Below are 52,100 nucleotides of genomic sequence, written 5' to 3' on the forward strand. Positions count from 1 at the left end.
TAATATAATATAATATAATATAATATAATATAATATAATATAATACCTCTGTTAAATACTGATTTACCGTATTTACACAACCTCAGCAACATTTTAAGATAAAATCACGTTCCTTCATCACACTGAACTAACAGACCTCAAGGCGTGAAACCTCGGAGGTAATTAACTATTAACATTCGTTTAATTAAACCTGTTTACTTGTAATTGTTTGTTGTTCCACTGCTGTATTTATTTTTCCTCGCTTCAAGACCCCCCGCCCCTTCCCCAAACACACACCTCTCTCCCCTTTGCACCCACAGCTCACAATGCATTAATCTGTTGTTTTTCAAAGCAGTACAGTAAAGGCTGATGCTCACCCAAGTAAGCATGCGTGTTTACGTCTCCCTTCAACTACTAATCGATTCTGCCTGCCATGTGACCGCATAACCCGCTCACATGAGCACCGACTTGCATGATCCGCTTTAAGTTTTAAAAGTCCGCCGTTGGAGCAGCTCGCAGTGGACGCAGACAGGAGTGGGTATGGCGAGTGGCGGCGGGCAGAAAGTGGTGCTGATCACCGGCTGCTCCTCTGGGATCGGACTGCGGATCGCCGTGCTCCTGGCCAGAGACGAGCAGAAGCGCTACCATGGTAAACGCGCTCATCTGCGCTCTCATTCCTTCAGCGCCTTTAGAACGTTGCTTGTTCTTTTAGAATACTTCTTAACGTTCTAAACTGTGCTAGAAATATACAGATATTTTATAGAACACTGTCTACACATGCCTTATTTTGTAGTGCAGCTCTTTTCATTGCATAACACGCTGTATAGATACTGTAAGTATGGGTCATCATAGCCTACTTATGGGTCAGTCACTCCACTAAGTAGGTTGCATTCAGATTTTAAATGTCAGAAAGTTAATATAAACATTTTTTTTGATAGGCTATTTATTAAAGAAAGACTATAATGTCTAGAAATGTCTAGAAAACAGGCATTATTATAGTTTTATACTATATAGGCTACTGTCATTTTTGTCAAATGAGCAGTAGCCTATGTTAGTCGCTCTTTTCAGCAAATTCATAATTTGAAACAATCTTTTATCTATCTAATATATATATCTTATATATATATATATATATATATATATATATATATATATATATATATATATATATTTATATATATATATATATATATATATATATATATATATATATATATATATATATATATATATATAGTTATAGTTATATTATTTTTCCCCAATTTCTTTTTAATTGAGATATTTTTTCAACACATTTCTAAACATAATAGTTTAATAACTCATATCTAATAACTGATTCATTTTATCTTTGCCATGATGACAGTACATAATATTTTACAACACACTTCTATACAGCTTAAAGTGACATTTAAAGGCTTAACTGGGTTAATTTGGGGGAGGCAGGTTAGGTTAATTAGGCAAGTTATTGTATAACAGTGGTTTGTGCTGTAGACTATCTAAAAATATATAGCTTAAAGGGGCTAATAATTTTGACCTTAAATGTTTTTTTTTTAATAAAAAACTGCTTTTATTCTTGCCGAAATAAAACAAATAAGACTTTCTCCACAATAATACAAGACATACTGTGAAAATTTCCTTGCCCTATTAAACATTATTTGTGAAATATATAACAAAGAAAAAAATTCTGAATGCAACTGTGTATATATATATATATATATATATATATATATATATATATATATATATATATATATATATATATATATATATATATATATATATATATATATATTATTTATTTATTTATTTTTTGACATGAATGACAGGACCTAGTGGGGTCTCTGTCATACTTAATGTGTGCGTTCATATTTCAGGAGGTGTGGCTTTGGGCGGCAGGCGAGGGATTTTGTTTTCAAAGATATTATGCTAACTGGTTAGCATTTAGGCAGATCACCCACTGCACCTTTCATATTTAATTTGGGTTGTACAAATTCTTGAACCGTAATCTAAAGTTTTTTGTTTTTTAATAGTTTCATTTTCAGGTTTGTTACTGACTAATCTAATCTATATGCACTAGGCATGGGAAGATAACCGTTTTTCAAGGTATACCGCTGTAAGATTTTTTATTACATTTTTTTTAGGACAACAGTATCTTCTGCAGAAAAGATATCCAAAGATGCCATTTTAAACTGTAAAGAAATCTGCGTTTTTGAAACAAATGAAGACAGTAGAATGATTCAATGATTCATTTTCATTATTCAGCCTGACATGTTTACAGCTCCAAAATATTTTAAATATTTCAAAAAATAAAATATACTGTTTTCAAAGGGGAAAAAAATTGTTGTTTTTTACTTAGACATTTAAAAAGAATATATTTCAGAGCAGTAATCACAATACCGTGAAACTGATATTTTTATCCAAGGTTATCATACCTTCAGAATCTTATACCGGCTCATGCCTAATATGCACAGCACACATATATTATTGTAAAGAATTCTATTGAAAATATTAGTTTTAAAAGAGTGATCTATGAGGGGTGTACTCATTATGCTGAGCACTGTGTGTGTGTGTGTGTGTGGGGGGGGGGGGGTCATTTCAAATATCATATAAAACACAGAATTAGAGTGTATAGACTCATCAGAAAAACAGGGATGACATTTACAGTCCCTGTGAAAGATAACATTTTTTAGATGTTAGTATCGGCATGTTGTGACCAAATTAGCATTAAGAAAATGTAAACATCCAAAGCTTGTAGTTTGTCACTTCCATCTTTAAATATTCAATAGTTTTTAACATCACCTCATTCTTCGGTTTCTCATCAAATTCTCTGACCAATCAAATGCTCTCTAGTATCTGACACGTCTCGCCCCCTTCAAGAGGCTTCTCGTTTTTATAATCACACTTCATAAAAACAGTCTGCAGAAACACTTCTCCCTTTGTACATGTCATTGGAGGGGGAAAGTCTTGCCCATTAATGGAGATCTGTCCCTCATTAGCATAAGACAGCCCTGAGTGATAAGCAGCTGTCTGAATTTTTAAGTCGTAAGCTTGAGCCAAAGGTAATGTCAGTGGCTAAGAGGCATTATAAATGTCGAGTTTTAGGATGCAAAAATGAGCACCATATTTTCAGACTGCCTTCTTCTTAGACACTTTTTTGACAGAGATTACTTTTTAACTTTTGAAAAGAATACTGGAAGCACAATCTCATTTGAATTTAAAGCAACAATCACCAAAAAAGGCACAATTTGGATCAAAGCCTATAAGGGCCAGTTTCAAGGTGTTATAAAATCTATGTGTGAGGTGTTTTGAGCTGAAACGTCACATACACACTCTAGGAACATCAGAGACTTATTTTACATGTTGTAAAAAGGGTCATAATAGGTCCCCTTAAAAGGGAAGGAACTACTCTACCGCCCTGTTTTCGTATTGTAGTTTGTATACGTGTTGTACGTCAAACATCGAATTAAAATGCACCTTTCTAAGTGCTTCACAGGACTTTTAAATGAAATCTGTCATCCCTGTTATTCACATGTCATAAAAACTCAACAGGGCTGACATTAACAGGTTTGACAATTTTAAGCTTATTTGCTAACTGCTTGCTAATAGGTTTGGCCACAATAGAACATTTTGCACACTTTGAAAGGATAGATTTGAATTATATTAGCCTAGGCTCATTGGAAATATGAGCCTCAGCCTACATAAAATATTTTGCTCTGGGCAAAGATCTTAGAATCACCAAGAGGTGACACTCAATAGAACGTTCCATTACAACAGCAGTGCCCAGCAACATCCCCACGATTCCGCCATTTTGGAGAGAAAACCATCGGTCGTCCATTGGATCTTATTGCTGTCACGATGGCAAGCAGCTACTTTGTTTTTTATTTATTTATTGAAAAAGCTCATTAAAGCTGAGATACAACCTGAAAGACGACAACACAACACTTACTATCACAATCATCAGCACTTTTAATAGTTTATTTCACAGACTAAATGTTTATATTTTAACCATACTTTTTTCTTGGAACTGTCACTTTTAGGTAAAATTACTTTAAATTACTTTAATAGTTTACGCACTGGCATAACATACATGAATACTGACATGTTAAATTAAATTAACATGACTTTCAAAAAGGGATGTTGATAACAGACTGACAGTACACTTATTGTTGCAGTTCTATATGTTATAATAGTTTATAATATTTTGTTGCAGTGTTGTCTGTTAAAAAAGACTAATAAATCTTTAAAATGATTAAATTCTGACACAAATTTATCATGCATACACACACACACATGCACGTCTATGTTAACATATTATATTATTATAAATATGTCTCCTGATCTGAATCCAATTAAACACATGGTGAATTCTGAAGAGACATCAAGCTGAGATCTCTATGATGCTTATAAGCAACTAAACGAGGGGTCATTTTTAAGAATAGAAAAGATATGTGTTGCACAATAAAGCCAACTTGTTCATTCCCTGCCTAGTGGTCTTGGTGCTGTCATTAAAAATCACGGAGGCCATACAAACTACTAGATAAAGTAGTTTTTGTTGTGGGGTATACTCATTTTTGCATCACCCTAATTTAAGTAAAACTAAAAAAATGTGTAATTTAGTTATTTTGTTAACCTCACTTTCATGTCATAAGTTTAACAGATATTATATTAAAATTTGGTCTTGTCAGTATTTTGGAAATTGTTTTAATTTTAATGAGATATTGTTGAAAATGTTGCTTTTTAATGGGGTGTATGAATATATAATATTTTACCTCATATTTAACTTAATATTTTAATTCATTCTGTTTAGTGTTAGTTATCCTTGCTGTTGTTCTATTGGAATTTTCATTCCAAAATGGCTGCCGTGTGACACTACCGCCATCTAGTGGCAGTTTACAAAATAGCAAATCAGTGTTGCCTCTTGGTGATTCTATGCTCTTTGCTCTGGGCATATTTTGTTGCACATTTCAAATGACAAATCCACCAGAGAGCACTGTATAAATGTTTTCAAATCTGACATATACATTACTTGAGATACATTTTGTTGAACGTTTCAGATATATATCCTTCATGTACACGTCCACTAGAAGATGGGTCAGACAGATCACCTAACAAACCACTGAGCTAAACCCTAACAAAGCTCAGTGCCTAAACAAATCAATAATGTTGTCATGAGCTAATGTAAGAGAAAAGTGCACTCCGACCACATAGTTTTACCTAATTTTTACTAGCTTTCATCTCTTTTGTGGAACCATGCTTCACTGGACTTAAATCAGAATGCTTTGTATCACAAGTACAGCACTGAACAAAGTGAGCTAACTGACAATGCCAGAAGAGTTGTCCATATGGAGACATTTTAGTTGTCCATATGGAGATATTTTTTTGTGGTCTTTGTTTGGTGTTTTGCAAAGAACTGCATGAAAATAATCCTTTATTCATCTATAATGTGTCCATGTAAATATCATTAGCATGGAAAGAAATAAAAGCTGTTAGCATCATACTGCCCATTAGCATTCATTTTAGGTAGAAACTGCAGTCAAACCATACACTAAAAATATGGATGTAGTATCCGTGATGTCACCCATAGATTTCTGACGAGCGCAAATGAAGCTACAAGTGGAAGTGGCCAACCGTCGCCATTTTGTTCTCGCATCATCGCACCAAACAGCGGTAACCAATAAAGGGCAAAGAGGCGGAGCGTGAGGGGAGCTACAGATGCCTGCAAGCATTTTGCTTAGACGGGCTTTTCTTTGGGAAAAATGCTTAATACTTCATTACCTGCAACTCGTTTGTGTTCTGACCACTTGTGCTTGGTTGTATACTATCTCAATAAAGTGTTTAGTCTTTTAAAAACACTGTTGTAACACCTTGAACCACTAAACATTGTTCTTATGATGTTTTTTTACAGGAGTAAAATGCAAATTACTTCCAAATACTGGGCTTTATTTTAACGGTCTAGGCGCAAAGTATAAAGCACAGGGCGTAAAAGCCTTAAGGGTGTGTCCAAATCCACTTTTGCTATTTTAAGGATGGAACAATACGCTCTGTGCCGCAGCACATGGTCTAACAGGGCTGTGCTTATTCTCTTAATGAGTTATGGGTGTGTTTTGAGCATAAACCAATCAGAGTCTCATCTCACATTTCCTTTAAGAGTCAGTTGCGTCGCGCCATGGTGCATTTGCTATTTACATGGTGAACTGAGAAAACAGTTAAACAGACCATCTGCAGTGCGAGGATAAAGAATGAACCTCCTCCATTTGGCCTTTACTTTCACTTTCTCTCTTTCGTGGATAAGGAAACGTGTTGGATGCACTCACTAAAGACATCCATAAGCCTACTGTACATAATTAATTTAGTTTGTTAAGCACAAAGATTCGTTTCAAAACTATTTCTAAATTCAGTTCTAATTTCCAGCAAATTAATAAAGTAACAATAATAACCAAGTGGGGTCAAAAACTGAGTTATATCCAAAGCCACGTCCTATGCCGCATATAGTCCAAAACCTGACAGGTGGACAAATCTAAGCTTGTTTTTAATAAAACATATAAATATGCATATAATAAATAACACTGTTAATAATAATAACATTATACAAAAGCAAGATGTCGTGACTAAACTGAAAAAAAAACCCAGAGGTGAAGAACGCATGGAGGTACTGGTTTTTATATTTATGTAGAAAATAATAATTTTTGTAATATTTTATTCCTTTAATTATTTTCATTTGTAAAGGTATTTGTGTATTGCTATACATCCTGCATGTTTTAAGCAATGTTTAAGCGAGGCACAAAACTAACGCCTCTGCGCTTGACTTTAGACCTGCTCTCAGCTGGTGTATTGAACAGTCTATTATAGTTCCTCAGAATAGCAACGGGCCACCATGCGCCTTAACACACTTCTTTTCTAAACCAGAACACAGATGAGTCCACAAAGTGGTGCAAATGGATTTGCTATTTAAACAATGTGGTGGAAGATGGAAAAATTAAGGTTGGACACGTCTTGTGCCTTATTGCGCCGGGTGTATAATAGGGCCCATAGTCTGCGTTGGTGAATGCAAGGCTATTTATGAAATCCAGGCATAACACTGTATGACAAAGTTTCAGATGACTGTTTCATAGCCTTTAAAACAACATTTTAAATGATCAATTATCTTAAATAAAACAAATATGTTTATAGATATGATATATAAGTATATAAGAATTTCACTCACCTAGGAAATGGAGGCCACTTGAATTTTTTTTGTGAGCACAAATAAGTGCACACAGCATGCTATATCATCTGATAATTTTAGGAAAAAAGCCACATAAAACAAAACAAAAATACAATGTATATGCCGAGATCATCGGCTAATCAGCCGGAATCAGATGAGGTCAAGTGACGGCGACCTGCGAGACCTAGCTGTCACTCAAGTGGCCACGCCCTTAATTATGCAGACTTAATATAGCTCAATATAAATGAAACGGATGAGTTATAAAAAACTCACCCCCCTCAAAGTTGTCATGAAGTTTATTATTAGCTATATACACCAAAATTGTTCTATGTACCAGGCTATAAACACCTGTTTTTCTGCTGTAAAGTTGGCCATTTTAACATTGGGCTCAATAGAAATTTGCTCTATTATGGAGCCCGCACTTGCAGAATTTCGATGAATTCAATGAGCGGGATGTTGCCACCTGACTCAAATATATGTTGAAGTAAGTTTTTGTAGTTTCACAAAAATGTATGCTCAAGCATTTATTTCCAAAGAGCCTGTGTTGAATTACATAAAAGTAAATAAACAACTGTTTACATTTCGATTTTCAAAACAGTAACAGTATTTACACTCCTAAATCATCAAAAACAACATTACAAAAGAGGGAGAGAAACCTACTTGTGTTTTAACTGTTCGAATGATGGTTGAGAGATGATGCAACTTCCTGGAGGTGATGTCACTATAGTCATTACAGTTTTTTGTGATAGTACTATGGCTGAAATGAAATCAGAGGACACTAATAAAATTATTTGAATTACATAAAAAAATCAAGTACATACCTATGCCAAAAACATTGCCTAACATTAAGGCTGTACTTAATACAAATTGCTTACGTAATAATTTTAACACTTTGCAAATTAAATTTTAACGATTTGCAAATTAAAAAGTCCTGGTAAAGAAAAATGATAGAAATGGACAGACATCCCAGCAGGCACAGGATGTCAACATGACATCAGATTGACGTTGTACCCCAACATCGGTGGGATGAAGCATTTCATTGAGGAAATGAAAATCAGGTTGACATCAGAACCCAACGTCAGGTCAATGTCCAACATATGACAGAAATTTTGGTCACTTTCCAACGCAACCTAAAAACAACAAAATATCAACGGCTAATGATGTTACAGCTTGATGTTGTGTGGACGTTACCACTATGATGTCTATCAGATTGGTTTGCCATACCGGATGAATAAATGTCAGTATTTGACATCATGATGATGTTGGATTTAGGTCAATTTCCAACACAACCTAAAATCAACAAAATATCAACGTCATTTCACGGTGGTTATTGGATGGTTATTGGATGTCAAAATAACATTGTCCTTAGACGCTGGCGACCTAAATATAATCTAATAATATTGGCCTACGATGTTGTGGGTGTGCCATCCTACCATTTAATTATTTTAAATAGTGTTAAATTCACATTTTGATGTCACAAATGTGTTACTTTTAACTGCAATTCCATGTCTGACTATTTCTTATGGACGCAAAGGGCCCAGATTTCGTGGAATGACCCTTATACGTTCACTTTCCTCCAGTAGACCCCAAAGGCTCTTTATTATCATGTGAAAGCGCAGTTTCCAGGGTACGGCTCCGCAAGGATACCGCTTGCCAGGCGGAGATCATAAAGAGACTGCCAGTTCTCTTTCAAGTGACTTCTCCAGTACAAAGCTCCCTTTATTGCTGTGAATTGTAGACCGCTGCCCTGGTTTAGTGCCGTGTCTAATGCGCCCATAGTTCACACACTAGAATGAGTGTTGGGAGAGGGACAAAGTTTGAGACCTGTACAAGTGAGGGCTCTAAAGCAAGGGTCGTCTGAAGTCTTCATCTGCACACTGAGCAGGGTGAAACCATTGGACATTTGTTATCACCTACTCGGATTCATCCAGAGACTCATTAATGTCAATCAAATGCTTCACACAAGGTGTCTTCGATGCCTTCGGGCCTAGATGGATTGGGAAATGAAGCTTGACCTATAATATGGTCTTTACTATTGAAATATTGCATAAAAATTGCATTTTAATTTTATTCAAAGGGAGAGTTCATCCAACAATAAAGATTCTGATATTGTTTAGTCACCCTCCAAACCTGTATGAGGTTCTTTTTTCCAAGTCAATGGTTAACGTCAACAAACTAATTGCTAACATATTTCAAAATATCTTGTTATATGTTCAAGAAAGAAAGAGAATCCTACAGTTTTAAAACTTTCCCTTGTCATTTTTAGGTTGCATATCCCTTACGCTATATTCACATGGGGCGTCAGTGTTAACACTCACCATTCACTTCGAATGGATGTTGTCAAGCATTGTTGAACTGATTGGTGGATCCATCTGTGCGGTGTTGTTTGCTGCAAAGTTTGGAAATTCCTAAACTTTTCAAGCGTCAAAGGAAGCGTCAGCCAATCTGACTGCTTTATGCAAATACCCCAGCTCAAACAGTAGCCAATTGCGCTCTAATTTCATTGACTGATGTAACAATGATGATCACATCAGCCCCAACTTCAGACATGCCCTTCCGTAAAAGGTTGACGCTGAAGCCAAGTGTGAATCAGCATTAATGAAAAGGATTAGTAATGCACTTTTATTTATTTATTTGTTTGTCTACATGAGTGTTTCTTAACCACGCTCCTGGAGGCCCACCAGCTCTGCACATTATCTCCTTAACCAAACACACCTGATTCAGATCATCATCTCATTGGCAGAGACTGAAAAACCTGAAAGGGTGTATCAGACAAAGGAGACATTCAAAACGTGCTGTGCTGGTGGTCCTCCGGGAAAGTGGTTGAGAAACACTGGTCTACACCAGTTCCTATAAATAACTATTGACCGAATTTTCGGGCAGCATGGTGGTGCAGTGGGTAGCACAATCGTCTTACAGCAAGAAGGTCGCTGGTTCAAGCCTCGGCTGGGTCAGTTGGCATTTCTGTGCGGAGTTTGCATGTTCTCCCCGTGTTGGTGTGGGTTACCTCCGCGTGTCAAAATGAATGAATGAATGACCAATTTCCCAGCGATTATTGGAGCTTTTATCGTTGAAATACATCACAGTTTTGATACTGCTTTAAATTCGCAAAGTTTAAAAACACATCAACAGACCTAAGATACTTAAAATGGGATATCAAAGAATAAACTGTGTGATAACATTTAACATAAAAGCAGGTCAAAAAAAGGTTGTTTAAAAGAAAAGTTCACTTCAACTGGTAAACACTTTTTAACTACAGTGATTATGTAGGTGTGGCCCTGAGACTTCGCCTTCTTTGACATGGAAATCTCTTCTAATTATTATTAAAGACACAATAAATAAATCGTTTTCATTAAAATATCAAAAAAACACTAGAACAGTTATATAATTTGCTGACTTTAAAAAGACTTTAAAAAAAAGCTATTTTAACTAGCAATGCAGACCAAGTCCTGTGTGGCCATGATAATGACATCACGCACCCTCGATGGAGTTAGGTCCTAGGGATGAGTCCTTCCGAGAGTAACGCAGCGTACGACAACAATACGTTTTGAGCACTTCAGTTTGGAATAGCACTTCAATATGGCGGTCATGACTGGTTTTCACTCCAAAGTGCCCGAATGTGACATATTCCACTTGGAATGCACCTTCAGTCATGCTGTCATCAAACTACGTCTTTGTTTCTTGTCAATAGACAACCTCTAGTTGTAAAAATTACATACTGTGCCTTTAATCTATAAAATGGTACAAATTTATATATGGGAAGGTTTATTATTTTAGCCAAAGAAAATTGATTACTGGTTTGTTAAATCAGCCTGATGGTTTTAAATGAATTAAAAGTTAACTGACATAAAAACAGTCATTGATACATCGACGTATCTCCAGGTGGGACAACAGCTACCGTATGTTTTCGTCCACCTATTTGTATGTGCATTTTGGAAAATTGCATAATAAATGCTTAATGGGAATGTCAAGATGCACATACATTTTGAAAATGTTCATAAACAACCTATGAGCGCAACCGTGTAAAATAAACGTTTTATTCGATAAGAAAAAATAAACATTACACAATGATGAATCAATGTATCGTCTGTCCATTCCATATTCGTTTTCAAACAAAAAAAAAGGAAACAATTTTTGTTTTTTGTTTTGCTCCCAAAAAAAAAAAAAAACAATTTTGGCTCGATTTTCATTTTTTGGTTTAGGGTAGAAAAACCAAGCGGTGTTGAAAGTAGGCGGAGCTCATGACGTCGCCCTCAAAATAATAGTCCTATGTGAATCAGCACACAGGCTTTTAATTATTATTATTAAATTATATATAAATATATATAAACTAAGTTTAAATATTCTGTCATTTGATCAGTTAGCAGGCTTACATTGCATAAATTAAATAAAAACATAAATTAGCAGTATTATTACACATTTGTCATTTAAATAAGATTATACTGTAGTTCGCTGCCAAATATCTTGCTGCTGTCCACCTGATGCTGAGCAAAGATTTTCAAGCAGCACCTGGTTTGCAAGATTGTTTATAATAATATAATAATTATAATAATAATCAATATTGTTTGCTTATTTTTATTGTTTTGTATTTTGCAGAACCAGAATAAGAACACATTGGTCCCTGGGGCTATAACAAAGTGTACCATTTGTTTTCATTTTATTTCCTCCTATTTTAATGGGATAATATAAATTATATATATACAGTATATATATATATATATATATATATATATATATATATATATATATATATATATATATATATATATATATATATATATATATATATAGGACTATTATTTTGAGGGCGATGTCACGAGCTCGGATTTGGTTGACCAATCAGAAGAAAAAGGGTGATTCAGCACCGCCTACATGTGTATAATGAATTTTAAAGCCATTTATCCATTTTCCTACCCTAAACGAAAAAACGAAAATAAATCAAAATGTCTGTTTTCTTAATTTTCCTTTTTTTTGTTTGAAATCGGATATAAAACTGACGGAAGATACCCTGATTACGATGAAAACACAATTGCAAAGTAAAACCTAGCATGCGAATCAAAAAACTCATGTGATTTTGTTTTAACAGATCATGTGATGACAAAAATGAGTGCAATGAGAAAGCATTACAGAGCAAACCTGCGAACTGACCACATTGTAAAATATCTGAAATGTTGTTTTGGACATTCTATTCGTTGGTCATCCCTCAGCTAAAGTCTGTCATGCCCAAGTCTGCCCAAAGCGCAGTCTTGTACCTCCAAAAGCCGCTGCACATTAATTGTGTTACATCTTTGTCTTCTGAGATGCAAGTAAATTAGTATACAATTAAAAAGGTCTACAGTAGCTTCTCCTACCTCAGCAAATTCCATTTTTCTTTTTGATATTTGGTACCAATTTGTCAGTTCTCTTTGACTCATTGGATGGAAACGGTGGTTTACTCACAAATGTTTTCTGCTATATTCCAGTTTGCGTGTACATTTAATTTGCATCTTTGGATGGAAACATGGCATCTGATTCACATTTAGGTTCATCAAACCTGATAATACTTCCTAAAAGAGATGATTATAAGAAATAAAATGCATCAGTTAAAATGAAAGGCTTTTAATAGTAACTTTTCTATCTTACCAAATTTCATTGCTTCTTTCTCATCTTTTAAACGAATCCCATTTGAACTTTGTTCTCATTCTGAGCGCATTGCAACAGTGGAAAACAAAATCCTCTGAGATTAAACATTTCATTGGTTCTGCTCATAATGAGGAGCAGTGATATATGCCAACTTCAAAGAAGCCAAAGCGAAAAAAAATCCAATTACAAGAGAGAGTGGCTCGTTCAAGAATGTTTAATCTGCCTCAAGTCTTACTCTAAAACAACAGCATCAACAATGAGGGGGTTGTTCTCGCAAACGCATTTATTTTGTGGCCTAGTTTGACCACACAGGGCTTGTGTGTTGTAAGAATTAATTTCTTCAAGTAGAGCTTATGCTTCAGTATGCGAGTGAAATCTAGCTTGAGACGTCAGGAATGCAGATCTGCTAGCAGCTGCGTCTCCATCGTCACCTTACAGATGCATTACACTCTCGCGCTCTTTCCAGCAGCAGCTGCACGGTGACTGATGAAGGATGCGGACTGTTGACAGACTGTGATAATCTGCCCAATGAATGGAGCTTGACACTTAGATCCACTGTGGAGGATTTGATAAGAAAGTCAAGCCACAACATGCTCAAGGTTAGATAGGGCCACTGAGAAAGACACAGCAAAATAATAGCTGAAGTAAGCCAATGAAAACTTTTATGTAAACATTGAAGTTCAAGTTAAATGTGTCACCATTCAGCTAACAGTTTTATCTACAATGGAATACAATAAAATAATTCATGTTATATGTGGCAGTAAAAAAAATCTAATTAAATAAATTATATACTATATGTAGTTGATGTCAGAATTATTAGCCCCCCTGAATAATTAGCCCTTCTGTTTATTTTCCCCCCAATTTCTGTTTAACGCAGATATTTTTTCAACACATTTCTAAACATAGGTTTAATAACTTATTTCTAATAACTGATTTATTTTATCTTTGCCATGATGACAGTGAATAATATTTGACTGGATATTTTTCAAGTCACTTCAATACAGCTTAAAGTGACATTTAAAGGCTTAACTAGGTTAACTAGGTAGATTAGGGTAATTAGGCAAGTTATTGTATAACGATATAAAACAAATAAGACTTTCTCCAGAACAAAAAAATATTATCAGACAAACTGTGAAAATTTCCCTGCTCAGTTAAAAATGATTTGTGAAATATTGAAAAAAATAAATAAATAAAATAAAGGGGGCTAATAGATCTGACTGTATATTCAACTGTATATATATATATATAGAGAGAGAGAGAGAGAGAGAGAGAGAGAGAGAGAGAGAGAGAGAGAGAATCGCAGAAATGTTGCACTGCCATCTTCTATTCTGTCTGTTCCTGCATTCTCTCATTGCGTGTGGGATTTAACGTGACACGATCATTTTGATTCAGCAACTTATTTTTTAAAAGCGAATTAATTAAACTAAAATGTAACTTGCATACTTGTATTACATTTTTTTCAAAAAGTAGCTTAAATATTATTACTTAATTTTTTAAAGTAATGCGTTACTTTACTCGTTACTTTAGAGAAGCAATATTAACTCACGTTACTTGTAATGCATTACCCCAACACAGTTTTTTTTTCATTCCAGCCAAACAAAAATAAACACATACAGTACCTATTAATGACAATGCCAGAAAACTGTTAATAACTTTTAAATCTCTTAATTTTCTCCAAAGTAGTGAAAAAATAATACTATAGAAAATAAATACTATACTTTTAATACTACAATATTGTTTTATTTTAAAATCTGAATTTTAGCATCATTATTCCAGTCCTTCAGACATGATCCTTCAGAAATTATGCTGATTTGATTATTATGGTGGCTTGAAAAGCCAGCATACTGTTATCTATCTTAAACTTCTTCTTCTTCTTCTTCTTCTTCTTCTTCTTCTTCTTCTTCTTCTGAGACTAATTTCTAAGTGTATCTCCTCCTAGGCCTTTCAAGCTACATACTTCAAACTTTCGTCAAACCTTCAAACTGGTCTGACTCGGGTTGCTATATCTTTTCTAACTGATCCGACCTTGGGTTTTCCGAAAAACGACCCAGAAAAATCCCAAAAGTCCCATTGACTTAACATTGGGTCAAACTTTGTAAGCTCATAACTCTGCATCAGACTGTCCTACAGACTTCTAACTGGACTCATTTAACTCAGTCTAGCCAGCAGCCAATAACTGATGACTTTGTAACTTACTAGCCACTCCATAGCAACCACTTACAGCACCCTAGCAACTGTCCCATAGACTTCCATTGTAAAAGACTCCCATTTACTTAACATTGGATCAACCTTTGTGAGCTCATAACTCTGCATCAGACTGTCCTACAGACTAGAGTCTGGCCTCATTCAACTCAGTCTAGCCAGCAGCCAATCACTGATTACCTTTAAACTTAATAGCCACTCCCTAGCAACCAATTTCAGCACCCTAGCAACTGTCCCATAGACTGTGACTAGCTATTCTAACACACGCTAACAGTTTTAACATCCTACTGACATGCTAATCTTGCTAGAAAGGTGCTAGCAACACGATAGTGACATGCTAGTCATGCTAGTAACATGCTAATTCATGCTAGAATCATGCTAACAACATGCTAATTCATGCTAGAAACAAGCTGATTCATGCTAGAATCATGCTAGTAATATGCTAGTTACATGCTAATTAATGCTAGAATCATGCTAGTTACATGCTAATTCATGCTAGAATCATGCTAACAACATGCTAATTCATGCTAGAAACATGCTAGTAACATGCTAATTCATGCTAGAAACATGCTAGTAACATGCTAATTCATGCTAGTAACATGCTAATTCATGCTAGAATCATGCTAGTAACATGCTAATCTATGCTAGAATCATGCTAGTAACATGCTAATTCATGCTAGAATCATGCTAGTAACATGCTAATTCATGCTAGAATCATGCTAGTAACATGCTAATTCATGCTAGAATCATGCTAGTAACATGCTAATTCATGCTAGAAACATGCTAGTAACATGCTAATTCATGCTAGAATCATGCTAGTAACATGCTAATTCATGTTAGAATCATGCTAATAACATGCTAATTCATGCTAGAAACATGCTAATTCATGGTAGAATCATGCTAATAACATGCTAATTCATGGTAGAAACATGCTAGTAACATGCTAATTAATGCTAGAAACATGTTAGTAACATGCTAATTCATGCTAGAATCATGCTAGAAACATGCTAATTCATGCTAGAAACATGCTAGTAACATGCTAATTCATGCTAGAATCATGCTAGTAACATGCTAATTCATGCTAGAATCATGCTAATAACATGCTAATTCATGCTAGAATCATGCTAGTAACATGCTAATTCATGCTAGAAACATGCTAGTAACATGCTAATTCATGCTAGAATCATGCTAGTAACATGCTAATTCATGCTAGAATCATGCTTGTAACATGCTAATTCATGCTAGAAACATGCTAGTAACATGCTAATTCATGCTAGAATCATGCTAGTTACATGCTAATCCATGCTAGAATCATGCTAGTAACATGCTAATTCATGCTAGAATCATGCTAGTAACATGCTAATTCATGCTAAAATCATGCTAATAACATGCTAATTCGTGCTAGAATCATGCTAGTATCATGCTAATTCATGCTAGAAACATGCTAGTAACATGCTAATTCATGCTAGAATCATGCTAGTAACATGCTAATTCATGCTAGAATCATGCTAATAACATGCTAATTCATGCTAGAATCATGCTAATAACATGCTAATTCATGCTAGAATCATGCTAGTAACATGCTAATTCATGCTAGAAACATGCTAGTAACATGCTAATTCATGCTAGAATCATGCTAGTAACATGCTAATTCATGCTAGAATCATGCTAATAACACGCTAATTCATGCTAGAAACATGCTAATTCATGCTAGAATCATGCTAATAACATGCTAAATCATGCTAGAATCATGCCAGTAACATGCTAATTCATGCTAGAAACATGCTAGTAACAAGCTAATTCATGCTAGAATCATACTAGTAACATGCTAATTCATGCTAGAAACATGCTAGTAACATGCTAATTCATGCTAGAAACATGCTAGTAACAAGCTAATTCATGCTAGAATCATACTAGTAACATGCTAATTCATGCTAGAAACATGCTAGTAACATGCTAACTCATGCTAGAAACATGCTAATTCATGCTAGAAACATGCTAGTAACATGCTAATTCATGCTAGAAACATGTTAGTAACATGCTAATTCATGCTAGAATCATGCTAGTTACATGCTAATTTATGTTAGAATCATGCTAGTTACTTGCTAATTCATGCTAGTAACATGCTAATTCAGACTCGGCTTTTCAAGCCACCATAAAGTTTGTCCTCAAACTTTAATATCTAGTTATTATTGTTGTTGTTGTTGTCAACAGATATTTAAAACTATAACAATTTATTTATTTATTTTTTTTTCAATTAATATGTATAGTTTTTTGGATTTATCTGATGAATAGAACGTTTGATGAAATAACACGTATATTAAGTATATTTAATGTATTTAATCATTGTGAATTTTATTAAGACAGTAGATTTCGACATGCACTTTAGAGTTTGGAAATAACAAATGTGTTGAATAATCTTATTATTAAATCTGGGATGGGCTCTTGATTTAGGTCACTGTCCCTCAGCGGCTCAAAGTGCAAAGTGCATGAAAATGTTAATCTGTTAAGTTTATCTTTTCATTTAGCAACTCTGATCACTGATTACACTGCTGTTTTGGGTCAGCAAATGTGTGTAAATGCTAAAAACACACACACACAAACACAAAATCAAATATTCCACAATGTCTTACAGCGATTTCAGGACAAATAGATCTAATTGTGTCATTTTTGTTGCTGAGGAAGTAACTGTATGTGGTTTGTGTTGAAGTGATTGCCACAATGAGAGACCTGAAGAAGAAGGATCGTCTGGTGGAGGCGGCGGGTGAAGCGTATGGACAGACTCTGACTCTGCTGCCTCTGGACATCTGCAGTGATGAATCAGTCCGGCAGTGTGTCGACAGTGTAAAGGACAGACACATCGACGTACTCAGTGAGTGCTCAGTGCCAAACAACTCACAGGTTTTGTTCATGTTCTAGGGAAATTACAGTTATTATTATTATAATTAGTTATAAGCAGCAGAAACAACTAAGAGTGGAAGGTCTAATGGGAATGTGCAAGTTGTTTTCTGGGAGAATGACACTTGACATGCTTCGTGGCCTTTCACATCCTAAACTTGCCCATTCAACACATTCCCTTGTGTAAAGCTCTTGTGTAATGCTCTTTGACATACTTCTTAATAGGGAACTTATTATGGAAATCATATACTTAAAACTAACACACACCAGAGCGTAATGTAATGTTAGGTAATGTTTTTAGGCACTGCACAAATGAAAATGTTAATATTAAATCTGGTGATGTGAACGGTAAAGGTGCCATAGAGTGCACTGATTCAATAAGTTAACTTGGTCACTTATTACATTGTCTACATTGTAGGTACTGTATGTGGCTTAGGTAAGTAGAACAATTCTCCAGAAATGGTTTTATATGCACATTTATGAAAGAAGTTACCCCTAGAATAAAAAGCTTGGTTTTGACCATATTTGGAATGTGAAAATTAATGAACTCATGTCATTTTCATTTTCACACACACACACACGCACGCACGCACGCACGCACGCACGCACACACACGCACGCACACACACACACACACACACACACAGATGTACTAATAAATACAAAATGCAAATGTAAATTCATGTGCAAAATAATCATGCTTGAGTTGTTAAAAATAATGATTTCTTGTTAAAAGTCGCAATTTTCAATTGAAGTGGAGAGAGGTTTATTTTAGCTAGAAGGAGTGAGTGAATGAAATTAAATGAAAATATAGCTGCAAGCAGCAATTATCGGGGCCAAGCAGCACAGTGGCCACATCATAAACAAACATGGCAACAAGCTACAGAGCAACTGGGAAATTCTATAACTTTTTGGCAGCATGGTCTGAGCCAAATTTGATGGAAATTGGGCCAACAATGTATGGAGAGTTCAAAACAACAGATTTTCAAACAAATTCAAGATGGTGGAAAGGAAGTTGTGTAAATTAGGGAATAAATTATATCAATGTTCACATATCAATGATACAAGGAATCTGTAAGACCAGTCTCATGACAATAGACAAAACTATTCAAAAGTCGTTTGATAAATTTTGTATGATTTCTATTGATAGAATTTCATTGTTTGTCAATTTTACCTAGAAGGTGGCTCAAACTGATGTAGTTTGGTCAATTCCAGGTCTAGATCACACACATTAAGTTTGGTTTCAATACTCCAAACCATTGTAGGGATTCAGCCTGTAATGTCATCTGGCAGCATTACATCAAGTTTGCGCTTACGTTAAATGGCAACAGATTTGTCTGTGAACATGAATGCCATAACTTATGGTCTGAAGATGATCAGAGTCAAATTTGGTGAAGATTGGATAAATGGTTTAGGAGGAATAAAAAAAAGAATGATTTAAACAAAATCAAAATGGCGGACAGGAAGTTTGGCAGATTATGGCATCGGCATGACCCAATGAATAATTTGAGACTAATTTTATCAAAATAAGCATATGCAGTGAAAAGTTATTGCCAAATTTGTACGTTTCATTAATAATGGCTAATGAATGTCTTATAACTCTTGACCCATAGGTGTGGTCAGTGTGAGGCGACAATGACTTGGTGTCATTATTTTTAACTATTGCAGAGATACAGCCTCAGATGTAGTTTGGCATCATGCCATCACATTTGTTGGTGGAGTAAACAAAAATTGTTACACTTATCAACACAATATCAATAATTTTTTGTCAACACAGTCTGATCTGAGTCTAATTTGGTGCAAATCAGCCAAACGATATGAGAGGAGTTCGAAAAAGTAGGTTTTTGACTTAATGCTAGATGCCAGACAGGAAGTTCGATTAATTAAGGCATAATTGGTATCAATATTCTCAAGAAAACCCAATGAATGCATCAAAACAAGTTTTATAACAATAGGCAAAACTAGCCAAAAGTTATCAGCAATTTTAGAAATATTATTATAACGTTTGACCAAAAGGTGGTGCTTTGCCGAAACTTTTTGAGCACCTTCAGGGCACAGTCCCAAAGACACATAACGACTTTCATAACATGCGTCCATAAAATGTAGCAATTTATGACATTATTTTATGAATTTTAGACCAAGGGTTAAGAAGTTATAAGCAAAAACAGCCATTTTTTTCTATCTTAGGACCACTAGGTGGAAGTGCGCCAAAACACTGCAGCTAACTTCAGACCATGGTTGTGATAACACACACCAAGTTTGGTGTGAATACGTCAATGCGTTAGGGGGATAACACTGTTAAGTCAATTTTTTTGCAAGTTCTACATTAAATTTGTTTGCAAGTTAATTGAAAACGGTTCCTCTAATCAACTTGAATTCAATAACTTATGGTCAGCATGGTCTATAGATCATGTAATTTAATTTAGATGAAAATCGGAAAAAAAAAAAAAACGGGCTAGAACGAGTTTGTTTAAACAGGTTTTACGAAACATTATCATGACTGAAAATGACGTCATATGGTGCGTTTAAATCGGCTTGATTTTTGATTGTAGTCTATTCAGTTCAAAAGTTATAACACTAAATGCTAAATATAAGTGCAAATTTGAACAAGTGGTGGCTCAAGAGAGTTTAAGTTAGAGTCCAAATTTGTTGTGGTTGAAGATCAGACTGTCCTCTATCAGAGTGCCAAAGTTTGTGCAAATGCCTCAAATGGTTCATAGGGCTGCCATAGACTCCCAGAGGGAAAGAAGAAGAAGAGGAGAAGGAAGAAGCCAGAAGAATAATAAGAAGAACCGGAATGGATACAATAGGTGCCCACGCACCTTCAGTGCTTGGCTCCTAATTAAAGTTGTAGATATAGGATAAATTATAATTATACTAGACAAAAGGAGTCAACAGTGATGCATTTAGAGTTGTAATTTGTAACATATATGAAAACACAGACAAGAATTATTGGCAATCTCTTTATTAACAGGTGAGGTTTCAGATTATTGGCATCCTTTAACTTCAGAAATAATTGCAGAAAGAGCTGACACATGCATGACACAATGCATAAAATGGCATCAAAACACTTATATTCAGCTGTCAACATGTGTTTGTTGCCTCATTACAAAAAAAATGCAGCAAATTTCACATTATACACATTCATCTACAAAAGAAAAAGTTAAACAGTTCTTAGGGTCAGAATAAATTTATAATCCATCTTTTCCAAACTGACGACAAACAGATGAGCTGAGATGCTCCACGCCTGGTAGCATAACCTGGGAGTTCTATAATAATAGTCTGTTTTCAAAATAAAAGTCCCACATACGTAGTAGGTATACAACAAGTTTAGAATAAGGAAAAAAATATATTATTGTTGTAATCCCACTAGGAAATGTTGTGGCTAATGCAGCCTGGGGCATGCATATTAATGATCCTGTGTAATCAAAATAAAGCTTTTTAGGTGTTAGTATGAATATGTTAGTCCTAAGGATATCTACAGTCCAAACTAGAGTGCTCCAAAACGGTGACCAAATTCAAATTAAGAAAGAATAAACATCCCAAGCTTGCAGTTTGTCCCTTCCGTCTAAACGTATCTTTATTTTTTTTAAAGTCACCTCATTCTTCAGTTTCTCATCAAATCTTCTGATTAGCTCTCTAGTATCTGACATATCCCAACCCATTCAAAACATTATTGCTATACGCATTTGAGCTCAACCACTCTACCTGGCAGAGCTGATAAAATTAAATTGCTATTGGCTTTTTTAAAAACAGGGAGGAGTTACTTTGTCCCACCCATGTTTTAGTTCAAATTGTGCCACACATCAAATAAAAAAGTGCACTTTTGAAAGCACTTTATTGGACCTGTAATTATCCTTTGTGTGATATAACAGTCTGTTTTTTTTTTCAATTGGCCTGTTTTTCACCAGGATTTTACACTCACAATGTTTACATGAAAATGATAAAATATTGGTGTTAGTTGCTCATGATATGTAATTTTCATGTACTGAACTCCTATTATTCAGCTATACTATACTACACCTTTAAGTGTATTAAACCGCAGTTATACATTTGTAATAACTTTGGGTGCAATAAGGGCTCTATTATAACAATCTAGGTACAAAGTCTAAAGTGCATGGCACAAAGGCATGAAGGGTGTGGCGGAATCAACTTTTGCTATTTTAAGAACAGAAAAATACAGTTTGCGCTGCGGCGCATGGTCTAACAGGGTTGTGCTTATTCTCAGAGTTATGGGTGTGTTTTGAGCATAATGTGCCTTAAACCAATCAGAGTCTTATCTCACATTCCCTTTAAGAGTCAGTTGCATCCCACCATGGTGCATTTGCTACTTTGTAAGTGGAAAAACTGAACCCTTAACTTGCGAGAAAACAGCTAAACAGACCATCTGCAGTGTGAGGATAAAGAATGAGCCTCCTCCATTCAGCCTCTTTACTTTCGCTTCACTTTACTTTTACTCTTTACTTTACTCCTTTACTTTCATGAATAAGGAAACAGTGTTGTACACACTCCACTGAAGACATTCATTATCCTACATATTTAATTTCAGTTGTTAAGCACAAACATTTGTTTCAAAACGGTTTCTAAATTCAGTTTTCATTTCCAGCAAATTAATAAATGAACAATAATAACAAAGTGTGGTCAAAAACTGTTATACCCAAAGACACGTCCTATTCTTATGGCTCATATGGTGATGCAAACTTCTCCAAAACTTGTTTTTTTTTTTAAACAAATATAAATATGTAAATAATAAATAATACTGCTAATAATAATAATAATAACATTATACAAATGCAAATTGTCATAAATAAACTGAAAAAAAGCTCACCAGAGGAGGAGAAGAAGGCAAGGAGGTAGTGGTTTTATATATATGTAGACAATAATAATTTCTGTAACATTTTAATCCTTTAATTTTGTTCATATGTAAAGATATTTGTGTATTGCTGTATGTGTATTAAGCAACGAGTAGGCGTTTGGACCTGCATAGATGCATAACTAACGCGCGCTACACTTTACTTTAGACCAGGTTTCAGTTAGTCAGTGGCGCAGTCTATTTCAGTTGCTAAAAAGAGTAATGCCCCAACAATGTGCCTTGATAAACCTTCTTTACAGACCAGAACACACAAAGTGTACAAACATAGTCCACAAAGTGGCACAAATGGATTTGCTATTTAAACAACGTGACGCAAAACGTGAAAATTAGGGTTGCGCTGGTCTGAAAATATCAACAACTTGCGCCTTATTACGCTGGGTGTATGATAGGGCCCTAATATGCCTTTATTTACTTAATATCATATTTTTAAAGTTAAGTTTATGTATATTTATATTAGATATGGGACTGTTCACAAAATCATCAGTTAGGTTCATATCACGGTTCTGTGGTCATTGTTTTAGGTTTTTTTTTTTTTTTTCATATATATATATATATATATATATATATATATATATATATATATATATATATATATATATATATACACACTGTATATTTACACATGGTATTAGGATCTAACATCATTCCATACACAACACTTTCCTCAATGTCCAGAGATAACCCAAAATGTAGTTGATTTAATTTCTTGATTACAAATGTTAATGTGGTCAAATGTGTTGTTTAAAGAGCTATAAAAGATCACCTACTCTCAGTTTACTAAATCAACATGTGATTATAACACATGGGTTATGACTGATTTTGAGCTGCAGTACATCCTTTTTTGCTTATTCACTGCTCGTAAGCCACATACAGTAGCATTGTTTCATTTAATCAATAGTACTTCTGTGTCACACTGAGCTCTCTTACTGAAAGTGATGCAGAGCATGACGAAATAAGAGATCTTGTTGAAATCCGATCACAGATGGTTACAAGGGGCACAATTAAACACATGTTACCACCAGGTTCACTACCTGTGGTCCTTCTTGACTAAATGCCTGTTGTACAGTATTACCACGCCACATGATGTCCTGGAAAACCCCTCACACATCTAATCAAATCCTATTGGACTGTTTAGATTGAGACGCATTAACAAAAGACTATAATAGGATTTCAAACCACATTCGAAGGATTGGATTGGTGTACTCCCGAGGTGTTGATGTGGTCACAAATTTAACTGAAGTAGCCGTTACACCCAAGGTGTGAGTTATACATTGACAATTGGATGTTAGTTAGCCTTTCCAGTACTGTGAGTTTGTGTAATACATCCGTCTGTAAACTAAATATACAGCTGAAGTCAATATTATTGGCCCTCCTGTGATTTTTTTTTTTTTTAAATATTTGTCATATAATGTTTAACAGAGCAAGACAATTTTCACAGTATTTCCTATAATATTATTTCTTCTGGAGAAAGTTTTATTTGTTTTATTTCGGCTAGAAGAAAAGGTCAATATTATTAGCCCCCTTAAGCAATATATTTTTTTTGATTCTCTACAGAACAAACCATTGTTATACATTGACTTGCCTAATTACTTTAACTTGCCTAATTGACATAACCTAGTTAAGCCTTCAAATGTCACTTTAAGCTGAATAGAAGTGTCTTGAAAAATATCCAGTCAAATATTATTTACTGTCATCATGGCAAAGATAAAATAAATCAGTTATTAGAAATGAGTTATTAAAACTATTATGTTTAGAAATGTGCTGAAAAAATCTTAAACGGAAATTGGGGGGGGGGGGGGGGGTACAGGAGGACTAATAATATACGAGGACTAATAATTCTGATTTCAACTGTATATATTTAATACAATTAAATAAAATTAAATTATCAAACTTAAGTTTTCATAGTTTTGGGGGTTAATGATTAGATGAGACTACAGTAACCTCTGATTGGCTATTTCAGCAGATGACCGATTTTAATATAAAACAATAGGGGGAAAGTTTGCATTTCTGGATCAATAATTGGATGACCATGAAAGGTCGCATTTATTACGGTTTAGCTCCCAAAGGGGGGGCTTTCGTGTGGTTCGAAATACCCACCCCTCACTGAAAAGGTTTAAAATTTGTCCCATACATGAGCTCATTTGTCCTATTTTGACTGATATTCCATCATAAATTGTGAAAATAACCCATCGAAAAAAGGCTTTAAGACCAAACAAAATCCTCTGTTGGCTGTCTCTTTGGTGTGACATCAGCCAATCAGTTTTGGCCAATGCTTTTATTTTTTATGAGTCAAGCATCCAGCTGTTCAGAAAAAAATACAATCGGAAGTGAAGTCATCTTTCACTACTGTATTATTGTTAATAGAGAAAACTTTTATAGGTAACTTTTGTTCTAAATTTTGGACCATTCTTAAAACAAAACAGATAAAAAGGTGTGAAACACCAAAAAGTGGTCTGTATTAAGAATAATTTGAATACTTATTTGGTTAATGTTGTTATCCATGATTTTTTAAAGTGTACTTTTTTTACAAATGAGGCTAGAAAAAGTTCTACATTATTATTGCTATACATTTTTATTATTCAAATGGCCAAATACTGACTGAGGAAAGTTGAATGTGCAGGCTAGTTTGTTATTTTCCTAACAATTGAACAATAGACTACAGTTTTTCATTTCAAACCTTTTTTTTTCTAATGATATTCTGTATTCTTAATCTTAGAATAGCGTATATGCTAAAGCATGCTAATAGGACTTTTAATTTGCCAGTAAACCTGGTTTAACGCTTCCGGTGTATTGTATGCAAAATCGAAAACTTTAAGATCTCTTTTCTTTAAAAAGAATCAGCGATCTCCTATGGCTGAGTGAAATCCGATATAAAGTGGGTCTCAGATTGTACAAGAAGCACTGCATTAAATTACATTTTTTCCACGCCATGTCTTTATAATATGAGCATTTATTTTGCTCCAGTATATTCAATGGAGCTTCTGCGCTAGCCTGTCGACTCTGCTAACCACTGAACTACTGTGCCACATGATCTGTTATAAGGGTGGTCAAATGTATATGTACATTTATCTATTATCTTAATAATTAAGTAAACTATTAAGTGGCTAAACCCCCTCACATATCATGTTTTGATGTCTTTCAGGGAGGTCGAGGGTTAATTAGGAGGACCCTTTTTTATTAACTACAATGAACAATTGAAATATTTGAGTAAATTTACCTTTTGGCTTGATTTGAAGTACTTTTACTGTTTACAATTGTGAACGAAGAAAGGGACGGCTCACCCAAAAAAAAGGAAAATTCTGTTATCATTTACTCTCCCTTCAATTGTTTCAAACTTATTTGACTTTCTTTCTTCCACAAAGGAAGATATTTTGAAGAATGCTGAGAACACTGATCACAATCGATTAATTTGTTTATTTATTTATTCATTTATTTATTTTACAAATTTAAGTAGATTGAACATGAAATAATTAAGTTGTCCTCCCCTCAAAAAATTTAAGAATACTGAGAACAAAAAATTTTTTTTATTTTTTTTATAAATTTAAGTGGATTGATCACGAAATTGTTAATTTGTCCAAAATAATCAAGAATGCTGAGAACACTGTAAAAAAAAAAGCTGGGTTACACACAATTCCTTCATGTTGTGCCAAAACAAATCAATTAATTATTATTTTTTTTATAAACTTAAGTGGATTGAACATGAAATAATTAAGTTGCCAACCCCTCCCCCCCCAATAAAATCAATAAATTTTCTTCTTCTTCTTATTATTATTATTATTATTATTATTATTATTATTATTATTATTATTATTATTATTATTATTTTACAAACTTAAGTGAATTGTTTATGAAATAATTCAGTTGCCCCCCCAAAAAATCAAGAATGCTGAGAACACTGTAAAAAATGCTGGGTTACAGACAATTCTTTCATGTTGTGCCAATACAAATCGATTAATTAATTAATTAATTTATTTTTACAAATTTGGGTTGATTGAACGTGAAATAATTAAGTTGTCACTACTTTGGCTCATTTTAAATTTGTTTGAACAAGCAGCAAAAATCAGTTTTTGAGTGAAAGCAGCAGCTATTGACCTCCATAGCATGTTTTACCAAGTAGTTTTTTTCTTACTATGTGAACATTTTTCAAAACATCTTGTTTTGTATTCAACAGAACAAAGACATTTGTAAGTTTAAACCTTTAAGGGTTAGTAAGTAGTCAAGTTAATAGTTAGTAGTTTTTGGGTGAACTATTACTTACTTTAAGAATGATGTCCCGACTGATTATAACTGAATGCTTTGTGCTGGTCATACATCAAAACCAGCCTAGTGCCTCAGGAAACATTCAAACCCATGAAACCAACCGTGTTTCCTGTCTGATTTTCCAGTCAATAACGCCGGCGTGGGTTTGCTGGGCCCTGTGGAGAGCATCAGCATGGCCGAGATGAAGCGAGTGTTTGAAACCAACTTTTTCGGCACTGTGCGCATGATAAAAGAGGTCATGCCGGACATGAAGAAGCGCCAAGCTGGACACATTATCGTCATGAGCAGCGTCATGGGCCTGCAGGGTAAGCCAGACATGCCAGGCTTTTAAAGGCTGACTGAAACCTTCTGTGTCCAATGGGACAATAGAGGCATTGAGCTGTGGAGCAGATATGGCACATATGGTTTGGGTGACTGTGGGAGGGCAGTTATGTTCACTTGAATCTTATGTTTGTTGAACTCTTCTGCAGGTGTGGTGTTCAATGACGTCTACACCGCCTCGAAGTTCGCCATCGAGGGCTTCTGTGAGAGTATGGCTGTTCAGCTGCTCAAGTTTAATGTCAAGTAAGTGGTTTTGGGATGTATGGCAAGTTTAAAAAGGAGAACAAATATATAAAGTTGAAGTCAAAATGATTAGCCCTCCTGTGATTTTTCTTTGTCAAATATTTCCCAATTGATGTTTAACAGAGAAGCAATTTGTCACAGTATTTCCTATAATATTCTTTCCTCTGGAGAAATCTTATTTGTTTTATTACTGCTAGAATAAAAGAAAAAAAAATTGATTGTATAACATTTATTTTGTTATCTAAGCACTTAAAATTACCATATACATCTCGCACATTCCACTGAATGGAGCTTTTGTGTCGGGTATTTAAATAGTCGGCTGTTCAACAGTACCTGTTTCTACCGGCAGGTGGGAATGGGACTGTTGTTAAAAAAAATTCCGCTACTCATTCATTCATTATAGACCTTTTTCTTAAAACGCAAAATTACCCATTGTGCTTTGCGTGTATGCGTAAGGAGAGTGCTAAGAACTTCCGCTCGGCAGCTGATGCACATTTAAACAGTCACATTTGGACGGCTTTGAAACAATAGTTTTAATCTTTTTTATTAGCTTTTAACATCTTTGAACTAATAGTGCTGTCGATCAGCACCACATCCTAGACTGATCATTAAAAAAAAAAGAGATGTAATGGGATGGAAAACAACTGCTGCGAGGCATTTTTGGCTTGTTGTCAGACAGCATCATCGCTAAAGTCGACATTTTATCTTTCTTTCAAATTTATACAACCTAAACAAAATGTTTGACAAACACACACATAGCCTGTACTGTCCCACTAACACATTGATTAAACAAGCGTCACAAAGTGAAAATAAAATGACATTTTGAAATGACAGAAAAACACAAAACATGGTAAATACTAACGTTACACAACACAAACTAACTAAATGAAACATAAACGGCTCCCGATTAGAATCAACATGCATATCAGCCAGCAGAGTATCAGTAACCGACTTTTATAGGTCATTTTTGTAAATTGCATGACTTACATACCTGTTAAGTTTCATGCCAGTAATCTGGTTTGCTCTATAATGCAGTGAAGTATTGCATGTGTGTGTGTGCGCGCGCATTGAAGAGCCGTTGAGCTAACAGCTGACAGGTTGGGAACACACACACACACTATTTCTGATGGCAGACACGTGAACTAGGAGAACATTTTTCTCTCGTGCTTGAACCACATGACAGATTATAATGGCTTTAACACACACCTTTCAAAGTTGTGTGTCACAAAAACACTCCGTAATCCACTCAAAATGCTATTGAAACCCATTTTCGCATCGCAAATTACCAGTTGTAAACACTGTAAACTGAAGTTCTAAACATTCTACCGGAGGACGCTGGTCGCTATGGCGCCCTTCATGCAGCAGTTAAGAAAAAGGTCTATAAAGTGGAGGAACTATGACATCAATTTGTATGCAAAAACCCGGAAGCGAGTTAGCATTTTAGCAGTTCCGGTTAACCTCGTTCCAAAGTCAATGGGTTTCTTTAATGGGATTTCAGTTAAATCGCTTAAATAAGGTTCGTGGCTAACACAAACACAAAGATAGTTTCATGTTTTATTCTACGACATAAACACATCAGTTACATCACACTCTTGACTTTTTAAATCGGTTATGCTTCTTTAATAAGACGGTTGCTATCAAGTTGCTAAATGGGACTACAGGTGGTGTCAGAGACATTATATGTCATTGAGATGAACTGTTCCCTGTCTGGAACGCAGCCCGCTTTCGTTGGGCATTTGGATTTGTCTGTTATTTAAGTATTCTCATAAAAAGTATTTTATAGTTTGTAGTATGTTTTCTAATTGGGAAATCATATTGTGTGTAGATAATGACTTCATATTGTGTGTAGATAATGACTTAACTTGTAAAGACAGTCAAGACAGATTAATTTGTTGATCCTTTATTTTAATTAAACAATACAATGGGGCTACTGCTTACCAGTGCATCCTTTCTCTTTCCTGCTCTCAGTAATGCAAACGTGTGAATAAATGTGTAAAAAAAAATACATACATTTTAACTGTTATTTTAACGTGATCAATTGATTTTTCGTCGTTTTTTTTTCTTCATCTGAACACATTTAACTCTGTCATAACTGCAATATTTACACTCATCCTTAAAATGTATAGCATATGTCAGTGTATAGGCTGCTTTTCGCTGTACTTCGTGGCAAAAAAAAATTGCATGTTGTTCTCTATCCATGATGGAACTTGCAGGCATTTGATAGACTTGTCCCTCATGCCTCATTTCTGTCATCTGTTACTAACGTAAGCGTGCTGTATGCATGCGAGCGATACCCTTATTTAAATATGTCTTATGATAATACTATGTAGGCACATTTAGAGATACAGTTTTAAAACTTTTACAGTAACCGTAAAGCAAAACAAAATGTATTTCCCACATAAAAACTATCCAAAAGGCAGGTAGGTCTATGTGTTTCTGCGTATTTACTTGTTTATAATATAGAGTGGATTATAATATAACCTAGAAAGTAAATCTTTGTCATGGACCATATTTCTAAATATAAGCTTGAATAGTTGTTGTTAGCAGGGTAGTGCTGACGTCTCAGGCGAGCGCCTTGAAGGCACTGTAGTCAATTTATAGCCTAATGTTAGCTTTTCAATTCTTGCATTTGAATTTAAGATCCAAAAAGTAATAAAAGTTATATTTTCATGTGAGGATTATCCTGCTGGACAAAACGTGTAAGTGTAATCAATAGTGTTTGAACACAGAGCTCATTATTTGCAATCTTCGAAAAGCCAATGGGAAAATCCTATTGGGATTTTATCGAGGGAACCAGTTTTATGCTAGCAGACGATTAGCCTACAAGGTGACGTCATAGATCCTCCACTCTATTTTGATGAGGTAATAATGATATTAGACACATATAGACCATTTCAACACAGAACACATATAGAACACATATAGACCATTTCAGTCATGTTAATGGTCAATTAAAGCCTTTTTATTTTTATTAAACTTCTTTGAGACCAAGCTCCTTATCCCTTTTGACCCTAGCAACGCCCCTGCTGTCATCATGTCAAAGATGAAAGAATCAGTTATTATAAATGAGTTATCAAAACTATTGTTTAGAAATGTGTTTTAATAAAATCTTTCTTAAACAGAAATTTGGGAAAAGAAATATACAGGGGGCTAATAATTGAAGAGAGCTAATAATTCTGACTTCAACTGTATATTGAGGTCTAACTTCAACTTCTTTATTTATATAGCACATTTAGCTGCAAGTTGAATTGCCGATAGTGCTTCACATAACACATAGAAATGTACAATATTCAAGTACAAACATTAAATTAAGAACATTCAACAACAAGCATTTCTTAAAGTACATCAAATGCTAAACTGAACAAATATGTCTTTGACTTTGACCTCTAAAGATGATGCATCTCGAATATACAGAGGATGACAATTCCATAATTTTGGTCCTACTGTAACACAGCAAATTCAATTTTGTTTTCTTTAGATTTTTTTGTTTGGACCTTGGAACAGTCAACAATGACTGTTTAAACAAAAAAAAATTTAACTGAGATTTATACATGACACGAGAGTTGAATAAAGAGTATTTTCATTGGGGTATGGATTGATAGTATCAGGCAATAATTGGCTGAGATATTATTTGACTATCTGGAATCTGAGGGTTAAAAAAGTCTAAATATTGAGAAAATCGCAGAATGTATAAATGTTCACTACTCAAAAAATAAACACTTACACAACACAATGTAACTCCAAGTGTTCCCTTTATTGTTTTGAGCAGTATATATTTTTACATTAAAGTTGCATTTAGTGGTTTAGTGTCATAAAAAGTACCATTTAATAATTTAAGTCATTACAATTATATACAAAAAAATAGCATTTTGAATAGAAAGTCAAATTGCAGTGTTTCTCCACCAGAGGGCCAAAGCACGCTTGTTAACAAGAAGACATAAAGATATGTAAATTAATAAATTGTTAATAAACTATTAATAGCCAGTAATATCTTTTTAGTTGTAAATTTGACTAACAGTTAGAAAATACATTTTTGTGTTTATTAACCTTTTTTGGTGTTGGTGTTCACACTCACTTTATATGAACTATTAACAGATTCCACCTTAAATCTTAAAAATCTATTTGTAAATGTGGATAATATAATATAATATAATATAATATAATATAATATAATATAATATAATATAATATAATATAATATAATATAATATAATATAATATAATATAATATAATATAATATGTGTAAAACATATTTCAGAGTAATTGACAGTTTTGATGGTGGTGACCTCTGTGGTGACCCCTGATACAGCAGGAAATAATCCAAAGAAAAGTGAGTAATATAATATAATATAATATAATATAATATAATATAATATAATATAATATAATATAATATAATATAATATAATATAATATAATATAATATAATATAATATAAAATAAGCTATAGACACATTGTAAATTGTTAATTCATGGTAAGTATTTTTTATATCATGATTATTTACATTACAACAAATTATAAATAATCAAACAACTTCTATTGTAAAATGTCATCAGTATATTTATATTCAGTCATCGCATTTAATTTTATTCCTACATAACTTTTGTCTTTTTTAAACAATACCATTCTGAAAAATGTATTTGTATATGTATTTGTATTTTTTGTTTCTTTTTTATCCCTTAGTAACTATTAATTATGTTTCTTTTAAAGAGCATACATTTCTTGAAATTTCCTGAATCTTGTGTCATGGTTAATTCATTAAATATACCAATGTTCACAGTTCTAGTTTATACAAGTTTTAAAAGCATCATCTTTGTTGCTTAAAGTAGTAACACTGTAATTATCTTAAATGGGTTGATATTTGAATATCGTGTTTGACAATGGGGGACTTTACACTAAAGAAATATTATTGAAAAGGTCTATTTTTTCATATACTTAACCCTTGTGTAGTGTTCAAATTGACTACCCTATCATTATGTTGCTGGCTATTTTTGCCCCATTGACTTTCATTAAAACCACATTTTTTGATTGCAAAACTATGACACCATACAATCATGCATTATTAATTGATAGTGTTTTTTCCTGTTGGAAAGAGGTAAAACTATTAATTTTTACTGTCGATCATCAGTTGGCACCATTAACACTTTAGATAGGCCTGTGCAAAAAAAAAAAGCGTTTGCCTTTTATATTGAGTTCTACGGAGTAAAACAATAGCTTATAGTGTGCGTGCATAAATACACACTTATTAAGTTTACTATGTTCTGAGAGCGGAGCTGCTTATTTTTTATTTTCTCAAACATATCGAAGTAACTGCGCAAAGGTCTCGCTCACACTCTCAAACATGTGCACACATGCACGCACATACTATACTCCATATAACCATACACTTTTAAGCCAGAAACTAAGCTTTTTTTGCATATCAACTGATGATCGACAGTAAAACTTACAAATTTTACCTCTTCCAAACAGGGAAAACCAGTAACAATCAAAAATGTATGATTATATGGTGTTGTGGCAAAAAAAAAAAAGTGATTATAATGGAAGTCAATGGGGCAAAAACAGTCCCCAACATAACGAAAGGGTAGAAAGTTTACCCAGAGTATATTGTTCAGTTGTTGAAAGCATTTTCTCAAAATATAAGTCAAAATAAGAGTTATTCCAAAAAATTGTGGCCAGAATAAGCCTTAAAATCCCCCCAGAGTCAATGAAAACATCCCCAACAGCACATAAGGGTAAAGGAATAGTTCAACATTTCTCAGTATATCTTCCTTTGGGTTCAACAGAAGAAAGAAACTTGTTAAAGTTTTAAACCACTTACATGTGAGTAAATAGTGCAGAAATGTAAAATTGTGAACTAGCCCCTTTTATTTATTTATTTTTATTCATTTACAAAGCACGAAAACACTCTGCACTTGGCGTAAACAAGTTTTTATAGTCTTTCTGGCAGCGCTAATGTAACATTCCATCTCTCTTCTCCAGATTGTCTCTGATTGAGCCAGGCCCGGTGCACACAGAGTTTGAAACAAAGATGATGGAAGAAGTAGCCAAGATGGAGTATCCTGGAGCAGATCCAGACACAGTCAGATACTTCAAGGATGTGTACGTCCCATCATCCATTGACATCTTTGAGGCAATGGGACAAACCCCAGATGACATCGCTAAAGTATGTGCCACCGTTTAACAGTAAACTTTACACTGCACTTTAAACATTTAAAACTAGAACCACCTGGATAACATTTTTCCGTGGTTGTTTTTCAGATTTACAACAAGTCGCTTAGTCATTAACTTTCAAACTGAAAACTAAGGCTGATGATTTTTGCAACTTTCTGTTCTATTTAGATACAGTTTAAAAAGCGATTAGTTAATGCTACTTAAAAATGTGAGTAAACACAGTGCTTTCAGAGCAATTTGTTAACTTTACTTTAAAAAGATAGTAAAAAAATCTCACTATTTACTCACCCTCAAGTGGTTTTAAACATTTATGAGTTTCTTTATTCTGCTGAATGCAAAAAAATCTATATAAGATTATATCAAATTAGCCGATATGTTGCTTTTTTTTTAAATGGTTTGGTCACATTTTTAAAGGCGGCATGAAACCGAAGTTAAGATTGTCCTTTCTTCCCTTTTTGTGAAAAAAAATAGTAGGGTGGCGCATGATTTCAAACTTGTTGGAGGATGGGCTTTGCTAACAAAATGGAGACAGATTGACAATGATTGCCCCTCCCTAAAGGACTGAAAGCCCCTCCCTAAAAGACTGATTGCCCCACCCTAAATTAATGATAGCCCCTCCCTAAAGGACTGATAGCCCCACCCTAAAGGCATTCCATGTGACCGAACATGGGAACTAATTGGATTGGGGGATAGACTTTGCTAACAAAATGGAGACAGATTGACAAATGGAGGAAAAGTAGAGCAGAAACAGGATGCGCTGATTGCCCCTCCCTAATGGACTGATTGCCCTGCCCTAAATTACTGATAGCCGCTCCCTAAAGGACTGATTTCCCGACCCTAAATTACTAATAGCCCTCTTTAAAGAACTGATTGCCTTGCCCGAAATGACTGATAGCCCCTCCCTAAAGGACTGATAATCCCACCCTGAAGGCATTCCATGTGACCAGAATATGGGACTCAGTTGGATTGTTGGAGGATGGGCTGACAAATGGAGGAAAAGCAGGGCAGAAATGAGATGCGCTGATTGCCACTCCCTAATGGACTGATAGCCCCTCCCTAAAGGACTGACAGCCCTGCCCTAAGGTATTCCATGTGATCAGAATATGGGATCAAAATCTGGGATTTGCTAACATAACGGAGACAGATTAAAAAAATGGAGGAAAAGCAGGACAGAAACAAGATGGGCTGATTACATCTCCCTAAAGTACTTAAGGCTTTTCATGTGACCAGAATATTGGATCAAAATCTCGGCAAGTGTATCATAGTTGCGGACATGTTTAAACAAAAATTAACATTGTTGTAAAATTATAACTCGCAAAAGCGAAATGAACCAATGAACCAAATATGAAAATATGTTTAGAATTACATTGCACTGAAAACTGAAGTTTTCGTTTTCTTTATTGCAAACAAATTAAGTTTTTCACTAATATTTGTGTGCTTACAGGCTCTTCCCCTTCACTCTTGTTCCACATCCTGCGCTTGCATTTTCAAAAGATGCAATTCGAATTTCATTTAAATCACGGGCAGGCTTCATTGTCATGATTGGTCCACTAGTCGAAATTGACAGTTGCTCCTCTAGCCAATCAGACAAAGGAGGAGTGGATGTCACACCAATGCAACTTCTGGCTACTCAGTGTGGCAGATGTGCATTTGCAGGTTTTAAAAAGGAGGCTTGGCATCCAACTCCACTCCTAAACCCAACCCTCATTGGGGATCAGCAAATCGTACTAAATTGTACAAACGAGATCGTACGAATTAGCCACTAAATCAAAAAGTTACAAATTGTCATGAGATTTCTTATTCTGCATTTAGTTTTTGCTTTTGCGCATCATAATTTTACACGTCATCTCAATTTTTTTAATTTACTCTTATTAGATTTCAATCCATGACCACAATAAATTTGGCAGGATTTTGATCCTATACCCAAAGAGAAGTCATTTCGAGGAGGAAGAGAATGTTATGGAATTTGATAATAGATCATGAGGGCAAATTAATTTTAACAAAATAATGAAGTGCATTTATCAATTATAAAAAACTATATACCCTACATATAAAAAATAAGAAGAGTACATTTTGATTTCAAACCGGCTTTACTTAAAGATATCTATAAGCTAGTGTGCTTATACAGTGACAAAATTTGCGGATATAAAACTGATATAAACATGTAAAGCTTGTAGTTTCTCACTTCCGCCTATATGGAGCAACAATTTTTTTTTTTTTTTTCACGTCACCTCAAACTACAGTTTCTCATCAAATCATAACCAATTAAATGCTCTCTAGTGTCTGACATGCCCCACCCCCTCAAGATGCTTCCTGGTTGCTTTTCATTTGATGCACTTGAGCTCAACCACTTGAGCTCAGAGCGGTGATGAAAAACAAAACCCTATTGGGTGTTTTTTTTAAATGAGGAGGAGCTACACTATGACCCACCCTCACACCCTAAGTGTTGCCAGATTGAGCGGTTTTTGAATTTGATCGTGCGGGTAAAAAATGGCTTTGGCAGGTTGACAAAATTTGGCACGTTTTGAAACCAACCTATTTTATATGCAACTCATTTAACAAAACATAACTGTGTGCTCCTACTCCATTTAGTTGTGACCAGTGTATTGACCTTAATCTTCAATGCGGAAGCGCGCTCGTTTTTGCGATTCAACTTCCGATTCAGCTGCCTATGGGAGAAATGACAAGGAATAATAAATGGCAAAAAACGGTCAAACTGCTTGCTTTACAAACAAGTGTTTGCATAACTATACAGACAAAGCAGAATAATATAAGAAGAAAACATCAGTTTGCAACATCAAGCAGCAAAACGTCTAAAAATGAATTGAAGTAAATGAGATCGGAAGTCTCGAGCCAACAAGATTCGAATGGCTGTGCCTGCTCGTACGTGGAGAATTAGGTGAATAGCACAAACCATTTGGGCCCACCCGCAAGAGGTGGTGCAGGAAAGTTGTATCAAAATCTGACTCCCTGGACAAATCTGCCTCCCCTCACGTGCACGTGCATCACCTGCAGTTAAACTCACAACGTTTTATCAAGACACTTTTATCAATAATATTTTTCCGCAATTAACAGCAAGAACAAACCTAGAAGCATTGTCTGATTGACAAGCAGCACCTAATTATGTTCAAAAGAATAAAATGCCAAATGGGACGAATCCCGTTTCAAAAGTAAAACATACTTTAATTCAGTGGTTCCCAACCACTGAAGAACCACCAGCTCTGCATTTTCAATGTCTCCTTAACCAAACACACCTGATTCAAATCATCAGCTCATTAGCAGAGACTGTAAAGGGTGCAGACAAATAAGACATCCAAACCATGCAGTGCTGGAGGTCCTCCAGGAATGTGGTTGAGAAACACTGCTCTAATTGGTAGTGTAATCTACACAACAATACGATCAGTGTGTGAGTGAGAGGGGGCAATGTTTCGATGTGATCTGGTTATGTTGTGGTTCTATGACTGCTGGAGTTGGTTGCTGTATGGTTAAAAATTATGACAGTTAAATGAACTAGGTTAATTAAAATTAGATAAAAATATTAATCTAATATTTTGGGTGTTTTTGTGCTGGTTTTGGACAGCTTTTGGGATGTAAAAAGTCCTCTATATCTGGCAACACTGTTGAGATTACTGTACATCAAATAAAAATGCATATTCTCAAGCACTTCATTGGTCCCTTAAGTAACTAGTCACTTTTTACAGTGTAAATATATATTCAAAACTGAGCCTTTATGAGCATCAGCAGGTCAAATTAACCTATAATGCCTTCATTATTGCTGTATTTTAGTGCCACTTATGTTTTAGTGTTTCATGTTGCTAGGCAACGCCTTTCACCCAGTGAGATAGCAGCAATCAGTTTCACTCTCAATCGATAAAATAAGGATGCCAATCAGGTATTAGAGGCAATAAATGCCACATGTTGATATATCCACCCTGGGTCAGCTCAGCACCAAAATTACAGACTAAAAATAATCATTTTATGACCAGCAAAAGTTTTAGCAACATCTAAACAGCATGCATGGGTAAAGTTTACCCACTGATGATTTTTAGCCATACAATGACTCCTTGTGGTTCTGGTGAGTGTGATTTTGCAAAGTATGATGTGGTCTTGGATTAACATCTATGTTGGTCTTGGAACGTAATCGACCTAATCCCTAATCTTAAACCCAACCCCATTCCCAATAACTATTCCCAAAATCAAAGAATAGTTGGAAAACAATGATGTAGAAGCTAGGGTGTAGATTTGCTCTCGACATTGGTGGTCACCTTCAGTGCTCAGCATATGCAAGTACACCCCTCATAATTTTCTCATTTAAATTGCTAATTTTTAAAGGAATTTATACAATATTATATTTGTGCATATGCATTAGATTAGCCAGTACTAAAGCCAAATCTGGAGCTTTTCTAACAAAACAACTTATGATAGTGGTCCAAAAACTAATCTTCAAAAATTGAAGAGAAATGAAAATTTTCCAAAATTTGTTGAAATTTTGTAGTTTGTAATTTTTTCCTCCAATATTTTCCTTGACTTTAAATGTATTATCTTCCTATTTCTAAAGACGTTTGGTGACTAAAACATTGTTTTGATAAATATATCTGTTTAATAAATCTGTTTTGTTAAAATGCAACAAAATATATTACCTAAATTCACTGAGAAATGGATAAAACTATTCATTTCTGAAAATGGGGTGTACTCAGTTATGCTGAGCACGGTACATCCCTATAGCACATGCATAGAATAGAACAAATTCTGTTTTGAACTTTTTAAAAACATGAATAAAGGCTTTAAATGCTTAATAATATGAATAATAATTAATGAAACACATGCCATGCTGCAAAAGTCAGTTTAAGTGATTGTACCGCAATCAGGCTTTGAGGAGGAATGAATATAGAGAGAGAGTTTTATCCTGATTATTATTTTTCATAATCATGAAAGCCAAAATCAAAACAGCCTTGTTTAATATTATTTTGGTGGACTCCAAGCAAACATGACTCTTTGAAAACTACTTTACTGTCCACATCTTGTACAGTAAAGAAGGACTGGAAAATGTCCTAGTTTTGATGCTTCTCACGTCCAAACGTAATTACAGCTGTCATTAACAGCATAAATAGACTTAGCCAATCACACTGTCCTTATGTGTTTGTGGAAGGGAGGACCGGAGAAGAGAACGTGAATCAATTCTTTCCGCAAGAGTTGACTGAGCATTATATAATTTTGAAGGTGATTAAATAATTGGTGGGTACAATTCAGTAATTGCTGAATATTGGTGGGGACCCCTGTGTAGAAGTACATAACCCTAATTGTAAGCCTAAACTGAACATAAACTTATTCCCTAATTTTGATCAGCCGATTGAAATGTTTTTCCAGGATCAGCATACTGTAGATGTTGATCCAGGAACATGTTCTGCTTGGTGATATCACACTGTGGTTCTACTCTTAAATCTATTTAAATGTCTGTGCTATTTGTGTGTGTGTATAAACACTAAATCTGTTACCATTATTCACCAGTGCACCAAAAAAGTGATTGAAACCAGCCAGCCCCGATTCCGCAATCTGACCAACAGCCTCTACACACCCATTGTAGCCATGAAATATGCTGATGAAACCGGAGGTCTGTCGGTGCACACCTTCTACAATCTGCTCTTTAACTTCGGCTCGTTGATGCACATAACCATGAGCATCCTCAAATGCCTGACATGCAACTGCCTGCGCAGACGCACCATTTCTCCAGACTGAAGAGGGCAGCAGCGAGTCACATTTCCCTCAGTTAAACCAGCACTCAACATACTGGAGAACGCAATACCTCATCGGAGTTTTCCACGTTAAAACACACAAATTCTCTTGTATTGTGTTAGTGTGAACGCTGAAGTTCATCTAAACATCTCAGTTACTGTCAAACCAGTAGATTGGTTAGGTTATTACCATGATGAAGTATTTTACATGTGCATAAAAATGATAAATGGAATCAAACAGTGCAAAATGACAGATCAGTTCAAAAGCTAATTGTGATGCTTATGATGTTCATGATTCAAGTGAGAAGTAATCACATAGCTGCCTTTTTTGTACTAATGATTCACATGGAAATGCATCTGATGTTTTATTTGTTCTTTTTTTTTTTCTTTTTAAGTCATTTTTTAATATTAACTTGAACATTTTAGGTGGTCTCGAAGCTCTATTTAAAGACGTGTTGATTCTGAAACTGAATAACTGTAATGCAATTAATTTGCTGAAGTCTGGGTGTGTATTAAAGTATAGTTTGACTTTTTTTATTTATTATATGGCTCTCATGTTCTAATTGTGGTTTTAATTTCCTTGTTTTGAAATACTTTTCTCTTATATTAGCTCCTTGGAGTCTTTAAGTTTAGAAAGAAACTGAAAAAAATTTGTCACCACTGGTAACCACCAGAGGGCGACAGAATACATTAGCAAATTAATGCATGAGTAATAATCTGGGATCTCTGGTCTCATTTATTACTATGGGTGTTTCACCACTTGAAGGCTGAATTCTAGCCAGGCTGCATCCTTTTTAGTCCTAAGTTTTTTTATACAGGACTTTTCTTTTGCTCTCGATTTTTGCACAATAATTTGTGGGTAACTGAAGGTTAGCCTAAACTTGATGCTTTCAAAGCAGATAGGATGAGAATCGAAGGCTGCCTTCAACGATCCTTGATTCATCCCAGCAGACACAGGATGTCAACATGACGTCAGATTGATGTTGTACCCCAATATCATGGGGCATTGCATTTTGTTCGGAAATGAAAATCAGGTTGACGTCAGAACCCAGCGTCAAGCTGACGTCAATGTACAACATCAGACAGATGTCGCATTTTGGTTACTTTCCAACACAAATGTCAGTGTCTAATGATGTTACAGCTTAAAGCTGTTATGGTTACCAATATGACGTTTATCAGATGTTGCACTTTGGTTACCATACCTGACGAATAAATGGCAGTATTTGACATCAATATGGCGTTGGTTTAAGATGTTGGCTCAACGTTGGATTTTGGTAAGTTTCCAACACAACCTTAAATCATCAAAATATCAACGTCGTTTCACGTTGTTATTGTACGTCAATATAAAATTGTCCTTGAACGCTGGTGACCTAAATCTAACCTAATATTAATCTTATGACGATACCTTACCTTAAGATATCTTATGACGTTGTTTGTCTGCTGGGATTGATCATGACAGTTGAGAAAATAACTATGGCTACATCCAAATATGTGTCCCTTGTAGACAATACACGAGAAGACTAGTAGACTATGTCTGAATTCACCGCACAGCACAACACTGATACTGTAGGTAACATAACAAATGTACTTACAGTATGGACCACATTCATATTAAACATTCATACTCTACAGAACAGCGATTTTGAACTTCAAGCTCTGCTTTTTTGAAGAGTTTTGCTCCAATTAAACTTCATAGTAATTCTAAAGATTACTTGAGCTGAATCAAGTGTTTTTGATTAGGGTTGTAGCTAATGTGGAAAGATACAAGTTGAGAACCCATGAACCTTAATTCTTTTTTGTAGTAGGTATTCAATTAAATTCAAGTTTATTTAAATAGTGCTTTTACAATGTGGAATGTGTCAAAGCTGCTTAACACAGAAGTTCTTTTAAAATCTAGTTTTCAGAGTTTAGTTCAGTTCAGTGTGGTTTAAATTTCAAGCAAATCCATCGATACACAGCTCCACAAGTCCCAATCCAAGTAAGCCAGTGGTGACAGTGGCAAGGAAAAAACCTCCACCAACTGACAAAGTGAAGACAAAAAACCTTGAGAGAAACCAGGTACTTAAAGTACTTATTCCAGGGATGCACCTGGAGGGCCACCGCCCCATAGAGTTTAGTCTCAACTCTAATTAAATGCATACGATCAATCTAATCAAGTCCCACAGCAGGGGTGGGCAACTCTGACCCTGGAGGGCTACTGTCTTGTAAGAGTTCAGCTCAATCCCTAACCAAACACACCTAAAATATATTACACGTGCCTTTAAGATTGATTTAGACTGATAGACAGACAGGAGAGTTCAATTTGGGCTAAACCTCTTAAGCAGGGGTGTCCAAACTTGCTGAGTTTAGTAAATGAAGGTTATTGCCCATCCAGGAGCACAGCTGCTCACCCCTACCCTGGTAAAGGCTTTTTTGAAACCTGCACAATGGAGATCAGCTCTGACTTGGACATTGCACCCCTGACTTACCCTTATTAATGTATGAATTTAGATTCAACAAGTGTTTATTGGGTAGAGGCGAATCAAGTTAGGTCCTAATGTAAACAAAGTATAAGTGTTAAAGTCCATGTGTATAACATTTGCTGACTGTCTTTGAAGGCTCATTCCAAAGGATAGAAAAAAGCATAAAATAATTTCACAAGGTAAAAAAGTACATTTTATAAAGATTCCTCGTCTGAAATGAGACAACCTCACATGTATACATGTATGTAGCCAACAAATGCAACCTCCAAAGGTCACAGCCTTTGAAATAAGACTAAGCATGTTTATTCATTACTGCACAGAGTACCAGACATCCTTGGCCATGTGTGCTGTTTTAGTTATATAGCCAAGCTATTTTTAGACAAACAAAAAGTAAGAAATGGTAAAACCCAGAAACTGAAAAAGATGAGCAAAAGTTGAAGGAGATAGTAGTGACGGAGACAGCAAGAGGGGCCAAACGAGTGCATAATTACATTCCGACGCACTGCAGATTGGACAGCGCACACCCGGCCAATGATATGTTGATGGATATAAAGAGGTCATGGCCTAGTCCCCATCCGCCACCCTCCCTTGGCACCCCCAGCCCTCTCACACACACACTGCTTTGTGCGGAGTGAGAGAATGTGACCTGGTTCCCATCCCTGAGGAGCTGTGTTAATGACAACCTCTTCAGACAACATTGAGCATCCCTTTCGCCTCCCCCACCAGCTGTCCCTCTCAGCCGCACCACCTCAGCAAGGCGCAGCCTGCAGATGGGCTGCGCAGAGTCCGTCCAGCCAACCTCCGGAAATGTGCAAACAGGTCCTTGCTTTCCGCATGGCTGCGAACATACCCATCACAGACAAATGCAAGGACATATATGTAACACCAATGCCCTCCCATGCAACAAGTCCAAGGTGCGCAAGTGGGAGCGTGCGTTCCAATACATGCATATGTGTGCGTGTGTGTCTTCATCAGAGGCGACAGCTCAGTACAATGGGACAAAGAATCTGTCAATCACAATCAAAAGGGAAATGGAAGGCAGTCCAGAGGGGGAGGAAGGGGCCGCTGTGTGTCCCGAATCTTTGGATGGGATGTGGGCCATGGAGCGCAGGGGGTTGGGGAGTGCTGCGGACTTGTGGGATGTGTCTGATTTTGGGAAACGAGAGCATTCAATAGGGGACCTCTTTACTAATTGAGCGATTGCAAGAGTTACAAATCTCGTTAAACAAGACCTTTATTCTTATCGGGCTATTGTGGAGTCGCAAAACAGTTATGACATAATCAGCTGCAGTATTGTCTTGCAAGGGTTCGGACTGAGGGATGGGAACAGTTCGCAACTTTCACATGCGCAGAACAACAGCAAGTTCAATCGTACATATTTCAGAGCAGGCGTCGTTTGTATGCCTGAGATGTTTGAGAGTTGGAACAGTGAGAGTGCATAGGCTATTATCTTTGGCGTGCTGGTTGTCTGACACATTCCGGCAACATCTGGTCTGTCCATAGCCTGGGTCGTCTCTGGTTCAGCCCTAAAACAAGCCTGCCGTGGAGAGGCACAAATTGTCTGAAGGTCGTCTGCAAGTCTCTGGCCTCAGGAGCTCTGCAAGAACAGCAGTCGTCTAGACGCTCTCATCATGCTCATCTCAGGAGAGCTGCTCTTTTGAAGGGCCGCCGGAGAAATGAAAGGCCGCCAGAGTGGTGTGGGCTGTGCCCAGATGCTGACGGATCAATAACCAGTTCATGTTTTCATTAAGGTTGTCTTACAGGTGGTTTCCTGAGGCTGCTATTATGATGCGATTGTCTCTATTCAGTCATTCATACCAAAAAGTAGGCCAAAATTGGAGTTTTTATTTTTTTAAAATAGGAGGGGGAATGAAATGTTGCATATTGGACTACTGTAAGGTCTGAAAGTGCGAGACTACTAGTAAAATACACTATTTTCTCATTAAATTAAATGTATTCTATTACAGAAGTGAATTCAACTAAAATATTAACATACATGTCAAAATCTATTTGGTTCAATCGCCTCTTGATTTAATGACAGGAACACAGTAACTCTAATATTGGAGTAAAACCTGATGGTTGAGTTATAGCATAATTTGAGAATGATCCATAGGGTAACTTGAGCTTCAAAGGTGTTTGAAATTTTTGATGAAAATTGCAGCTTTATCATTCATTTATACTCCTTTGGCTTAGTCCCTTTATTCCGCTAACTTATCCAGCATTTGTTTTACACAGCAGATGCCCTTCCAGCTGCATCCCAATACTGGGAAATACTCATATACTATGGCCAATTTAGCTTACCTAATTCACCTATAGCGCATGTCTTTGGACTGTGGGGGAAACCGGAGCACATAGAGGAAATCCATGTCAACCCGGGGAGAACATGCAACTCGACACAGAAATGCCAACTGACCAAGCTGAGGCTTGAACCAGCGACCTTCTTGCTGTAAGGCGATCATGCTACCCACTGCGCCACCGTGACATCCAATTCTAGCATCATAAGCAAATATGACCCAAATGTTATCACATTTTACTATAATGTTTTGAAATAGCAACTGACCCAGCCGGGGCTCGAACCAGTGACCTTCTTGTTTAAGTTTTTAGGTTTTTAAATTAAATTATAATTTTTTTATTATAAAAATGTGATGTTTGTTTAATATCTTTGCAAATTTATCAAAACTAAAAAGTGAAAATTAAAAAAACGACTTTACTACTGTAATTGGTGCCAAAGGTGCTTCAACAAAGTATGTACAATACTTTGTTGAAGCACCTTTGGCACCAATTACAGCCTCAAGTCTTTTTGAGTATGATGCTACAATATTTGCACACCAGGTTTGTCCAGTTTCTCCCATTCCTCTTGCAGTACCTCTCTAACTCCATCAGGTTGGATGGAGGGGTTCCAGAGATGTTCATGGGGTTTAGGTCTGGGCTCTGGCTGGGCCACTCAAGGAAATTTACACATGTCTGTAGCCACTCCTTTGTTATATTGGCAGTGTTCTGAAGATTGACGTCCTGTTGAAAGATGAACTATCGCCAGTCGGGTGTCCAGATTTGCTGCATTCATCATTCCCTCAATCCTGACTAGTCTCTCAGTTCCTGTTACTGAAATACATCCTCACAGCTGATGCTGATCCTCCATACCTCACTGTGGGGATGGTATTGGTACAGTGGTGAGTGGTGCTTGGTTTTGTTCAGTGAAAGTTAAATCTCTGCTTGATCAGACCAGAGAATTCTCACAGTCTAAGAGTCCTTTAGGTGCATTTTGTCATACTCCAGGTGTTTTGTTATGAGCCTTTTACTGTCCATCTGGACACTCGACTGTTTTAGAGGTTGTGAAGTATTTACTTATTCAAAGTAAGTACCTGTTCAAAGAGATCATGTGATTTAGGATTTATCCAAAATGTATATTAAATTTAACTTATTGCACTTTTAAAAAGTGGTTCTTTACAGGTTCTTTGAACATAGTTGTTAACATAGTTGTTATTACTATTTTTAACCATATCATCTTTAAGAATGCTTTTGAGATTAAATGGTTAATATTTAGTTTAGTGTTCTTTATGTTTCTCCCTTTTTGATTTTCATATCTCACAAAAAAAAAATTAACTCAACCATTGCCTACAAACTCCCCAGCAAACAATTTTGGGTTTAATAGATGTCTAATAGACATCAAAATGTAGACAGCCTGGCTAAAACAAAGCTAAACTTGGGCTGTGAGTGAAAATCTAATAGACGTCTAAAAATAGTCTAAAACTAGACTAGTCTTCAAACAGACAGATTAGACAGACTTTATATGTCATTCATTTCAGTTTATTTGATGACTTGTCTAGTTTTGGCCTATTCTTAGATTTTCACCGACAGCCAAAATTTAGCCTTGTTTTAGCCAAGACGACTGTGTTTAGATGTCTATTAGATATTTATTAGACATCTTTTAAAAACAATAAATGCTTGCTGGGTCATGATTTCGTTCTAACTTTCAAACTTTATATTACTTTAACACAGTAAAAGGCTCAAATACTACAAAATTTGGTTACTTCTGTCCTTCATAATGAAACTTGTTTTTACATAAACACCTGGAATTGTACACAAACACACTGTAATTTTAAACTAATTTGTGCATTTCAGATACTGTTTACGAAACAAAATGCCATTCAATTACACCACAAAACACATAACGATAGACCTAAAAATCACCCTAGAGGACTTTGATGAAATTTCACTTGAACTTTATTACATCCCTTTTCTGGTTCAGTTTCTCTTCATGTATTTATGTTTCATGTTTCACCTCAACTGTCATTTAGCAACATATTCAGCTATTAAATGAAAATAAAAATCCAATATAAAATGAATGAAGTGCTCAATTGGCACATGCTGTTGGGTATTTTTTTTGGCATTTTATGTTAATTTGACTACAGGAAATGAGGAGATGGGTTTTATTTCAGGGTTCTGTGATTTTAACAAGCTGAAGTAACCTTTACCTATTTCAAGAGTTCGAGAAATTGCTTGATAATATTAGCAGGTTTGGCATGCTGTTCTGGGAGAGAACCCTCAGTTGATAAGCATGAAAGGGAGTATGAGATCAGGTAGTTCTCGAGAGCTCTCCCTGGTCAGGGAGGAAAAGGGGGAGATGGGGTGGATAGGGGGATTCTTTAAAAAACGAAGATGAGGGAGTAATACTAGATGGGCTATTAATAGTGAGTTTGGATTAATCCGATTGGCTTTCTAACGATTACGGATGGGAAACCAGCTGCGATCAATCATATCACATGCTCTTCTCAAAATTAGTTTGTGAAACTTCACTTAGAACCATTTGTTTGAAAACACGGAAGTTGTTTTGTAAAATTAGATAATATATGAAAGTCTAATAAGTTTACAACAACATCAGTATGAGTAAATGACAACATATATTGTATTTTTGAGTCTTGACTCTCTCCCTTGAGTCAACGATATTATTGTCATTTTAAGACCATTTTATGCCACTCATTATATAATGCCAGAATGACAATATAATAGCATCACAATGCAAGTACACTCTTCCAAAGATTTTTATTTTATTTTATTTTATTTTATTTTATTTTATTCACTGTTATTGACTGTTTGCTGAACAGCACCAGAGCCGCACTGTACTTAGAGAACTTACAGTACATTAGAGCCGATCGCAGCCTTTTCTGTTAGGTGATAGGTGTTTAAGAACTCACTGAACAACACTCAAAAAGCAAGCAGCATAATATTTACATTTGTTTATTTGCTGTAAATGCTCATGTTGTTCTGTCCATGTACTTTGGTTTTGTTTGATGCATACGAAAAGAGTATTTTCTTTGAGCAGGGAAAATTAAAGGTACAGTACACATATCTGACTGCTTGTATTAAATTAGTAAATTTTGGTACAAGTGTTATTGTGGTGCTAAGAAAAATATCAAATTGTTTATGAAAGCATCGTCAATGCACTGTAATGCATCAAGATATCAAATTGAACCGAATCGATGGCATGATAATCGTAACCGGTTCACACCCCGAATACTGACACTGACACCTCCAATAGAGATTAAAGATGTTGCCCAATCAGCGAAAATATTGCTAGAATCGTTTTTTATGTATGGGCGATATATATTGCATCAGCAAAAATGATTGAGGTTATGTCCATGTGTTGTGCGATAAGTCGATATATTGATTATTGTGACAGGCCTAGTCCTATCTTCAGAGAAATGATAAAAATGAGGTCTATACTTTAAACAAGACATGGTTTGCCAGCAGGATAAGAAAAAAAAAGTTTGTTTAAAGGGGAAAAACAAAGTTTATTTTTCTGGCCCTATTGGTCCAATGCTTTTCAGTGCTTTAAGCATGGACATCACTTAAACTGTAATCAAGACTTAATTTCAGGTCTTGTTCTAGGATGTTTAGAAATTTCCTCTACATTAAGAAAATGATTTTTTGATTAAGAAAATGATTATTTTGAGGTTAGCACAACACCTGGCATACATTACAGACTATCCGCTAGCTCAAGCACAGCCTGTGCCAGTGTAAACAATGGGCCAGTAAAGCACCCAGGGCCATCTCTTGTCTCTCTCTCAGAAATCAACAAGAAATAAACAAACATGTTTTCAGAGCTCACTGTTGGATCCTTCTGTGTGATCCCTCATCTACCACTACCAACTGTCTCATCTGGCAAGTGTGTATAATAGTTTTAATGTCATTAAACACCAGTTGTTCGCTTTCCCCTCTCCAGGGATTTCTGCGAAGCGAACACTTCCGGGGGTTCAGATGACCCTGATTAAAAAGACTCAATCTTCTGTTCTGCAATTAACCTCATCAGACCTCGGTAATTGTGCCAGGCTTGGGTGACGAGTACAAGTAAACCGCTGCCACCCAGCCGAGACGACATACGATACCTCTAAATTTAATGCAGACCCTAAAACCGAGCCCCCAACCCACCCACACACAACACAGACTCTGATAAACCCCTATGCCTCATGCTTTTACGGCCAATCCCAGCATGAAAAGAAGAGGAGGAGAGTGGTGTCAAAAAACGAAACTGCACTAATCCGCTGGACTAAACTGTGCATTCAGGTAACAGGTGGAGATTGTGTTTACACTGGATTTTAACTCCCTCTTGCTGCATCCCAATTCGCCTACACCAGGGCTATTCAATTAGTTTGTCATGGGGGCCAGTTCATGAAAAGCATCCCAAATGAGGGGCTAGATAGATATGACTTGAAATATGTGTAATGACACAACAGCATATAAGAGCCCATATGTTGTATTTTTGCTCTTTAAGACATCCACGTTGTATTTTTCTACATTAAAAAACTTAATCTATTGTATTTTGAAACTAAATAATATCTGCATTGTACAATAGGCTTTTTTTACAAACATATTCAAATGTTGTATTTCAAAGCACAACAAAAGCAGTGCATTGCTTAAGTAGGCTTCTTCTACATTCAGACACATTCATATGTTATGTTTTGAACTGCATAACAATTATGGATGCAACAATTATAGATTTTAGTTGTACGATTATATAGTCTGAAGAATAATCATGGTTTCACGGTTATCACGTCTAATGTAAATTTAAGCTTTTCATTAGATAAGTATTTAAATGAACTGTTGTTATCATCTCTGTTCATACATACATAATCAATATTATAATTTGTAAATATTCGTCTAACATATCTTTTGTTTACATTGCACTGAAAGCCACGCACAACTCTCAGCTACAACTCTACAGCGCGAGATGTTTTCTACTCTGTGTCTGGAAGGCGCGAGCGCATCGCTCCGCTTGCGCACACATATTGGCATATATTCTTATATTGGAAATAACGAATCTGCATGCAGAAAAGACACGATATGTGAATGGCCCGCTGCTATAGTTAATCCAGTATGCGTGCGTATTAGCCGTGGTGTATAAGCTTGGTGCTTTAAACTAGCGCACAGGTGGCATAAATTTACTTAGTTGCAGCAGTTTCGTTACTTGCAACTGAAATCCAGCGTTGAGAAGCCTTTAAGCTTAAGCATCCAAATGTTTTCGGCTGCTCCCACAACTCGCTTAATGTTAGGTGACTCACGCTCTGCGCAGCCTTCAACTGCAAATCATGCTGTATTGAACAGACGCACATCACTTCATAACTATAGCAACCGTTTTTCAACTCAACTAAATCGTCTTGGTGACACTATTTGGAGGGCCGGAAGAAATTGCCTCGTAGGTCAAGTAGAGCCCCGCAGGAGAGCAATTGAATAGCCCTGGCCCACATTGTTAACAATTTGCCATAGAATCTACAGTAATTTACCGGCAGTAACGTACTGTAAATAAATTACAGCAAAATACAGAATACTTACATTTATAAATTACATTTATTTATCTTGCCCTGTATGTACTTACAGAATTGTATGTATCTTTACTGTAAAATATAATTTAAAATACAGCAACATACTCTATAACTATTCTACAGTAAAATAGATTACTGTATAAAATATATCATAAAATACCGTGTAAATGACAAAAATCATTAACAGAGTACTTATCCATACTGTCAAAGGGTAAATTCATATTAAAAACAGTCAGTTTTATTCCCAAATGAAACCTGAAATAGTTTCTTCGTTGTTTTCAAGTTTTGTTGTTGCAAATGAACTTAATTTGTCATGATTTAATTATAAGAGTACCTGATTAATTTTATTACTGACATGATTTAATAAATTTGGACAGTTTTGACTTGGAGTTTACAGTGTTATGCTTTCTAGCACATTAATTTTAACCTAAAGGATAGCTGTTCAAAACCCGTAAGACCCATAGACAGCAAGGAAACTACCATAGTCAAATCACATAAATTTACCAAGATGATCATCAAGCTGTCATTTTACGAAGCTATGAAAATACCTTTTAGTATTATGACACATGACTTCTGCCATGGTACGGATGCTAATCCGCATTACCCATAAAGTTAAGATAACTCAAACCATTGGAGGAAATCGATTGCAACAAACCATTTAAGTTAAAAAACTAATCCTAATGAGTACTATGAACTGAATCCATTTGAGTAAATGAAGCACTTTGAGCACAGTAAAACCCAATAAATGAAGAGAACTGAAGAGTACTGTGTAACCCAATGAGTTAAGGCAACTCAAACCGTTTGAGGAAACTGATTGCTACAAACTATTTGAGTTAAAAACTAATCTATATGAGTACTGTGAACTTACTCTATTTAAGTTGAAGTAGTGAAGTATTTAATGAACTCAATACCTTCAACACTGAGTTCAAAACTCTTTTTAAATGAGTAGAATTTACTTTGAGTAAATTTTGAGTTAACTACACTCATTTGATCAAGTTGACTGTTGGGTTTTACAGTCTATGAGTTATATTTGTCTTGACGCAAAAAGGTTTTCTCACACAATTTTTTTTCCTTCTTCTTAAAGTCTTGATAACACAATTGTGGTGTTTTTATTTTATTATTTCAGCAGATAGAATTGTAAAAAACCTATGTGTTGTACTCTCCCATTCACTGCACTCTAAAATTACTCAACTATGACTTCCGCTACTGAGAAACCCGGAAATGTGAAAAGGGTCCATTTAAAGTAATATAAAAACAGTAATTGTTGTTGTACAGTGTCACAAAGATTATGCTATATTGATGTCCATACCTGCATCTGTATCTCTTCTAAACCTTTTTACCAGCATTTGTACTGTAGTTCTATCTAAATAATAATCAATGCACAATGTATTGTGGGCAATACAGTTTAGAGTATGGACAGATCTGCACTTTAAACTTCTACCAGAAATATAGACCATACAGGTAACTAACTATGGAAGAGCCTACTCATTTTACACATTATATATACACTCACCGGCCACTTTATTAGGTACACCTTTGTAGTACCGAGTTGGATCCCCTTTTGCCTTCAGAAATGCCTCAATCATTCATGAAATAGATTTAACAAAACACTGGATATATTCCTCAGAGATTTTGGTCCGTATTTACATGATACCAACATGCAGTTGCTGCAGATTTGTCGGCTGCACATCCATGATGCAAATCTCTCGTTCCACCAAGTCCACTCTATTGGATTGAGTTCTGGTGACTGTGGAGGCCGAATAAGTACAGTCAACTCATTGCTCACTGGATATTTTCTCTTTTTCTGACCATTCTCTGTGAACCCTAGAGATGATTGTGCATGTAAATATCAATAGATCAGCAGTTTCTGAAATACTCAGACCAGCCCGTCTGGCACCAACAACCATGCCATGTTCAAAGTCATTTAAATCCCCTTTCTTTCCCATTATGATGCTCGGATTGAACTACAGCAAATCATCTTGACCATGTCTACATGCCTAAATGCATTGAGTTGCTGTCATGTGATTGGCTGATCAGAAATTTGCCTTAATGAGCTGTTGGACAGATGTACCTAATAAAGTGGCCGGTAAGTGTACTTTAATTTAGGACATACCAATTCTATTTTCAAAAGCTATTTAGGATGGATAGACTGCTGATTGGGACACAGCATGTCTCTCTCGCCTGTCTTTTCTACTCCGGATAATTATTGGCTCTCCTCTTGCTCCTGGTGATCAGCCAAACCACAGGCTCTGCCAATAACCCTGCCTACTCAACACCTCACTCTTTTTTCCCACTTTTATTCACCTGTAGT

The 52,100-nt window shown here is 35.6% G+C and overlaps 1 protein-coding gene across 1 annotated transcript; it reads left to right on the top strand.

Annotated features, from left to right (window-relative positions):
* The first annotated feature begins 311 nt into the window (after positions 1–311).
* On the top strand, positions 312–40,049 carry rdh8a (retinol dehydrogenase 8a). Its single transcript, XM_056454093.1, has 6 exons — positions 312–628; positions 17,718–17,879; positions 27,164–27,343; positions 27,509–27,602; positions 33,584–33,767; positions 39,284–40,049. Exons 1-6 carry the CDS (start codon positions 520–522, stop codon positions 39,509–39,511), a joined length of 957 nt encoding a protein of 318 aa, XP_056310068.1. The 5' UTR covers positions 312–519; the 3' UTR covers positions 39,512–40,049.
* The last annotated feature ends 12,051 nt before the right edge of the window (positions 40,050–52,100 follow it).

The sequence above is a fragment of the Danio aesculapii genome, chromosome 3 (assembly GCF_903798145.1).
Source record: "Danio aesculapii chromosome 3, fDanAes4.1, whole genome shotgun sequence".
Lineage (NCBI taxonomy): Eukaryota > Metazoa > Chordata > Actinopteri > Cypriniformes > Danionidae > Danio > Danio aesculapii.

Coding starts and splice junctions, on each gene's coding strand:
- rdh8a (XM_056454093.1), top strand. CDS start 520: ATGGCGAGTGGCGGCGGGCAGAAAGTGGTGCTGATCACCGGCTGCTCC. Junction 17,880..27,163: donor CAGACACATCGACGTACTCA/GTGAGTGCTCAG, acceptor CTGATTTTCCAG/TCAATAACGCCGGCGTGGGT. Junction 27,344..27,508: donor CAGCGTCATGGGCCTGCAGG/GTAAGCCAGACA, acceptor ACTCTTCTGCAG/GTGTGGTGTTCAATGACGTC.